At 50.8% G+C, this 71,045-nt stretch overlaps 1 protein-coding gene across 2 annotated transcripts; it reads left to right on the forward strand.

Annotated features, from left to right (window-relative positions):
• Positions 1-4,271: 4,271 nt before the first annotated feature.
• Positions 4,272-30,057, forward strand: sfswap (splicing factor SWAP). Of its 2 annotated transcripts, none has more exons than XM_067257938.1 (12): positions 4,272-4,621; positions 6,141-6,304; positions 7,057-7,188; positions 9,426-9,505; positions 10,647-10,872; positions 11,387-11,484; positions 12,848-13,004; positions 17,343-17,607; positions 17,924-18,103; positions 18,221-18,314; positions 29,059-29,139; positions 29,918-30,057. In XM_067257938.1, exons 1-11 carry the CDS (start codon positions 4,422-4,424, stop codon positions 29,131-29,133), a joined length of 1,671 nt encoding a protein of 556 aa, XP_067114039.1. In that variant the 5' UTR covers positions 4,272-4,421; the 3' UTR covers positions 29,134-29,139; positions 29,918-30,057. The 2 variants fall into 2 exon arrangements, with proteins under 2 accessions (XP_067114039.1, XP_067114040.1); XM_067257939.1 differs by having other exon boundaries at positions 9,429-9,505.
• The last annotated feature ends 40,988 nt before the right edge of the window (positions 30,058-71,045 follow it).

The raw sequence follows: 71,045 nt of genomic DNA on the forward strand, positions 1-71,045 counted from the left end.
GGAAATCAAAATTCCGTTCCAAAACAACGATTGTTTGAACATTCTCTCCAACTCAAGGCTGTTAATTAACAGTACAGGGAGAAAGTGCCTGGGGCTTATTAGCTGTAATACATATGGTAGCTGAGCCTAACCTGTTAAACCAGCCCTCCGCCTTCATGCCCACGATTAATTCCCTCCTCTATCTGGATGCTGGGTAAACAATGAGATATGACATTAACACAAGATCATCCCCTTGATTGCTTCCGCCAAGGATATGATGTCAAATAGGCCATGCTCACACACACACACGAACATACACACAAAAAACACACACACAGCCATCAAAGTAGAGTTGGGAATCTCTGCCAGACAGTTTACCATAAAATGGGGAGAGATTCATGTGTTTTATTCCGCACCCCCAGTTCCTTTGCAGTGATGTGATGATATGGAACATCATGCTGCAAAGAGCAGACAACATAGTGGAGACATGAAACTAGATATTTTGATTCTATCTGGTCCACATCCGACTTTAGTCATTTCTTTGGACATGTTTTCTCATCGGTTTGGCCTCTTTTTTCCTGCTTGGTACAGGTTTACATTTTTATGTTGTGAAACAAATAAACGTACTGTGCTAAAACCCCTCCATCATGACTATAAACTGTGTTCGATCAAATAGTCTTCTCTGAGCTTTTCTTTGATAAACACTAATTAAATGCAACAGAAGGAATGAAAGGGCTGAGCTAGGTCTGGTGTTGTGCGTGTTCAAGGGATTTGGATGAAGAAAGAGAGAGAGAGAGAGAGAGAGAGAGAGCCGTACTGGTGCCTTGGAGGTTAAAGGAGCATTTGAGTTCATCTGTTTCCCTGTGAGATTATGACTGCAGCACTTCTATGCTCAGAGTTCTGCTCTGCCTGTGTGTGTATGTTCAAAGGCCTCCACTAATAAACCATAGCTCTGTATTCGAAAATTCAGGGCATGTCTCTATGGGGAAGCCTGCATTCTGAAATGCACAGTAGTAAAAGTAATCAAATTTGAAGTTCTGATTAAGAAAGGGGATATGTCAGTGAGGGAGTGTGTGTGGTCAGTGTGTATTTAAGCTAGTTCCTGGGAGAAGGAGAGGGAGCAAAGAGAGAGAGAGAACTGTGAAGACAGAAAGACAAAGTGTGTGTGTGTGCATTCATGCATGCCTCCACAAGCGTGTGTTCACCTCTCCAGCTGATGGACTGGGGGTCCCTGCGGCCTGGGACTGCACACACACACACACACACACACACACACACACACACTGGCAGCCTGGGACTGCACACACACACACACACACTGGCAGCCTGGGACTGCACACACACACACACACACACACACACACTGGCGGCCTGGGACTGCACACACACACACACACACTGGCAGCCTGGGACTTCACACACACACACACACACTGGCAGCCTGGGACTTCACACACACACACACACACACACTGGCAGCCTGGGACTTCACACACACACACACACACACACACACACACACACACACACACACACACACACACACACACACACTGGCAGGAGCCTTGGGCTGGAGGAGGCTGTTATTTATCATCCCAGGCCTTATCTGCCGTCTCTCCAAATGAGATGCTATCTCGAACAGCCTAATCTGGTTTCCAGTCACAGCATTTAACGCCCTTGGGAGGAGAGACTATGTCGCCTGTCAAGACTCATTGTTCCACCAACCAGGAGGAGGTGAGAACAGGTGAGAAGGTGCAGATGGGTGGGGGGAAAGAGAAGAGAGTCATATAGGAGGAGGGTAAGTAGGACAAAGAGGAAGAGAGAGTTGAGGAGAGAAAGAGAGATGTGTGTGACGTGAGAAAGAGAGTGGAGGTATCACAGAGAGCAACTATATTGATCGGCGTATTTAAAGAAGGGGTGACAAATGTGGCAGCCCAGCGAAGTAAACCATAAAGAATGTAGTGGTGAGGAAAGGTCAACTACATTTCTCGACAGACAGACTGGAGAACAGAGCAGAACAGGGCACAGTGAGACTGTCGAGAACAGGACAAGAGAGGTGAACCAATACGAAGAGAGATCTGTAGCCGCTCTCCTCCGTTCAGTTAGGCCCCGGAGGACTGCTAGAGGGCTGTCTGTGATCTGAAAGCATCTTCAAAAGGACTGAGCCGCAGCCAGACACAAAACACCCTGACACTGACACCATTAACCTCCGATTGATTAACATTTGTGTACCATTAGCCTGCATGCCCATCAGACCAAACCATTTTGAAAAAAATTGACTTTTATCAGGTGAGTGCTTTTTCGTCTTTATTTTCATATTCCCTCAATCAAGTCCTTTATTGAGTTTTCCTAGGTAACCATTAGAAATCGGGGTGCCACAGAGAAGGATTATTTCCCCTCCTCCGTGTTTTACAGATGATTTGGTATGCTTCAGATCATAAGCCGTCACAAGCCTTCTCCATACTTTTTTATTCCCATTATTCTGGTACAGGGAGATCTTAGTTTCATCTGTCCAGATAATGGGCTGGCTTTATTAGAATTCTTTGGGGCAAAATCTGGTATTTCTATTCTTGAGACTTATGAACGTGCACCTTGTGGTGAACCCTCTTAACGGTGACTCGAATACGTTTTGGAAAACAGCCGAAATAAAGTATGAATGCTCAGTTTCCTCATATTTATGGACCTAACTGTATTCTACGTGTCATGCTGAAATATTTCAACACAAAAGCAGATGTTTAACCAATATGGTTAAGCTACCGTCACAATCAGTGGCTGATCTGGGAAAAAACATCTCCCTCTCTTATGTTTCTAGAAGGCCGATGCATAAGGTACAAGACAGGTAAAAAGGACCGCTAGTACTAAAGGATTTGCTTGTTTACCGTAATCAATTGGCCCACTGGAAGTGAAAAGAGGAGATAAAGCAAGTAAGTATAATTCACCTTCTCAGATAAGCATAAATCGTACATTTTTGAACCATCCTCAGTAATCATTTCGACCTTTCCTGCCTATTGTCACACATAACATCAACGGTGCGAGCGCAAATTACATGCAGAAATACAAATGCAGGTGTATTATACAGAACATTGATTTTACATGCTGGTAGGTTCCCTATTAAAAAGCACTCTTGCAGAACCAGGCAATGCAAAATGGAATAGACTTGCATTACATTACAAAAACAGTTTCTTCCCTTCCGCTGTTGGCCTCTTCAACAAGGCCAAGGGTTCACACTGATTTCATGACTCAATGCCCTTAAAACACATTGCTTTTTGCACTGCACTACACAATCTTGTATCATTTGTATTTTTTGTAATATTTGTATTTTTTGTATTTTCATATTGTAAATTACTGCAACTTATATTTTATTTTATATTTTATTGTATAGTTTATTTTAATCTAATTCCACTTAGTATTGCTAGTTATGTACCCTTAGTATAGTTAGTCCTCACATTTAAATTTTAGATTCCTATATGTTTTAATGTTTGCACCTTCCTCCCAAACAAATTCCTTGTCTGTGCAAACTTTCATGGCGAATAAAACTCATTCTGATTCTGATTGTTGGTAGTACAGTTACAAAAAACTGCTAAAAACTGCAAAATCCTTTAAAAATAATGCATGTTGATTGTAAACGTCATATGCTATGTTGTCTGGAATACAATGAAGGTCAATTCACATATGAGGTCAACAGAAACATGTCTACGATCTTACAGCATGAATGTAATGTTTATAAATTATTCAGTAATCAGTGCATGCTGTAGTCTGACGGTAATTGTATACAATAACAAATGAATTAATCTGTTTGATGATGATATATATCGTCAAGCTATATAGATTTCATTCAAATAATATTACACATTAAGCCTGCCACATATTTCAAGTATTAGAATTATTCAAAACGTTTTGATCACCACACAAATGTGGCTACGGCGTAAACCTAGATGTGTCCTTGCCTCTGGCTCAACCAGTCAGTCACGAGCTGGAAGCATAGAGTTAATATTGGCTGGACGCTTTCTCCAGAGCCCATATTAGACATTCTCTGCTTTCTCTTTCTCAGCTTCTGGCGCTGCCAGCACTTCTCTTGCTGCACATTCGAGAACAATGATTGTATTTTTGAAATGTTTCATATAATAAACGGGGAAGCATACTTTCATATTTACATAAATATCGTATTTATATATGAATTATATTAGAGGGGTAAACATATTTTAAAAAGGTAGTTTCTGCAAATATTTTAATCGGAACGAATCTGTAGATTCAAATGCCACATTGCTTTTGCCTACATTTCCATCATGGCTGCAAGGGGAAAAAACAATGTCTTACAAACGCGTTAGTTCTGGGATTCTGTCTTTGTGTATCTAAATGAAGCAAAACAAAGAAGACTAAAGAATAGCATTCACTCGAATACTTATTTATCTGTCCACTTACGTAGCTCCTGTGATTTTGGAATGTTTCGGCGCGGCGCAGGAAAGAGGGATCACAACAACAAGCCGGTGAAGAAGGATGTGAGTGACAGCGATAAATATGCAGACCTCCTGGTTTTCGGCTATGCGTGCAAGGTGTTCCGAGACGACGAGAGGGCTCTATTCCACGAGCATGGCAAACATCTTATCCCGTGGATGGGAGACAAGGACATCCTGATTGATAGGTCGGTTGAACAAACTCAAAAGGAACCGTTATCCTAACCAACTTTCCTACCCTAACCAGCTAGCTAATGTTAGCATGCCAGCTAACGTTAGCTTATCAATATAATGTCTTTTGAACTGAAGGGGACAGCTCCGATGTTATTTTACAGAAGGCAACATGTTAATTAACATATGACATAGATAACGCTGTTGATAAAACATCAATTTATTTTGTTAGTGTTGAGTGTGAGTTCAAAGAATGGCTTTAGGTTTTAGGCCCGATGTTAACGCCAACATGTCAAGACGCAATGTCCTTTCCAGTCGAGACCGGGCTCTGCTCAGCTGCCAATCCTGCTGGTCATTCTGCTCTCCGCTTACTCTTCTGCCAGTGTCCTGGTGCCGCATGGAGGCCAATGCGTCTTGACATGTATGAGGAATTTGCTCTGGTAGTTTCATTGTACAGATATAAGCGGTTTATATGCAAAGGTACAATGATGCCAAGCTTTGGAATGTTTTGCCGTAGGCCTGTTAAATGAAGTTTTCTTCGCTTCGTATTTTGGACATCTTATGTAACTATGGTGAAGACCACCAGAGCACTTTCAACACAGAACAACTGTAGCCTACGCCTATGTGTGCAATCTTGTGTATTTACGCTCATGTTTAATAATAATGTAAGACTGTTGACAATGTATAGCTGTTCTCCACTAGCATATATTTTTGATCCTCTAACCAAACTCTCTTGCAGGCAGTGGGACATTGTACTGCTGTATTCCCATCGATGTAAAATGTTCCTTTAGGAGCTTTGGAAACAAACTCACTTTTCTATTAAACCGGGAGCTGGAATCCTTTGTTGATCTCCCCAGTCCTTCTGAGCCTACCTCCTATTTCCAATGTATGTGTGTGTGTCTCTCTGTCACGTAACATAGACTTATGTCCCCAGCGAGGTAGGCTAAGGGGTCCCACCAGGCCCCCCCCCCCAGCACCCACTTCTCTCTTTCGATGAAGAAACTGGAACTGAGAGGTGGCGTAGAGGAGCGAACGCAGCAAAATATCGTCCGTTTGGGTTCTTACGGATAGGTATTTATGTGCTCGGGTTTGTGTGGATTGTACCCTTTTTTACAGATATAGAAGGATTGATGTGTTATAGGGGGGAAAGTTGAACCCGGTAAGGTAAGAGGAGAGTTGTTTTTCCATTTTTTCTTTTCTCGATTTATTTTTGTGTCCATGACACAGGGGCGGTTGAGAGAGGAACGCAACATTGCCAGTAAGCTTCTTAGTTAGCCTCCTAGCAAAGTACACATAAGCTCATGTCGGGAGTTCTTCACGCTAGGCTATGTTTCAGTATTGCAACTAGATTTCGCAGTTCCAGCACTACCTATACACTCACTTATGACAGACATATTGTGACTGAGGTAGCACATCTGTTGTCGCTAAGCACACTCTCGGCTTTAAGACAATCCCCCGTATGTTATAAGTAGGTCAGTGTTGTCTTAAACTCCCTGTCGGCTTCCTTCCCTCTAACCCCTTGTCCTTACCCGACAGGTACGATGGGCGCGGTCACTTGCATGACCTCTCTGAGTACGATGCGGGCTCGTGGAACAGAGACTACCAGCTGTCAGAGGAAGAGGCCCGGATCGAGACCCTGTGTGACGAGGAGAGGTACCTTGCCATGCATACCGACCTGCTGGAGGAGGAGGCAAGACAAGGTAGGCTGTGCACGTACGCACACCACACACACACAAGCACGCACGCACTCCAGCCTATTTGAACTGCATTTTCTCAGTTCACCGTAAGCTGTGCGAATGAACTGTGCCCATGAATTACAATGATATGCGTCAGTCTCTGGGGATCTATGCTATCTGCTTGAGATGACAAGAAGGAAGCCCCCCCAAAAATCTATAATAGTGATGCTGCAGCTGATAACAGGCAAGCTACCAGATTGAATCGTAAGATGAATATACTAGAGCCCTCCTTAAACTGGAATGCTGTTTCTGCAAGGTTTTTCAATAATACACCTGCCAGTGGACGTCTCCAAAGTCTGTGTTACTTTAGCTTACACCCTATTTCCACATTCTCAATTCTGCTCTGTTCTAGGTTACGTGAATAACTTGTCATTGAAGCACAATCTTTTTATTTATGTACACAACTCAGTCCCAACTTGTGTTAAATATTCAGTACTGCACTGTCTGGGGCTAATTTATTAGTCTTTCAACAACAACATCTATGAGCCGCCCTCCACTGCTTTTTCACTTCCTGTTTTTCTGGAACATGTCACCCTATAGTCTGGTCTCTCGTTTGTTAGAGGAAAAGCTTACGCAGAAATATGGATTTTTTTTCGACGAAGGACGTTGTGCTCTTGCAAACAGTTTTGTAGTCGAGTAGATAATTTGAGCTGTAATCACATCGGTTGTAGAACTATGCATGGGGAGACACTATGACTGTTCTTTGTCCGTTACAGAGGAAGAGTACAAGCGCCTGAGCGAGGCTCTGGCAGATGAGGGCACCTACAATGCAGTGGGCTTCCGCTACAGCGCTGACTACTACGACCCCTCACAACCCACTGAGGAGGAGGAGGCCAACAGGGAGATGGGTAAGACACACACACACACACACACACATACATTCACACATCGATATACATGCACACGCACAGGCACACACACAGGCACACACACACACATGCACAGACACACACACACACAGAAATACATTCACACATCGATATACATGCACACACACACGCACAGACATACACACACGCACAGGCACATACACACGCACACGCACAGACACCCACACAGACTACACACATACACACTCGCACATCTATATACATGCACACACGCAGACGCAGTCGTTGGCCGCGTTTCCAAGATTCGTTAAGAGCTTCTTAGCGCTGAGAGCTTCTTAGGGGCGCTCTGACGCGGCCATTATGCGTTAAACGAACACAGCGATAGCGATGCAGCATGCCTTTTCCAAACCGCGCACACAGAGCCTCTCTTCTCTGACCTGGCCTAAGGAAAGATAGTGTATGAACGCTCACACTCAAGAAACTCGTGCGCGCACACACACACACACAGCAAAGACCCAGACATCAACTTCAATAAAAATCTTGTGATTAATTCTTTAACATAGCCAGCTCCCTCTGAGCCACATAAACCACCATTTGAAGCCCAGAAGCGGTTGGAAAGCACGCTTTCTAAGTGTCTCCCGTGAACTTGAAGCGGTTCTACAGGCCTGGACTGTTAATCACCTGAGGGGTTCATACAGTCCCTGCACTCTCTGTACAGCAGCGCAGTCTTCCCCCACACACTGCTCATGTACCTGGGCCTAAAGCCTGTGTCTTCTCCCCTAAGAAGGACCCGCAAACCACATATCGACGGTAATCATATTCCGAAATCCCCCCCCAACCAAAACAAGTAATAGCTTTGCCCATTCATGCATATTCATATGCACCTGTCCTCGCCCGGGAATTTGGGGACTTCATCCTCAGCCCCAGGTACCGAGGGTCTGTTCGCTTGTTGGCTTCAAAGTAGCTTCCCCCCCCCCCCGACAGGACCGATACTTTGGAGCGGTGTCATCTTGACCGGCAGAAATGTGTGATGGCACAGTAATTATAATGGAACTTTTCGGGCGCAGTTTTTTCATCTTTCTCTCTTTCGCCTCGCTTTACTCTTTTACTTTACTTATTTCCTTTTCTTGCTCCTCTTTCTTTCTTTCCCCTCTCTCTCTCTCTTTCTCACACTCTCCCCCCCCCCCGCTAAAGTCATTTATAAAATTCTGACAGCGGCTCTGATAGAGGACTGTAGTTCCAGGCCTGATCCGACCCTTAGAGGCTCTTGTCACCGTTACAATCCGAACCAACCCTGTCCTAGTTCCTGTCTCCTCCTCTAACCAGGTCATTCCTCACCCGGGATGAGCCTAGCTTCTGTTCTCAGCGGGGGGGGGGGGGGGGGGGTAGAATTACCAGCATACCTGCAGCTGCTGAATAATAGATGGTTGAAAACCTTTGCAGCAGGAAGCTCCGGTAGCTAGCACCCAGCTAGCTGGGGAGGAGACACTTTGGGCAAGGGGGGTGGGGGGGGGGGCGTAGCTGTTTACTGAGGGCTTGTCCCTTTAGCCCAGAGTCACCCGTCTCTAGTATTCATTCAGCAGAGCTAAAGCCTTTCTGAAACCACCGGGAGGGCGCGATGAGGCCCGCCCGCCCAGAGAGAGAGAGACGAGGGCAGACACGACGAACCGAACCGAAAGGGACGAAGGTTTCTGATGGAGCGTTTTGGCTGGAGGACGGTTGGCTGTTGAGCTCGGGAATCTGGCCAGCCTACGATTACATTAGCAGTAAATTGGCGTCCATTAAGAGTAACAAGGTGGAGGGGAATAGGGGGGGAGGATGGGGGGTGTGGGGGTGGGGCTGGGGGGGGATGAAGATTTGCCATGAATGTGCTCCCACCCCATTCATCTGTAGACTCCTTAAAGTGCACACCCGCATACATATTTGATCTAATTCCCCCAACCCTGTCTGCCTATTGTCTCCCACAGTGGAGAGAGAGAGAGAGAGAGAGAGGGAGAGTGTCTCTGAGGGAAGGAGGAGGGGTGTGTTAGGGTGAACACAGTGGCGCAGTGGGGGTGCCGCCTCCGAAAAGTTAGGAGTGACGAAAGCTGACGGCTAAAGTGCCTCTGGCCGCGACGAGAGCAGGGGGAGGGAGGAGGAGGGGGGCTGGACTGAGTGCTTGTGCCCTGAGCGACTGTGGGCATTCATCTTAACGTGTTCTCCCTCCCTCCGTCTCTCTCTCTCACCTGGTGCCCGCCCCCCCCCCACCCCCCCAGCAGAGGAAGCCGAGTCGGAGGAGAACGAGGAACCCTTTGTTGCCCCCCCAGGCCTGGTCATCCCCCCGGACATGGAACTGGTGAGTCATCGTCCCTAACCCCGCATGGGAGACCCCCCAGGGCAGGGCTGCAGAACGGGCAGACGTGCGTCCGACCCGGAGCTTATGTAGCATAGCGGCTGCCATGGTGACTTCAGGGAGGAATATGCCACAAACTGTTCAGAGGGAGTCCCCGACGCCGGGTGACAGACAGTGACAGTGCCTGAGATGGAGGTTGTTATTGTCACTGCCAGCTTGTCATCTCAGTATGACCCTGGTTATGTGCGCGACTCTTCAGCCGCTTGTCTGTGCTCTCAGACTTCATCTCCCATCACGCACCAGTGTGATCTCAGTCTCACCCGCATGACTTCTCTTTTCTAATGAGCTTTCGATGCCAGAGACCCAACCTGACCAATTGCTCCCATCCGGAAGCATTCATTCATTTCAAAGGCGGCAAATTCTTCAGTCCGGCCTACGTTATTAATCTTGGCCTTCGCTGGCGATTCCCCTCCTTAATCACACGGCTGAGCGTTCAGCCAGTGGTAGGGAGGTTTGGCGGGGGAGAAGTGGTTGCCACGACTCCATAAGGGAGTGTGCGCGTCCTCATCTATCTTCCTAATGGCTGCGAGGTTATTTGTCGGGTCTTTTAAGGAGCGTAGCCTTTCAGCCCCTCTGAGGATCAGGATGCAATAAGGCCGCGTCGCAGACGGATGCCACGGTGCCCAAGGCCCCCAGCCCGCCTCAAAAGTTTTTATTCATTATTCATGATTTTCATCTTGATGAGAAATGTGTGTTATTTCCAAGATTGTTGCTCTTATTTGCCCCCGTGCTCTCTGGGCTAGAAGAAGGAGAATGAGAGTTAGGAGGATTAATCATTGAAAGTACAAAGTCCGAGCGATATTGAATAATGTATCACGTCTAGTCCCACCGATTTCCGTTTTGGATGTGTTTTATGGAGGTTTGGGAGAAAGAGAGAGATGAGAAACTCCTCAACTCTCGTGTGTAGAATAAAAGTGATTCATCCTGTTTTTGTCACAGTCGAACAGTGCAAACCTTTCAAAACACGATTTGGGACCATCGTGAATCTGGCAGTCCGAACGTCCTTTCCATCACCCGTGCGAGGGACACTTCCGTTGCGATCACGTGGTTGAAAGGCTTCTTTTATCTCCCGCCTTCTCCACAGCCGGCGACCACCAAGACCCACGCCATCATCGAGCGGACTGCCAACTTTGTGTGCCAGCAGGGGGCGCAGTTTGAGATTGTCCTGAAAGCCAAGCAATCTGGGAACTCCCAGTTTGACTTCCTGCGGTTCGACCACTACCTGAACCCTTATTACAGGCACATCCTCCGCGCCATGAAGGACGGCCGCTACGTCCGACCCTCTGACAGCAAGCAGGACCAGTCTCAGGGTAGGGGGCACACACACACAGACAGATACACACACACACACACACAGTAGTAAGTGGGCCCTTCCAACTTCCAGAATACACTCTTTTCAGTCACTTTTTGTTACTACTACAATAGTCACTGCACTGGACTTAATATTACACAATCGCACAGGATTTACATTTTTCATAATGGCTTTATATGTGTATTTCGGATTATTTATGATGTTTATAGGAATGTTAGCTCACATCTCATTACGATTATTTATGTTGAAGTGAGAACATGTCCTTGTTACAAATGACTAAATAAACACTGAAAACTACCATCTACTCAACTATGTACACATTTGATATGTAGGGACCGTGTCATGCTTCATGCTGGAGCATCCACACCATGCAGTATGTAAACGCCTCGATGTTATTCTGCCCTGCGTTTTGAATAATGCAACGTGATGACAGAATTTGGGTGTTTTGAAGGAGGTTTCCTCAGACATTCACCGAGCGCTCCCTGTGTCTCCCCCCCTCGGTTCCTCTCTAGAATCCCAGTCCGATTCGGACGACGACGGCGACGGGAACTACCTCCACCCGAGCCTCTTCGCGCCGAAGAAGAGCTCTCGTCTGGAGGAGCTGATGAAGGTAAAGGCATAGCCTAACCCCCCCCCCCCCCACACACACACACACACACACACACACACACACACACACACACAAAGCCAGTTCAACTGTAAAACTCGCATCAACCCCAGGTGACACCAAGGATTTGTCACGTGTGCTGGCCCCATTCACAATTAACGAACACGAAACGAAATGGCCAGAGGACATTACTGTGTCGTTCACCACCGAAGATCCATTTTGTTTTCGTCCATCTTCAAAGCCTCTCATTGGACACGTCTGGACTATCACCATTAGATAAATGAGGACATGTACTGTAGGTTAGTGTTCTCCCCTGTCAAGTAAATTGACCTGTTCTCTTAGCTCTTATTCTCTTAGATTAAAGGAATGGCTTGAGACACACTTGTCAGACTATATCAGCCTCGGGGGCCATGATCCTAGCTGTCATCCATAGAACATTTGCATGTTCCAAGTCGACCCTGTAATTTCTTAATTAAAGCTTGTACTGCATCATTTATGTGGTTTAACCACCAGCTAATTGAGATGGATCTGTGTTTTTTATGTTAAGGACTCATACATTTCTGAATTGGAAGAGCATTAGTATCACATTGCAAAATTCACAGGCGTAATTGGGCCTGACTTCAAAGGACTTTTAGTTGTTGTTTTTTTCCCCCTCCTTTTAGTTGTGTCTAAGGACAAATTACTATCATGTCTTTTCCCCTTTCCCATATCTTAATTTAAAATTCTGGATTTTAATGAGTGCTTCTTGTTGTCATTCTGAGTGAGTTACGCAGGGTAAATGGTGAGATAAAAGGCTTTTACATATATTATCTGATTTTCTCTCTAAATAAAAAATAAAAAGGCTTCGTTTTACTTCAAACCTGAATATCAACAGCTACATCTTTCTTTCAGAACTTTGAAGTTGTGTCTTTGAAAAGGTTTGGATAACTTTGCCAGAAGAACTATTTGATTTTCATAGATTTCACAGGATTTCACAAGATTTTCCATCCATATGAGGGTCGAAAGACAAGCAACCGCCACTCTCTATTTGAGACCTTTCAGTGTTTTTAATCCTCAATAATCAATCAAACCCTCAAATAAGGGTCTCTCATGGTTCTTCCGTTCGTAAGAATGACAAACGGTATTGCTAGTTGAAAACCTTTTCTTACATTTACGTTTAGTCATTTAGCAGACGCTCTTACCCAGAGCGACTTACAGTAAGTACAGGGACATTCCCCCGAGGCAAGTAGGGTGAAGTACCTTGCCCAAGGGCACAACGTCATTTGACACGGCCGGAAATCGAACCGGCGACCTTCTGATTACTAGCCCGATTCTCTAACCGCTCAGCCACCTGACTCCCTTCTTGGTGGGTCATTTTGTGCCGCAGCCTCTACAAGTCATGGACCCCGACCACCCCCTGGCAGCGCTGGTTAGGAAAGCCCGGCAGGAACAGAATGGAGCCGCCGCCGCTGCCATGGTAACCCGCCTGGAGGAAGTGGCAGAGCCAGCTGTGACCACGACACCAGTAGAATACGCTGCTGACTGTGAGTACACTCTCTTTTCTTTCTTTAATATATATATATTTTTTATTTTGTACAGAAATCTAGTACCTGAGGAGGGGGACCACATGAGTTTCTGTTCATTTCCGTTGACTTCCACTTCCACTATTTCTTCTTAGCTTCTCAGATAGGAGAGCTTCTTGTCAGGAATTGGCCACTGAACCATAGCTGTTTAAACTGGAACCGAACACGTCCCCCGCAGAGAAGAATCACTCAGCATGAACTTCTGAACTAATTTCGATACTAAAACACTGGTCAATACCAGTTTACAGTGGATTCTTCCAATGTTTTATTGAGTGCTTGTTTGTTTTGACAGTTTTAACGAGGGTTTTTTTTACCCAGTCTTAGTCTTGAACATGTTCGTGGAAGCAGCATTCTCCTGCTTCCTGGTTCATTGACTCTGGTGTTGATGTTGGTTTTGCTTGGAGCACTGGTGGAGAGAATCCAACGCTGCTGGTTGGCAGAGCTACAGATCGGTTTGCTGCTTCTACTAGCAGTCTGCGGTTCCATTCTACACACACACTCACGCAATCTATCTTTCTCTCTCTCTCTCTCTCTCTCTCTCTCTCTCTCTCTCTCTCTCTCTCTCTCTCTCTCTCTCTCTCTCTCTCTCAAACCCACACAATATTTATCTGGCTTGGCTCAGTTGCATGCAGAGGTTACTTTACTCCTCATAGGCACTTTAGCCTAAGCGACACACTCAAAAAAAAGTGCTGTTGAACTCGTAGGAGGCCTGCACCGCCCTAGCAAGCCGAACTAGCAGTAGAACCGCAGGTTGCGCAATCAGCATATCATTTCTTGCTGTATAACTCTCTCATCTTCGCTCCCAGCTGGGGTTTGACAGACTGGGCCCCCACAGAAGTCCTCGCGAGATGCTCGCTCGTCTTGACTCCCTTTTCGTCTCCAGAAGAATCGAGAATCAATCCCCCCCCCCAAAAAAAGTCACGCAAATCTTTTATTTTAGAGAGACGGTTCATGCTGCGCTCGCTCGAGTGGTCTTCCATCATCCACGCAGGAAGAGCTCCACCACGTTCCGTTCCCGAGGTTAGGAGGAGGACGCCCCTCGTCCTACCCTCTCGCTCCCGTCATCCTCCCCCCGACCTCCACCGCCACCAGACGCAGACACAGATCTGGAATGTTCCCGGCTTAAGTCGACGTGATCATCATATTCGGGGGAGATTCAGCCCTTGAAGATGGGTCTTTTCGATTTTCGTTGCTCGTTGTAGCCGTTCCCTGTGAGAGGCAGTGGGGAAAACCCCAGACCTGCTTCACATCAGAGGCTCTGGAGAAGCACATCGCTCAACATGATCCTCCTCTATCATTCCATGAGCCCTCATATCGAATGTGAATGACTTGAGGGAGGATGCTCCGGTATGCTTTAAGAGTGTGGGCTGTTCAGAGTCCACAGGCGTATGGCTGGCTTGCTCGCCGTTTTAGCTCTTTGGTATTTGTCTTTCCCCCTCGGGGGTTGTGCTGGTGTCGTCTAATTGGTCTCTTAGTCCTTCCTTCCATGGTATTTGCATGCTGCCACTCAAACTGAGGCGCATCGCATTCGCATCATATCCGTTATGACAGCTTTTCCCCTGTTCCATAAGCTAAGGGAGGCGTTTCGTAATCGCGCCGCGAAACCCCCCCCCCCCCCCCCCCCCGGTCTGCGAGCTCCCTATCCGGTTGGTGCCACTCAAACCGGGTGTTTGGCATGAATATTCAGAAATTTCACATTCCGGCTGCGGTCTGAACTCCAGGGGTGGAAGTGGAGTCGGCCATCTGCAGCCTGGATGTTTGGTGGCACCCAGAGTTCAGCCCCAGACGAGTCGTCCGTCCGTCCCCCTCAGTACGGAGCCCTCAGACGTGCTGACATCCGTCCACGACGCCGCTCAGGCAGCCTCCCCCGCTTCTCCGAGTCCCAGCGCTCCGTTTCTGCCACTCTCTGCGCTGCGGTACCCAACCCACGTTCCCTCACACAGGCTCATTGGACTCCGCTGGTCTGTGAATACTGATATCTCCATTAATGCGATTTACTTGCTTCTGCAGAGGCAGCTGCAGAGTCCGACCTCTGAACTGTGCTTCGTTGTTGAAGGAAATGCTGCATCTACCAATGAGTCAGTCCCTAGCGGAGCGACGCTAGTTTGTCTGTTTCTTCCAGATATTTTTCCTGCATTTGTAATGTTGGCCGTTCCTTATCTAGGGGGACCCAGTTTCTCATTTCAGATCAACCCTTTGCCTCAGGAAGTTTTCCTGGAGTGTCCTAGTTTTACTGTACAAGGATGGAGTTAAAAGTTCTTCTAACAGCCGACTCGGTATTGGATTGCAAGGTGTGCTAACCGCTTCCCTTGACACTCGCAGTCCTGATGGGTATCGATTGGTTGCTGTGGCTTCTTGAACCCTGTGCCACGGCGCCGCAAGCTGTTTGTGTTCACAGAGGCGCGCTGAAGGTCTGCCCATGAGCATAACAATCATCATCATCTGCAGAGCCCAAGGAACAGCAGTGACCCTGCGTCTGCAGAGTTCCACACAAACACGTTCGCTCGTAAGTTTGTCGGGGCACGCACAGCGCCTGGTGTTTTCATCGCCCCTTGATATTTGGTTGTGCGTGGCGTAGTGTGGCGATCGAACCCCCCTCGAGCATGTTCCTCTCACTCCAGTCAACACCTGACAATTCATGTTGAGCACCATTTCTTCCCAGGGTTCTCTCTCCTTCATCCCCTCTTTCGCTCTCGTTCTCTCCCCCCGCTCCTCCTCTCCACATCTCAGACTCCGTCTTATCCGAGCGGGGGCACAATCGAGCGGATAAGCATCCGTCGCTGAATCCTAATCTCTTTGTTTGGCGCCCAGGGAAACGGAACAGGGTACAAATGAGTATCAAGTGCACAAACGATGGCTCTCGCTGCAGGATGCCACTTCCAGCCGACGTGGGGAATGGAAAGTGTCATGACATGCCGGCCAGTCCGGTGACTAATGTGTTAATATCGCGCCGAGTGTCCTCGTTCTCATTTGACTCAAGAGGCCAGACTTCGCTTCCCCCCCCCCCCCCATACCGCTGTCCTATCTTCATTCGGCACGCTTCGCCGTCGAAGGCACAGATCATTGATCAGCAGGCTGCGACACGCACTCGCGCACACCCACACACATGCAGACGGGGATCATTGTCACAAGCGCGAGCTCACGCACTCTTTTTTTACTCCCTTGAGTGGATGCCGGATGTATGAAACGAAAAGGAAGACTCCCCCTCCATGATAAACATATGAATTTGCCGGCAGCCATTACCTACCGGACTCCTCGACAGTCCCACGGGAGTGCACGGCACATGAATGCCCACTTTTGTTTACAGATATGGATTTACACATCATACATGCATGTCCACACACACACACACACGCGCTTGTCCGTTTGCAATGCAATCGACAACACGGCGTGCTAAAAGGGACGGGGTCCGAACTCGATGGAGCCACACCACGTACGTACGCTCCGGCCACGATCCTCCTGCCTTCCCCAGCTGCTCTCCCTCTGTTCCCACCGCCGATGTGTACCCAGCGTCCGCAGCAGGGGCACCTGGTGGAAGAGCACGCCCTGCCACCCCCCGAGATGCCCGAGCCGAAGACTGGCGTGCGCCCATCGACAACGCGTTGCCACGCCTCAAACGTCTGTTTAAGGCGTCCCTCATTTCTCACCTCTTAGAGCCGACGCTCGCGGTTCACATGCAGTTACGTTTGAGCGAGGCGTTTCTATAAGCAGCCGATGACTCGCTCCGTGGCGTCGAATGACCTACCAAGGCACTTGTGTTTGTATCTGGTTTTAGAGACGTGTTTTGTACACTGGTTGTGTGTGTCCCTGTGTGTTTCCTTGTTGTGTTGGTGCTCTAATGCTTTCAATATCCTCCTTTAAAGCATTACCATTTAAATGTGAATACCGGTTGATCCTAATTACTTGGGACATGAAGAAAAGAATCATAAAAATTCCTTTGTCCCCTTTTTCCTCTTCCGCCCTCACAGTAAATTTAATTAAGTGGACATTGATCCAGACGTAAGATTATTTTAATTTTGAATTTCTGTCAACGTCGCGTTGGCTTTAATCGTTGCCTCTGCCTATGCTGGGGGCCAAGATCTCATTAGTGATGAAGGCAGACCTGAATGTACATCCGCCACATTCCTCCCACGCAGAAGCAGGCTGAATACCCAAAGCTGTCACATGCTATACAAACACACATATCTGCTAGCTGATGGAGAACACACGCAAGTTATGTATGAGCATTTGTTCAGATGTACGCCTGAAGTGTTGTTGTGAAATGTTTATTGATGCTCCCCTCCCCTTTTGTCTTTGCAGCCAATGTAGCCGCAATGTATTATGGGTATTGTATGCTTCCCGACGGGAGTTACTGCTTAGCCCCGCCTCCCCCGGGCATCGACGCCAACGCCTACTACAGCTCCCTACCCTCAGGCATGATGGGACAGGCCTCCTCCTCCGGAGCCCCGCCTCCTCCCGGGACCACGCCCCCTCCGCCTCCTGAGCCTATCATCACAGCAGCTCCGGTCGCAGCCCCTCCCCAGCGTGCCCCCGTCACCACGCCCCCTGTCGTAGCAGAGATCAGGTGGGGGGACACACCTGCGGTTGAACTTTGGTGTGTCAGAAACCTGTTTGTCAAAAGAGGCAAAGAGAGATTTGTTTGTCATATGCACATCATTAGACCGGACATCCTGGGCAACAAAATTCTTGGGACGAGGCAACAGACACGTTGTAGGCATAAAAATACAAAAAGAGAAAAAGTACCATAAAAAGAGAATAACGATAAGAAAAATGCGTATGTGTATACAGTGTTATGCTGGAATGCAGTGTTCAGCATCTCACTCCCTTCTTTCATTCCTTCCCTCACCACACGTCTTCCTTCTCCCTCTCTTCTGGGTCAGCTCCAAGCCCCAGGCCCCAGCCCCACTGTCTGCTCCAACCCCAACCCCAACCCCGGCCCCAACCGCAGCCATCATCCCTCCGCCCCCTGACATCCAGCCCGTCATCGACAAGCTGGCCGAGTACGTGGCCAGGAACGGCGACAAGTTTGAAACCAGCGTCCGCGCCAAGAACGACCCTCGGTGAGCCCGGATGACCACTCACCAACCAGGGCCTTGAGCCTCGGCCCCAACACCTCAGGCAGCCTGCTCTCTTCAATCTGCCTGTTAGCTTGATGTATGCGTCTGTGCACTCTACAGGTTCGACTTCCTGCAGTCCTGGAACCAGTACAACACCTATTACGAGTTCAAGAAGCATTACTTCATGCAGAAGGAGGGAAACAGCCGGCCAGAGGTATTATTAATGAACGCGAGCACTGTAGCGAAATGAAACGTCCGATTTGAGTGAGAACCACTGTGTTTCACGGGTTTGCTCTCCCTCAGCGCAGCCCCCCCCCCCCCCCCCCCCCCCCCCCCCGGGGTTGGGCTCATCGTTATTGGCATAGCGCTGCCTCTTTTTATTTATTCATCCATGTGTTCAGAAGGTAGCTCTTTCAAAGCTGTACCATGGCATCATGAGGGCTTTTATACCCAAGATCAGACAGTTATAAGACTGCGTGTGTGAGAAGAGCCTGTCCTACTGTCCACAGATCAAAAGCCTTCACTAATAGAGCGTTCCCAGGGCTTACTGGCGCAACGCAGTCAGTCTTGAACAGTCATCTTCAACCCCCCCCCCCCCCCCCTATTTGGCTTTCTCCTTAACACAGCCCTTAAGGGCTGTTCAGGGGTTTGTTTTGAGTGCACCCCGACTGCCTCTGGTGTTGTTCGTCAAGGCCGCTCGCTGGTCTGAGACAGATTGCTGTCTCCATCCCACCCGTTGAGCTGCCTGTTCAGCCTCCAGTCTCTCTCTCCCTCTCTCTCTGTCCCCCCCCCCTCTCTCTCCCTCTCTCTCTGTCCCCCTCTCTACTTCATTATCCCTCCTCCTTTGGAATTTGAATAAGGGCCTTGGGTTTTAAGTGTAACAAAGCCACGTGTGAGTAAAGCATTTAGCGTTGATGCCGTACTTCTTTTTCTTTTTTCGTTTCTTGGAACAAGTCCCCGCTAGATGTTTTCCCCCCCTCACACACCCAGCAGAACACAGTGGATGGCAGGTGAGCCAGACGCCCTTCCCATGTCCCCCCCCCCCCCTCACCCCCCCTGCTCTCCAGGGATGGTAAACCTGCCTTGCCAGCCAGCTTTTTTTTTGTGTCTTCTTACAAATCCATTAGGCCCTACCCCATCACACAGGCTTATCCCATCAACCCAGCACACTTAACAAGATTTCCAAACGTTAGCATGCGATTTCACATTCGGCTATCTTTGCAGGGCACATCGCCTTGACTTTCACTCGGGAAGGTTTGTCTCATTTTAGTTTGCGGCGTGGGCTGTTAGCGACTAGCGTGCCTCTCTGGACCCCTCACGAAAGACCCCTGTTCATTTCTTTTTGGTCGTTAGCTAACGGATGTACAGTCCGCCGGTGTTTCCTAATGGTTCTATGTAGGAAGGTGGCGCTTTGACGCCGGATATTAGGAAAAACAACGATATCAAGGGTGAGCGCAAAAGGAAGGCTCAACATGTAGAAATCCATTTGCTCACAACCGCTTCAAGTGGTTGATTTGTATTCCCCGCACGTTGCAGCTTGAGCTAATAGCGGGACATCAAAGAAATGAACCGACGGGAATGGAAGAATGGCCGTATGAAGACTGGTTTCTCCCCCCCCCCCCTCCCTTTTGTGTGTTGAACGGCTTTCAGACGTTGTTTGTTGGATATAAATTGTCTATACGTCACCTAGTTGAATTCGTTTAGAGAACCAGGGCCATTGGCAGCGCAAGATGGATTTAAGTTCTTTAATTAGAAATGGGATCTCAATTAAAACAACACTAATGCCAGAATTGAACTATAGGATATATTTTGTCTAATAGGAAATTAATCCCTTCTGTGTTGTTATTGTGATAGTGGTAGTTACGCGTCTGTGTGTGTGGATTAGGGTTTTCACGGTAACAACATTTCAATACCCGTGAAATTTCACGGTTCTCGATACCATTTTCGATACCAAAGCAGAAAAACTCAAATAGGTTACTGAACAACTCTCATTTGTTGATAGTAACAGTCACCTACAATATCTGAGGTTGTACTTACGACAACGACACAACATTAACAATCACAATGCATGTATGCCTTAAGGCAAAATATTTGTGTGGACTAAGTGTAGACATTAAGCGAACTCAGCACATGACTTAGAGATCATTTGTAGAGCTCAAAAATATAAATCTTGACTTGGAACATCATTTGTAAGAATTTGAAAAAGTGGATTCAACGGAACTTGTATACATCCCAAACCCCAAATTTCGGCAAACAATGTCATCTAAAAGCCTGTGTGAAAAATCTGTTAAGCCTGTTGTGCCATCCTTTTGTATGCCTCGGTGTTAGGTATTGCATTTGCAGAATGCTGCAAACCATTAAGTACTTGAATGGTGATGTTTGCAAATTGGCTTCGGGAGATGTTGTCATTGTCATCGGCCTCACACCTAAAGTATTTCCATACGGGGCTCATCCACTTGTCTTGTCGACAACCTTTCGTGGATTGTATTTGTTGATGCAGTGCTTGTCAGCGTTTGAAAGTTCCCCTCTCCGTATGGGTAGGACCGTCACTTCAGAAATTCTGGTATCGTACCGTTTCTTGGGGGAAGTACCGACTTGGTACCGGAGTACCGTTTTTGTGTGGATGTCTGTTTTTATGGTCTTCTTTGGTGCAATAAGATGGATTTAAGTTGTTTTGTCATGGCTTATTCGGTTTTCTTTACGTGGGATGAAGGGGCTGGTTGCTAGGTGAGATGAGGCCAGCCTCTTTTCAGAGATGGAATGTGGGTCTCGGGTGGATCATTTCAAATCGAATCCTTCTTTCAGAGGCCGCGGTAATCACGTTGCCGCTCCAAAACCCTTCCTCTTTTCTAAAGCTGGTGGCATTCTAAATGCCTCTGCTTTTCATCCCCTCCTTCTTTCTCCCTTCCCCCCCCCCCCTCTCTCCCTCCATCTGGCAGGAGGGGGCGTTTCATCCCTCTGTACCAGCCTGTCAGGTGTCTCCACCATCCTTAGCCTGTGCCTAGTTTAGTGATGGAATGATCATCACCAAATCGGAAAAATCTCTCTCTCTTTCTCTCACACTCTCTCTCTTTCTCACCTCTGTCTCTTTCTCACTTCTCTTTCTGTCTCTTTTTCTCTCTCTCTTTCTCTCTCTTTCTCCACTTGGAGAGCATCTCACAGCTATTCAAGGGAGAGGAATAACACCTGTGACTGAGATGCAATATTGTGATATATAGAGTCCCTGCCGGGGAAATGTAGAGGAAGGGGATTTCTAGACTTGGTCTCAGAATGAGCCCACACTAACTGTTGTGCGTGTGTCCTTTCTTTTCCTCCCGTGACCGCTGACGCCAGGCCAGCTGGGTCACATGACCGGCGTCCGAGCCTGCCGGCGTCCTAGCCTGCCTCCCGGCCTGTGCCGCCTCAGCCGAACTTCCTGTTAACCCATTCAAACTGTGTCTCCTCTGACATGAGAGATACTGCCCAATTAGCTACCGTGGCAACAGAGGGACGCTGTCACACTGCAATCCGGTTGGTCAGAGACGCCCGACTGCTGTGTGACTATCTGGAACTGGCCACACAGCCACGCTCACCTAGGAGGGTGGTGGTGGGGGTGGGGGGAATAGGGGTGATGATTGCGGTGACTGTGTTTCATGTTTGGCATGACCCCCGCTTGAGATTCCGACCGAACGTTTTCAGAAGCACCTAATCCAGCGAGCGCCGTCACGTTTATCGACCCCCTCGGATCACAGACATTATCGCTTCCCACGGAGTGCCGCCTAACCCCCGAGACCATCTCCTCCTCGCTTCTTCCCGCGGCCGTCGCGCCTACAGTGGAATCACCTTCGCAGTTCCATAGCCGTAGTCATTCCAGAGCCACTGAATCGGATCATGCGAGCTCTGCTAAATTAGGATGCCCAGCGCCCAGAGTCTCCTTCAAAAGGGCAGACGTTGGGTTTTACAACCACAGCCTGATTCAGGATAGGATCTGATGATCCTACTGAACGCAAACGGCCCGGAGGGGCATTAGGACTCCCCCTGGTTCTGATGTGGTCGGAGTGGATGAATAGTGGATTGGAAATGGAGAGTGGGTTCAGGGAAAGGACAAGAGAATAATGTGGACGCTGATCTGTTGTCCCATGGATTTAGCGACACTGGAGGACACACATTTGTTTCACTGGGAGCTAAAAGCCGTGTTCTTTCATTAGATTCCCACCCTCAACTCCCCAGTGTGTGAAATTAGTCTTATGCATGAAATAATGTTATGATGTCAGGAGCATAACCGTGAACGCGGTGTCAAGAGTAATACTCCTCGTTAAAACGTTCTGCCACTTTCCCAGCGCGCTCACGCTTCTTGGAGCAGGTGTTGGTCTAAAACTAACGTTTGACATTCCAGCGAACTTCGACAGGCCAATCAATCCTTGTTATTCGAAGTTTCTCTCTCACGTGCTGAAATGTAATCGGCAGGTTTTGAGCTTGACGCGGGGCGTTTTCACAGAAGAGCGCACGTTTCAGTTGGCAACAATCATACCGTGATTGGGTTACCCTTTTCTTGGGTGTGGTTGAAGAAAAAAAGAAAAACTGCCATCTGGAGCTAGCTTATTAGCGTGACCCAGACTTAACAGGCCGTAAACCACGTTGACACTAAACGTCGAGGGCCGGGTGTTTGTCTGTAGCTTTCACCATAGGCCCCCCGACCAGGACCAGGGATCAAACGCGCTTCCATTTTGTGCTCCAGCGTCTATGAGGGCAATTTGTCATCTGACAAATCAAATCCATTAGCCTTCCCCTCAGCACAGAGATGTGTGTCTATAGAACTTTGGGCCCTGTAACAAAAGGAGGCTGTCGGCCCCCGCAGGCCCTCCCAAACGCCGGGCTGATCCATCAACCCTGAGCTCGGCTTGTAATATAGGATTGCCTCTTTCAGTACACTTATTATTATCTGGGGCTTTTGCAGTGACGGGGGTGGGGTGGGGGGGGGAGCCAGGTAGGGGTTCTGTGGAAGCAATCAAAGTAGGCAGCAGCTAAAAGGTTTGGGTCGGTTTGGGTCCTCTTCGGTTTTGGTGGTTCAGACGGCGGCGTTACGGGGGATGAGAAGCGAAGGCGCGGGATGGAGGCCGCTCCGGCTGCTGCCGGTGATGTCATTTCCTGACGAGTTGTGCGGGGGTGATTGTAGCCGGGTATGTCTGTCTGTGTTTCCTATATATTTCTCTCCGTTGTTGTTGATCTTGGTGTAATCACGCCAGCTGCTGCCATATCTCTCCTTCACCATAAATCACCAACATTGTTTCTTTCTTTCTCTCTCTCTCTCTGTGTGTGTGTGTGTGTGTGTGTGTGTTTGCGCTCCGTTTCCCTGTGGAAAGAAAATGACTTCTTCAGCCACTGATGGCGGTGATAGCTTCAGCCTGGTGGTTTGGCAGTGTTATGCTCGAATTACGTCCGCTCCCGTCAGACCTAATGAAAAGCGTCCACGGGCTTTCAGGCCCTTAGTAGAGTGAGGAGCCGGCCCGTAATTGGCTCCTATTCAAACGGCAAACAGGGAGGAATCTCTTTTTTATTATTTATGCAAAAGGGGAATAAATAAATTGTATTAAAGCACGAACAAGATTTGAGTGGCTCATTAAGTAAATGTTGTTACCGTTTAATTGAAAGCATGGGGACCTTCTTAGGAGGTGGAGAAAGGGCTTTCGCTCGCAATTGTGACTCGATGCTTTTAGATGACAACAAAGGTAAAATGAAGTTTAATATCCACCCCCCCCCCCGCCTCCTTGATAATAACAATAAAGGGTAGATAATGGTATGCTGTTCTTCTTAGGTGTCTGCATACTGAATTCCCAGCTCAACTCCCCATTTCTCGAGCAACGCTATATTATTGTGCTCCTGTTACCCTGGTAAATGAACGTTTCCTGGTTGGTTTTTGTTTTTAGCCCCGAGCATGACTGCTCCATTCTCCCCAACAGACCGGTGTAGGTGCGCATTAAGAATTAAAGAAAAGGAAGAAAAAAAAAACACTTCTGGTAGCCTATTCATCTCACAATCAGTCTGAGGAAAAAATAAATAAATCAGGTTTTCTGTGTCAGGTTCTTTCTCTTTCCCGCGCACGGGAAATATATTTTTTCCTTGGTTTTTCTACATAATTGGATTCAGGGGGCTACTAATGTGAGTGGATGCTCTGCTCAGTATGGGTTGCTGCAGTGAATATGCTTCTCTAAGGCTAGGGGGGAAATGTATCAATTTTTAATGGGCGCAACATGCCCGTCATGCGACATTTAGCGCTGGTATCGCCGTGCGATTCGACGCGTCGTCGATTCGTAATCCTCTAAGAGCCTCCCGTCTTTGTGGACGTCGCACGAAGGCAGACGCCATCAATTAGCGAGGTCGGCGACGTGTTCTCGGCCGCGCGAGTAGCCGACCACCTGAGGCTCGAGACGCTCTTGAGATTGCTCGTCTGGGTGTGTATGTCGCAGAGCACAAACGCGCACACAGGCACAATCCCTGATATGCAGACGCGCTCTCATTACTCCCCCCCCCCCCCCCACAGTGCACCGCCGGAGGGCAGTTCCGGTTCTTTCTAGCGGGCGCCCCACGCTGCGTCCGTCTTTACCCCGAGCTTTCGGAGCTCTCCGATGAAGAGCTCCGCTGCGCGCCTTCGATCCCCTCCCAGCGGCGGCTCACCTCTCCGGTCGGGGCGCCCGGCTGTGCCTGCTTTGCACGGCTGACTTTGGTGTCTCCTTGCCGGGGCAGCGGACGACCGCGCTTGCCTGGCGACGGAGTCTGGCCCGGAGGGGCCAGGCGCTCCGCAGTGTCTGCCTTCCCACTCACTGCCCACTCACTCCCACAGGGACGGGGGCGAAGCAGCCGATGCCAATATCGCTCCCCTTCTTCACGTAGGTCTGCTTTGTTTCGTTCAAAGGAAACATTGGATTTTATTTTTCAAGAGGGCTTCCTGGAGGCACGATTGTGTGTACTCGGCTTTACACTTCCTTACAACTTTTTTTTTCGCTCGCTTTCTCTCTTTCTTTTTCTTTCTCCTCCTCACTATAAGTCAGATCCTTTCGTTCTCAATGCCAGTGCTCTGGAGAGAGAGCTGTGACTAATCACCCCATACCTGCCTCCCTCCTCCTTTTTCTTCACTTCTTTTTCCCCCGACAAAGATCTATTCATCACCCCTTTCTGGCCATCCGTCCGTCCACCTGCCTGTGTGACTTTAAAGCTTGGTTTGCCACACAGCGGACTGCTCTGCTCCTGGTGTGTGTGTGTGTGTGTGCACGAGTGTGTGTGTGTGTGTGCACATGTGTGCACGTGAATGTAGGTGTGCCCCTTTGATGGAGAGTGTGACGACAGCTTCCATTCTTGAACAGAAGTGATTCAGAACCCCTCCAACCCTTAGTTCTCTCTCTCTCTCTCACACACACACAATCTCTTTCTGACACGATCTCTCTCTCGATGAGCCTCTTTCTGTTTTGTCTGTGCTTTTCCCACCTTCCCACTGTGCCCCCCCACTCCGAGGTGTAGCCACACCTCCTGCTCCTCCAGGCTCCACGATGCCTGCTGGGCAAGATGGGGGTGTGAGGGTCATCCCTGTGTGAGGGTCGTGGAAAGTGCTGCCTTGCTCTTTGAGGTCTACACAGACCAGGGCTAGTCTACTGTGGCCAGACCAGGGCCATGTGAGGGCTAGTGTACTGTGGTCAGACCAGGGCCATGTGAGGGCTAGTGTACTGTGGTCAGACCAGGGCCATGTGAGGGCTAGTGTACTGTGGACAGACCAGGGCCATGTGAGGGCTAGTCTACTGTGGCCAGACCAGGGCCATGTGAGGGCTAGTGTACTGTGGACCGACCAGGGCCATGTGAGGGCTAGTCTACTGTGGACAGACCAGGGCCATGTGAGGGCTAGTCTACTGTGGCCAGTCCAGGGCCATGTGAGGGCTAGTGTACTGTGGACAGACCAGGGCCATGTGAGGGCTAGTCTACTGTGGACAGACCAGGGCCATGTGAGGGCTAGTGTACTGTGGACAGACCAGGGCCATGTGAGGGCTAGTCTACTGTGGACAGACCAGGGCCATGTGAGGGCAGGGTCAGATGGGGGGTGGAGAAACGAGCCTGCCTTGTATTTAGTGGTGTGCTGTAGCATCGCACCGCTGATTAGGCGACTTGATTTGGGTCAATTCAACTGGAACAGGAAGCTGATGTATCTTATTTTGCATTGTTAGCGAGTGCACGGCAGGAATACCAGATGAGCTCCCCCCTGTGTTTATTTGTTACAGATGAACTTCCCCCAAAAGCATTTTGTCTCACCATTTTAATGTTTCATGTTAATTTTCTCACTTCCCAGCTAAAAGTCAGTTTCACATTGTTTGAGATGTCTTTTGGATTGCTTTCTCCAATGCAGCTCCAAATCTTTCTGGAGAAATGTGACTAATACGAACAAATTGCAGACGAAACATGAATGCTCTCATAACTTCCCGACTTGACATCAAAACAAACTCTCAAGGATCGGTGAAGATTGAGCCGCTGTAAAACCGAGTTCAAACCTCAACTCTCATCACTTCTAGCAGTTACTTTTCAAAATCTTTGCCAGAGGCTTATTTTGGGGAGAGTTTCGCCCTCACGTACATTGTCAAATCCTTCCTTTCTGTGTTGAGAGCGTTGTTTAACTACTACTGAATTGTCAGAAAGGGCCCGGAACATTCCGAATTGCATTTCTGGACGTTTTCTCACTCTAGCGTGGCCTGAATCATCATTTTTCACGTTGTTTTGATCCTCCCTCCACTTGGAAGCTTACCAGGGAGGGCAAAGAGCAGTGTTTGTGTCTGTAAAGCCACTGCGCTGCTCTGGTTATCTAACTACGCCAGGCTGCTGGATTTCCACTGCTCAGGGCTGATACGAGCGGTAGAGATGCCCTGCAGATGTGGCTTGATAAAGGCTGCCTGTGCTCCCAGTGGCCGCGGCTCTCTGGACCGGCGGAGGCAGTCGACCGCGACCAAGCACCCCGATGAGTGCTGAGGCCGGGCCTCATGGTACTATCACTGACCACACCATCTCTGACCATGCGTTAGGAGTGGAGGTGGTGCGTGTGGGCTGGCTTTACCTTAGTCTCCCCTGACGCCGACCATCCACGTGTCCATTAGAGCCTTAGAGACATTTGTTCCTGACCATCGTCTTCGTGCATTCCCCCTGTCAGCCACCCACTCTTCCAGCCAGTGAGTCTGTCTCACACACCCTACACACACACACACACCCTACACACACACGCACACACTCTAATCATATCATGCCTGCCCACTCGCGTGTGATGCAAAATTATCTCATGGTGTTGCCTCTCCTCATTGGCGGCTTGTCAGGGTGCGTTTGGGAGCCGTAATGAGACAGGGGAACGCGTCGCGTGGCTGGGTATCTGGGCTGTGATGAAGACGTTTGCCGTGGCAGGATCTGTCATGGAATGCAGCAGATCAACAGACCAGATGCATAGAATGTATAGAATGCTCACGCTGTACGAAGACGTACAGTCCAGTCGTACGGGAGGGTTAATTTGCCAAGGACCGGCGTTGCCATGTCAACCGGCACGTACCACTGCATGGTGATTTTTTTTCTCCCTTCTCGTTTATGTCCAAATAATTTTCTCCTTCCTATCGTAGCCCCTTTTAAATCCCGCTCGGAATTGGAACTCCTCTTTTGTCGATAGATGTGGAATGTGTATTTAAGCATTCCGTTTGTGCTTGTCTCTTTCTCTGTCCCCTCATTCTTGTTTCATTCCTGAGGGGTGGCGTGGAAAGCCGGGCGTAAATCTCATCTGGCTCTCTGTTGCCCCGTCATACTGTCTCATCTGGAGTGAGACTGATTCTTGGCGGGGCTAATGGTCTCCTGACCTCCAATATCCCACTGAGGGCCGTTCTGGAGGGCCGCGCGACACTTTCTTAATAGAACTGTAAAATATTGAAAAACCTCCATTAGCAACACACCCAAAAAAATCTTTTCTCCTCCCTTCCCTCTCTCTCGCTTCTCCCTCTCTCTCTCCTGTCTCTCTCTCCTGTCTCTCTCCCGTGTCCTCCCTCCTCCCAACCCCCCCCTCTCATACATCTCTCCAGTCAATTGTCTGTCAGATGAGGACGCCGGCAGGTGGAAACTCGTACCCATCACGAGGAGAGGTGTTGCGGCTCACCTCTCCTGACCTGTTGCCCAGCAATCACAGTGTAATACATATGCGGAGCCCTATTATCAGTGTCTAGTCTGTCATCCTTAAGGAAATGAGCGGGGGGACGCTATGAAGAGCTTCCCCTCTCTCCGTCTCCTTTTCCTGGCCCACACGCGGCTCTCTCGCCCTCTTCAGTACGTCAGCGTTTGATGGGCATTTACAGCACGGCCCTTCTGAGGCACCTGAGGTGAATTGAGACGAGGTGCTGTGCGTACTGATGCGTGTTGAAGGGTTTTCTGGCGCGCAGGTCCGTATACCTCGGGGGTGTGGGGGGGGGGGGGGGGGGGGTGGGGCATGACACCCCTCCTTCAGTGGCCAGGGTTGAACGATGTACACTGTGGTCCATAGCGGACAGAGCATGACATTTGTGCGTGCGCGCGCGTGTGTGTGCGGCCCGTCTGTGGTGTGACTGTGAAAATGGGTTTTCCTGACATTTGAAAGTGTAACCAAATCTCTCTCTTTTCCCTTGCCGTCTCCCCCTCTCTCTCTCTCTCTCTCTCTCTCTCTCTCTCTCCACCCCCACCCTCTCTCTCTTCTCCCCCGTCTCCCTGTCTCTTCATCTCCCCCGTCTCCTCTCTCTGTCTCCATCTCCCTGTCTCTCCCTCCCTCCCTCCCTCTCTCCATCTCCCTCCCCCCGTCGCCCTCCCTCCCCTCTCTCTCTGTCTCCATCTCCCTGTCTCTCCCTCCCTCTCTCCATCTCCGTCGCCCTCCCTCTCCCTCTGTCTCCATCTCCCTGTCTCTCTCCTTCCCTTTTCTCTCTGTCCCCCCCACCCCACCCCTGTCATAGAGAGCATCCAATCCCTACAGCGTGGGGCCGGAGGAGGAGGAGGCAGACGACAAACCGCTGAAGATGCCAAGCTAATTAAAGGTAAGGGGCCCCTCTGACGACAAGTCTTCTGGAAGCAGGGTCTCTGCACAGGGCCGGCCCGGACACAGACCCCAGCCCGTCACGGCTGACATTTCCCAGAGAAGCTTTCTCGTTCGCCACCGCTTAATTGTTCTCGCCGTCGTTGGTTTTGGCGGAAGTGGGAGAGGAGGACATGGGGGAGCAGGTCGGGGAGGTGTGTGTGTGTGTGTGTGTGTGTGTGTGTGTGTGTGTGTGTGTGTGTGTGTGTGTGTGTGTGTGTGTGTGTGTGTGTGTGTGTGTGTGTGTTGTGTGTGTGTGTGTGTGTGTGTGTGTGTGTGTGTGTGTGTGTGTGTGTGTGTGTGTGTGTGTGTGTGTGTGTGTGTGTGTGTGTGTGTGTGTGTGTGTGTGTGTGTGTGTGGGAGTGTGTGGGAGTGTGTGGGAGTGTGTGGGAGTGTGTGGGAGTGTGTGGGAGTGTGTGGGAGTGTGTGGGAGTGTGTGGGAGTGTGTGGGAGTGTGTGGGAGTGTGGGGTATGGATGCCTACACCGTCATTCAGAGCCGTCCCAGAATAAACGACCTGTTTGATGAAGTACCCTCTCTGCCCAGCACGCTCGCTGGCTCAGACTCATGCCTCGAGTCTGAGGTAATGACAGTTAACCCTCAGATCAATGATATGCTGTCTGGGGGAGAAGGTCAGTGGCTCATGGTGAACGGGAGAGACTGACGTTTTGTCACTCTTGGACAGACCTTGAATCAACTCTCTCTCTCTCTCCCCTGCCCCTCCCCATCCCCACTACCCAGCGTCCTTCGCGCCGATCTGTTTCGCCATCAAGGCCAAAGAGAACGACATGCTGCCGCTGGAAAAGAACCGCGTGCGACTGGACGACGACTCGGACGACGACCCGGACAAGGTGCTGGAGGAGGCGGGGCTGGAGGCCATCATGGGCGGGGCCGAGGCCATTCTCAGGGAGCTGGCCCCGCCCCCGGCGCCCGAGGAGAAGAGGCCCGCCCTCACTCAGGAGGAGCTCGAGGCCAAACAAGGTACACGGGCTCCATCACCTCTCTAAAACCTTCTCCCATTTCGTATGTTTGCCCCCCCCCCCCGCGAATCAGTCGGCCTTATTAACTGTCCATTTAGTCGAAACATGTCTGTCTGTCTCTGTGATTGGCAGCACTTAAACAGACCTGTGTGTGTGGGGGTGTTCTGCGCCCTCTGTTTGCCCTCTCTCCCGGCCATCAATGTCCCCGCCTGCCATCAAGAGGCGGCCTCCGCGTCCCTTAACACTGCCGCTCGCTAGGACGAGAGCGGACACACACAGGGAGGACATCACTCAATCACACACACACAGAGAGGGAGGGAGGTCTGTGGCGGGAAGTCTGTGAGCCGGTATGGAGGGTGAAGGACAGGGGAGGGGTGAACGACGGTAAACATTTATATCATGAGTCGGGGTGGGGTGGGGGGGGGGGGGGGGGGGGGGGTGGGGAGGGAGGGAGGGAGGGCTTCCAGGAAGTCCTAACCGATACAGTAAAAAGCCTTAGTCGTATTTCACCCTTAGAGCCGTAATTAAGATGTATGTGCACACGCGCACACACACCCACCAGTGGAGTAGGAGAGGCTGGTGTCCCTCTTGGGGGCGTTTCATTATCCTCTGCATGCATTCGAGGCACGCATTCGAGGCACGCACACAACCCCACCTCCTGCTACACACACACACACACAGACCCTCCAATCCACATGCTCCGCATGGCGTGATTTGGCGTTCTGAGGTCTGACAATAAGGCAGGCTCTCCCCTAACCCCGGAGGGCCCAGCAAAGTGGACCACCTGTGTAATTGGCTCGTTGATGATCAGACCGAGCCCGGGGAGAGGAGAGAGGGCTCAGTGGAACGGATCTCTTGCGTGGCAGCGAGGCTGTCAGTCACAGGCCTAACTCACTTAGATGGCAGGAGATCGATCACATACAGGAGGAAACCTAATCTGTATTGATGGACTCTGAGAGAACGGCGCACACCAGCTCCTTGTGATTACTGATGCGGGGAGCGAGCGTGTCAGGGTGGCTCTCGTGTGGACCGGCTCGTTTGAGGGAGTTATTTCCATGCGTGAAACCGTTCCTGGTTTTTGGGAGCGGGCTGTTTGATAGGCTCGTGGAAATATGTTTTTTTTTTTGTCAAATGAATGGTTTTTAATATTTGATATTGCTTTGGATAAAGCAATATCTGCTCAGTGAATAAAACGGATTGTGAATATGGACCTAAAATGGTGATCGAATCCAAAACTTGACTATTTGTCTTATGATTCACCGAATGCGCAACAGGTGGATACAACAAACCCAGATACCTTTGTTGCTTTGTTATTTATGAATTGATGACATATCAGGGTGGGTACGTAATAAAGTCTTCAGTCTAGACTGAACAAAACAGGTTTTACGGTGGAAAAACAAAACCATTTATTTTACCGTTGTATAACAAAGGACCGAAGCTACCATGTCACTGACTGCAGGTTAAAGACTGTCATTATTACAGCCCCCCCCCCCCGACAATAGTTGTTCTGTTCCTGATGTGCTCGCACCCTGCCTTGTATGATTCGGCTTGGCAGGAAGGCTATTCTTAGTTGGGGGGGGGGGGATGTTCCAGCCTTCGCAGTTGTGTAACGTAATGACTTGTTTTCCATCTCCCAACGAGTGCACTTTGAATGAGCAGGCTGAGGCGATCGCAAATGGGCCGTCGGCCCATTCGAATGATACACACCACCAAATTACCATTTCATATCCGACCATTGTCCTTAGCTGTTCTCACTGCTGTCCCTACCACACACACACACACCCCCACACACACACACACACATCTATTTCTCTGTGTCCGTTTTCCCATCGGTTTCTTCGCGTGTTCGTATCCTGTTGCTGTCTTGTGTCTCGTCTTTTTTTTCCCCGGATGGTTCTATTCAAATAATTGCTAAGGAACCAATAGACTGTGGGGGGGGGGGTGGGGGGTTAACATGAGCTGGATCAAACGCTGAAGTGTCTGGTAAATACTCCTCCTCTTCACCTCTCCCCGTACAGGATGGTAAAACATCCAGTCGATATGCACATAAGCCACTCCCCCCCCCCCCCCCCTTTTATGTGGGCCTTTTGTTCTGCTCTCGCTCTCCCCTCATCCCCCTCCTCCTCCATCCCTCTCTCCATCTCCCCCTCCCTCTGGCCATCCCTCTCCATCTCCCCCTCCTCCATCCCTCTCTCCATCTCCCCCTCCTCCTCCATCCCCCTATCCATCTCCCCCTTCTCCTCCATCTCCCCCTCCTCCTCCATCTCCCCCTCCTCCTCCATCTCCCCCTCCTCCTCCATCCCTCTCTCCATCTCCCCCTCTCCATCTCCCCCTCCTCCATCCCTCTCTCCATCTCCCCCTCCTCTTTCCATCTCCCCCTCCTCCTCCATCCCCCTCTCCATCTCCCCCTCCTCCTCCATCTCCCCCTCCTCCTTCATCCCTCTCTCCATCTCCCCCTCCTCCTCCATCCCCCTATCCATCTCCCCCTCCTCCTCCATCCCCCTCTCCATCTCCCCCTCCTCCTCCATCCCTCTCTCCATCTCCCCCTCCTCCTCCATCCCCCTCTCCATCTCCCCCTCCTTCTCCATCCCCCTCTCCATCTCCCCCTCCTCCTCCATCCCTCTCTCCATCTCCCCCTCCCTCTGGCCATCCCCCTCTCCATCTCCCCCTCCTCCTCCATCCCTCTCTCCATCTCCCCCTCCCTCTGGCCATCCCTCTCTGCATCTCCCCCTCCCTCTGGCCATCCCCCTCTCCATCTCCCCCCTCCTCCTCCATCCCTCTCTCCATCTCCCCCTCCTCCTCCATCCCTCTCTCCATCTCCCCCTCCTCCTCCATCCCCCTCTCCGTCTCCCCCTCCCTCTGGCCATCCCCCTCTCCATCTCCCCCTCCCTCTGGCCATCCCCCTCTCCATCTCCCCCTCCTCCTCCATCCCCCTCTCCGTCTCCCCCTCCCTCTGGCCATCCCCCTCTCCATCTCCCCCTCCTCCTCCATCCCCCTCTCCGTCTCCCCCTCCCTCTGGCCATCCCCCTCTCCATCTCCCCCTCCTCCTCCATCCCCCTCTCCATCTCCCCCTCCTCCTCCATCCCCCTCTCCATTCCCCCTCCTCCTCCATCCCCCTCTCCATCTCCCCCTCCTCCTCCATCCCTCTCTCCATCTCCCCCTCCTCCTCCATCCCTCTCTCCATCTCCCCCTCCTCCTCCATCCCCCTCTCCATCTCCCCCTCCTCCTCCATCCCCCTCTCCATCTCCCCCTCCTCCTCCATCCCCCTCTCCGTCTCCCCCTCCTCCTCCATCCCTCTCTCCATCTCCCCCTCCTCCTCCATCCCCCTCTCCATCTCCCCCTCCTCCTCCATCCCTCTCTCCATCTCCCCCTCCTCCTCCATCCCCCTCTCCATCTCCCCCTCCTCCTCCATCCCTCTCTCCATCTCCCCTCCTCCTCCATCCCCCTCTCCATCTCCCCCCTCCTCCTCCATCCCTCTCTCCATCTCCCCCTCCTCCTCCATCCCCCTCTCCATCTCCCCCTCCTCCTCCATCCCTCTCTCCGTCTCCCCCTCCCTCTGGCCATCCCCCTCTCCATCTCCCCCTCCTCCTCCATCCCCCTCTCCATCTCCCCCTCCTCCTCCATCCCCCTCTCCATCTCCCCCTCCTCCTCCATCCCCCTCTCCATCTCCCCCTCCTCCTCCATCCCCCTCTCCATCTCCCCCCTCCTCCTCCATCCCTCTCTCCATCTCCCCCTCCTCCTCCATCCCCCTCTCCATCTCCCCCTCCTCCTCCATCCCTCTCTCCGTCTCCCCCTCCCTCTGGCCATCCCCCTCTCCATCTCCCCCTCCTCCTCCATCCCCCTCTCCGTCTCCCCCTCCTCCTCCATCCCCCTCTCCATCTCCCCCTCCTCCTCCATCCCCCTCTCCGTCTCCCCCTCCTCCTCCATCCCCCTCTCCATCTCCCCCTCCTCCTCCATCCCCCTCTCCATCTCCCCCTCCTCCTCCATCCCCCTCTCCATCTCCCCCTCCTCCTCCATCCCCCTCTCCGTCTCCCCCTCCTCCTCCATCCCCCTCTCCGTCTCCCCCTCCTCCTCCATCCCCCTCTCCGTCTCCCCCTCCTCCTCCATCCCCCTCTCCGTCTCCGTCTCCCCCTCCATCCCCCTCTCCATCTCCCCCTCCTCCTCCATCCCCCTCTCCGTCTCCTCCTTCCCTGGGCTTCACCTCCCTCTGGGTCTCGCCGCGCGCAACGCCTCTCCTTCTCTCACCCCCTTCATCTTTTCCCTCCAAGATACACCAACGTACTTCTCTCTCTCTCTCTCTGCCTCCATCTCTCACTGTCTCTCTGTCTCTCTGCTTCCCCCCCCCCTTCACTCCCTCCCCAGCCCCCCAACACTTTCAGCCACTCTCTCTCTCACCCCTCCAACCGAGGGGAAGTCCCCCGGGAGGGGGGGGGAACACCTGTTCTCACCCCCTTGCCGCGCTCTGACACACGGCCGTTCCTGTGTCAATCGCCCTCACTCACTCCCACCCTCCTCCCCTGTCACCGTCCACCCCCACCACCCCTCCCCCTGTCTCCAGCCAAGCAGCGCCTGGAGGACCGTCTGGCGGCGGCGGCCAGGGAGAAGCTGGCCCAGGCCTCCAAGGAGTCCAAGGAGAAGCAGCTGCAGGCGGAGAGGAAGCGCAAGGCGGCCCTCTTCCTCCAGACCCTCCGCAACCCCCTCACGGGTGAGGCGGAGGCCAGGCCGCCCGACGACGCCCTGCTGATGCTGGAGGTCAGTCTGGCTGGGGGGGGGGGGTGGGGGGGTGGTGGTGAGTGTGTGTTTCTTGCACATGTGTGTGTTTGTGTGCACGCATGTGCGGGTGCTGCTGGCGCGCGCGTGTGTGTTTGCATGTAGCGCCGGAAACCCCTCTCCACGAGGCAGACCGCGCGGAGATGAATGTCTGGTTCCTAATGGAGCCTCTTCATCTTCATCAACCTGAGCGAGGAGCAGATTTTAATTGGCGCTGCTGACAGTAATAGAGACTCCCAGGCGGATTGCAGCTGCGTGCGTGCGCGCGCGTGCGTGGAAAGCAGTGTGCAGGGCTGCCTGTTTGCCCGGCGGTGTGTGTCTGCATGCTGACGTGTTCACGCTCCGTCCGATCTGTGATGTGCGCACAACACAGATCCAGTTATTAATCGCAGACCTTTCTCAAACTCGCGCACCCAAGCCCAGACCGTCGAGCCCCACAGTGAAGCTCAGACACACACACACACACACACACCCAGTGCATCAGCAAGATAAGCCTTCGCCTGTCGGGGGTTGGTGCTCGGCCACAGTCGAGTGAGCTGTTGTTGTGGATCGATGCGGCGAGGCACTGTGTTGGGACCGGCCCTGCTGTTGTTGCCCAGTCTCCAACCCCCGACTTTAATGATCAACAACGCCAAAGTGGTTATCAGATTTCTGCCGCTGTTCCCCTCCCGGGTCTTAAACTCCTTCCACCCAGTCGGCGTCGAATTGGCCTCGACGTGTCGCGAGGTTTGCGTATGAGTGTGTGTGTGTGTGTGTGTCCACGTCCCAACCTCCTTCGTGACGGCGCGAGGTTGGTTTATCTTATCTGTGCCTCGCATCACCAAGGCCAGTGGTGGGTGTAATTTGTGGAATCCGACATTTAACCAACCAGCCATTGGCCTTGGGGGATTTCAGAGTGTCTTCCCCTTCCTGTCTCCCCCCTCCACCTCCCCAGGGAGTTCTCTATCAGGGGAGAACATCCTCCAGCAGTGGTCTTCCATGTTCTCTTCCATGGTATCAGAGCACCTGTTCTCTCCTCAGATGTGGCTGTACCCACAGGCTTAAAAAAAGAAGAAAATTGGATTTCAAAATGCCAAATGTGTGCTTTTAGTGGCTTCGTTTGATGGGATGTTTCAGTCCGCATCCTCAAGCCACGCTGCGTTTCAAATATCTCGCCTTCAGATCCCTCGACCCCCGTCCCCCACGTCCCCACCCCCCCAGGCGTTCGCCGGGCGAATCTCCGATTCAAACGGCACTTCTGAAGGATAGAATGTTGTCCGGGAGAACACGCGGCCATCTTGGAATGGATCCGTAGATCTGAGGGGGCGCCGATCTCTGGGAGGGCTGTTTCACCCCTGTGTTGGAGACCTCTCTTGTCTCCCAGCCCAGGCGGTCCATTCGGCCCTCGCACCCCGCCGCCCGCCCGCCGCCACGGGTCCCAGCCCCACCGTAACCCGCAGCGAAAGCGCCCCGTTGGTTTTTACAACCCCCTCCAACCCCCGCTTATCCGTCCTAGCCTTGATCTACGGCTCCCCCCGTCTTCCCCCGGGGTGATTGCCGCGGCAACAAAACCTCTGGCCATCCCCCGCCGCCGTGGCGTCCCTGCCAAGTCGTGTCTCTGCGCCAATAAAAGCCGTTTATGCCCCCTCGTCAAACGGGGCTGATTTGAGTGGCGGGGCGATGCGGGCCGAGCACCAGGAAGTGCTCAGCCTAACCCTTAGGGTTTACGGCGGTGAAGCGGCTCGTAAATCTCTCTCTCTCTGGAGGGGTTTCCAGACAACGGGGGCCCAAACGCGACGTCTTCAACTCGGGTCGCCCGCGCCTGCACTCCTGATGCACGGCGTGCTCGTTTTGAGGGCGTTTTCCCTAAAAAGGTCTCTATCTCTCTCTATATATCTCCCTTTCTTACTCACTCAATTAAGGTCTTCCATAGCTCTAGTTTCTTAGACCTGTTTTTTTTTTTTGTGTGTGTGTGGGGGAGGGGAAGAGGACAGGCGCTCTTAAATACGTGACACACAGGCCCCCCCCCCCCCCCCCCCCCCCTAATGTAATGTACACACACTGTCAAAGACCATGCTGTGTGCTGCGGGCACTGTGGTTATTGTGATTCATGACTTGTTTGTGCAGTCAGTGAATCTGCCCATGCCCGAGAGGGGCCGGCCAAAAGCTCACAGGAGCAACACGGTAGGCTCGGAGGTATGTCTTTTTGATTTCCAGGTCCTCAAAAAGACACACCCCTTCCCCAAACAATACAGGGATCTCTTCGAACCGTTGGCCACCTCCGGGCTCTCTTCCTCTCCAGCTTTGACCCTCTCCGGCGCCGACTGAGACCCTGAGAGAGGGCGTTTGATGTCGGGGACCGCGTGCCTACACGTAATGGGCTTCGACAGATCCCTCTCATGTTCGCCCAATAGCTGCCCGGAGACTGGGGAAGATCATCCGCCTCCGCCAGGTGTGCCTGGGCGGAGCTTGTCTCCTGGGGTTATTCCCTGCCGGCTGTCCGTGACACGCGCGTAGATCGCGTTCAGCCAGGACACGCATGTAAGATGGCGTGAGAGCGTTGTGTCGTCGGGGAGTTTGGAGCTTGAGGACTTCTTCCGGAAGTGCAGTCCGGTTTAATTGGGAAATCGTGACGCTTTACACGACCCAATGAAGACGTCGCATCTCCAAAACCCGCGAGAGAACATACTTGAGACGTATGGAACATTGGTGTGAAGTGTTCTGGCCTGCCCCCCCCCCTCCGGCCTACGCGGATGAGAGTTGCGACGGCACAGGCGGCCGACGCATGAAAGGGGATTTAGGTCCCCTTTGTGAGGAAACGTTTCATCTGGGAGCCGTGTCTGTGACCGGGGTTCGTCAGGAACACAGAGGAGCTGACTGGCTTTAGAAAGGATCCAGGCACCGCCTACCTCCTCTCCCCCCCCCCACCCCCCCCCCCCCACACACACACACAAATAAACATTTAGAAAAGCAGATAGGGCAGAAAGAAACCAATGAGTCATGTTTTTCCCTCGTTTATTTTTCCACGGAAGAATCCCGTGCAAAGCAGTTCCTCTCCAGGGTTAAGTTGCGAAAAAGCTAGCAGGGCCGTTTACGTCAATGCTTTCTGTGCATTACACTCATCAATGCCGAAGAGAGCGCTCTGGAGACTTCGGCACAGTGGAGGCTATAAAATGCGTCCAAATGGGACCCGTGACAAGTTATCCGTGCCAGTGCTACCTTTGTCCCACTTTAGCCCGCTAAGCATCCAAACACAGGTCAATTTAGTCTAGCCTCAGTTTCCTTCGGTTCTAAGACTTGACCCAGTAATATGTGCTGATCAGATAACCGACATTTGCACTGTGGCAATACGAAAACAATCTGTGTCCATTCTGCTACCAGTGGCACTACCCTCCCTCCCCCCCCCCCCCCCCCCAAATTGTCTGCAGCGATTGCTTCTCACACAAGCTTTAGGCTGTTGTGTGTTGCCTCTCTGAAATAACTTTGTTTTCGAAAATGTTGTCCATTTCATCTCCTTCGAAGGGTTATCACTTTCCTTCCCTTTTCATCTCTCACTTCCTCTCGCTCTCTTTTTCTTTCGCGCGCCCACCCTCTCCATTGTCCCCCTTCCATCTCTCTCTCTCTCTCTCTCTCTCTCTCTCCGCTGTCATCCTTCCTTTCTCTATTGACTCCGTCCTCTGAAACGGATGGATGAAAAGTGACTTACGGACAGCCTAGAATATATACACATAGATGTAAAAGCATGAAAACACACTCTATTTTTTTTTTGGGGGGGGGGGAAATGACGGAGCAGCTGCCAAACTGGCCGTGGGGACACCTGGGAAGTTTAGGCTTGTGAGGTGAGGTCTTTGTCATTGTTTCCGATGCTGACTCGCTGGGGACTTGTCCAGCTATCCACCCACCAATGAGAGCCTTGTCCTCCTGTTCATCACACCTCTTTTATTTTCAATTGTTTCATTCAATTCGTTTTTGGGGGGGGGGGGTTTTAGTTTCCTCCTTGCACTGTTTAGTTCTTGCAGCGTGGTAAGATGGGTGGTGGTGCCTGTCAGGCTGCCACACGCTACTTACTGCCCAGACACCAAGCTCCATCTCTGGATACAGTACGTGCCTCTCCTCTGTGTAGGATATCACTCTCTGCGTGGTGTAATACCCGGTCAAAGCTCCGATCCCGCCGCAAGCTTAACACGGAGTGAAAGGCTCGAGCAGATTACAATTAAAAATGTAGACCTTCTGCAACAGCCCCGCCCCTCACCCTTTCATCCCCCTGCCTCCCGGCTTGTGCCTCAGCCTGGAGGGATGAGGGAAGGGATCGCTGGAACGTTCTCTTCCTCAGCCACAATCTGGATTGGATCAAGAAGGAGAAAATCTCCCTCTGCTTTAATAGGCAGAGACGCCTGACAAAGCGCTTGGGGTTCTCCTTCTGTAGTTCTTTTTCTTTCTTTCTTTCTTTTCCTCTCTCTCTTCCTCTCTCTTTCCATCCGACTGTTTTATTGTCCTCTTTGAGGATTCGATTTTCTCGAGTACTAATGAAAAAGCGGCAGAAACACCCAAGCCACAAGGCACGAGGGGGGGGGCGACACACTCAGTGCAGGGAGAGCGCCCGTGTCCTCAGGCCCCTAAAACAGGCCGAGTCTGCGACAACAAGACTACAATCACAAACCAGACCTGTCCTGAGAATATGATGTAATTACCCATAAACATCATCTCGGCACAGGGATCACTAAGACAAACCTGACATGTCATACGAAATCATCTGATACCACTGACCTTCCTCTCTTCTTTCGTCTTCCCTCGCTCGCCCGTTTCCCAGGGTAACAAAACGCAACCAAAACCGGCCCGAAAAATCGAGATCGATGGGGCTCGAAGAAAACACGACTATGCAAGCCTGTTTGGAGAGCTCAATCACGGCCATTGCTCGACTTTGAATTCGTTTGTTTAAACACGAGTTCTGGCCAGCACTCTCCTGCCTCGCACTCTGACCTGAACTGGAATAAATTGGACGAGCATTAGTCCTCGTTTATACGCAGAGTTGTGTGACCTCAGCAGAACAAAACGCGCTCGCTGTTGAACACTGATTTGTCACGGGGAAGGGAAAAAAAGCCCCGATGTCAGGAGCCAAACTCGCCCCTCGATCTGTGTGTTTTGTTCCGTTTTTCTTTTGTTGTCCTTTCGGGGGGGTTTGAGGCAAACCTGGCAACCCCTTCTTGGCTGGTAATTCAAAGCAGAGTTGATGGCGGTGGGGCAGGAGAAAACACCACCTCTGTCCTTGGCACCTGGCACTAAGTGGAAACCAATCCTCCATGCCTCACTTTGGACCCTGAGGGAGTGCAGGTGTCCAACTAATTAAGGATTGGTATTAATGAGAGTCGTTTGTCTAGAGGACATTCCTGCTATGTATTTGCTCTATTGTGCCACGGTTTTAAACTGTAAGTGACAGAAATATTATGCGACATTACTGTTCTAATTGTAATGGAATCCCAAAACTGGACACATTAGGGCAGTTAGTCAATCTGTTTACTCAAGTATGTAGATTTCTACAAACAAGCCATGTGTGGTTATCCAGCTCCTGTTTGTGAGTATTGCTTTTCACCTTGACTGTACTCTGTCTAATTAAGGTGTGTGTGTGTGTGTGAGAGAGAGAAAGAGTGCCAGCTGGCCACATAGCTGTGCTGTTTCTGATTAATTGAATCCTAAATCAGTCAGAGTAGACTGTCCCTCTCCTACGCACCACACGTATTGGTTTATTTATGGGATCAATCTCATAGAAAAGGCCCCTGCATATTGATGCCTTTAAATCTCATCTGATGATTGATCGAGTATTTTCACTCTGAAAGCACGCAGGCCCTTTTGTTTGACTGAAACGACCGTGTTTGCCAAGATTCTGTGTGTCAATGTTAACACAATAAGTTGTTAAGGCCTTCTTTTTTTTTTTTTTTTTTCTCATACACTTTTCGAACAAATAACCCCTTCCTGCTTGTTCATGATTCATTCATGTTATTATAACTGCTGGGGGTCTAGATGTTAAGAGACAGCCTTACACTCAGTTATTTTCAAATTGGAAAACACAAAGTATGACAAAGCCATGTCAGTTTGTCGGTGCTTTGAGTCGGAAATTCTCCAAACTGCCGGAAAAGGACCGTAGCGTCTGTGAAACTATCCACACTGCTCTTCAGTAGCTCAGCTCGGTTCAGTCAGTAAGAGGAGGTTTGTCTCAGCAGTGTGTCACTTCATTCAGCCTCTGCTCGCCTGGCAGATCCTTAGCCTTGCGAAAGCAGAAGAAATGATTCAGGTCAATAAGATACATCCTCGACCAGCTAGCTACTTAAGCTAGCTATACGGAGAATTCGACTGTGCAGGCTTGGTGATTCTGAACGTGGATGTAGTCAGTATCCGTGTGAGTCTAGGCTGCCTGATATGACTTAGGGCTAGTCTAGGCCAGTGGTTCTCAACCCTGGTCCTCAAGTACCCCCTGTCCTGCATGTTTTAGATCAGGGGTGGGGAACCTTATTTCTGCCAAGGGCCATTTGGATATTTATAAAATCATTCGGGGGCCGTACAGAATTATCAACTTAAAAATGTGCCTGCTATATTTGGTCAAACATTTAATTAACTCACCCCTAATGTGATGGCTGGAACTGCTTCTCTTTGGTGAGGTTTGTGATGTTAGCTGGCACGGATGCAGCCTGCTTTGACAAGGGGTGCATCGAACATTTCTTGGGGGGTGTCATGATTACGGAAAGTGATCGTATTCTTTTTTATATTGCTACCATTTTTGAGACTGCTTATCGATCTGAGTGTTAATCAGGCGCGGAGCCATACGTTGGTTTAGGCTTAGCCTAAACCAACAACGTATTCTGGGTTTGATTTGCTAGAAAGGAATTCCACACTTAATGCGAGCGCGCAAGCGAAATGTTTTGGTACATTGGTACGCAACGCTGCGCGCCCTCCACTGTCGTTTTCCACATATTAAAATAGTGCTGCTGCCAACGAATGCACCTAATAATATGGTTCCTGCAGTGCCATGGCGGGCCGGACCAAATGATGGGCCGGACCGGACGTTCCCCACCCCTGTTTTAGATGTTTCCCTGCTCCAACACACCTGATTCAAATGAATGGGTCGTTATCTAGTTACTCAGAAGCCTGTTAACGGGGAGTCAGGTGGTTGAGCGGTGAGGGTATCGGGCTAGTAATCTGATGGTTGCCAGTTCGATTCCCGGCCGTGCCAAATGACGTTGTGTCCTTGGGCAAGGCACTTCACCCTACTTGCCTCGGGGGAATGTCCCTGTACTTACTGTAAGTCGCTCTGGATAAGAGCGTCTGCTAAATGACTAAATGTCTGCTAAATGACTAAATGTTAACGACTATTCATTTAAATCAGGTGTGTTGGAACAGGAAAATATCTAAAACATGCAGGACAGGGGATACTTGAGGACCAGGGTTGAGAACCACTGGTCTAGGCTACCTAATATGACTTAGGGCTAGTCTAGGCTACCTAATATGACTTGGGTCTAGTCTAGGCTACCTACAGTTCCAGAGGGAGTCCCTCTCTTTTCCCCTGGTCTCCAAACTGGAAAGCGAGATCCGTAGCAGAGCTCCTTGTCTTGGGGCTACCACAGGGTAGAACAGAGGGCGGCTCCCCCGGGGATGCCTGTCGTCTGTCTGGAGCAGGTACTGGAGAGCATCTGTCAGAGCCCTCTAATGGACCTGATCAATGTCGGACCCTGGGGAGGGCCAAATCAAACCCAGAAGCCACTTCACCATTTCATTGCCCGTTTTTTTTCTCTCTCTCTCTTTCTGTAGCTTTGTTAGTTCTTTTCTCGCTTTCTTCGCACCTTTCCATTCGCTCCAGCTTTTCTTTACTCCATGTCCCCCCCCCCCCCCCCCGCTGTCTTTTACTGGCCTATGAGTCCATGTAAATGGGTTCCCTGGTGTGTGTGATATTGGTGTTTGATGGCCCTGCTTGGTTCCCCACGGAGACCAGCTATGCCTAATGGCTTAGAGCACAAAAAAGCTGCCTATCACACCTCTGTAGCCCACAGTCAGACTCTTATGTCCTCCCACCCATTTTTCCCCCCGCTTTGTCCTAAAATGTACTTGTAATTACATGTTGAAATCCATTTCAGAATTGTCTTTTTAATAGTCTGAGCCAATCCCCTTGTCCTTATCTGCGCACAGCCATTTACACAACCACTCTGGAGTGTGCTAGGGCACAGCAAGTTGTCTTTATTCTTCAGATTGAAGTCACCCATTCTCTCATCATTATCCCCACCAAAAGTTGGTGAGTTTAGTTAGGGTGTAGTTTTCTCTGGTACCAGCAGGGAGTAGTCTCCATCTCTCTCCCTCTATCCCACCACCCACGCATTGTCTTGCTCCCTCACTGGGTCACGTTCTAGGTCAGGTTTTCTATTACACGTCCGTATCTGGGGAACCATGGGTTTTAACGGGACAGGCAGACAGGCTTTCAGGAGCTGGCAAATCCCCTCATCATCCGGTCGCCCTCAATCAGGCGGCTCCAGCCTTAGCTCCACCAGCACAGGTTAGCTTAGCTTAGCGGGGCCTCGACCAGGCACAAGCCTCACATCTGTCATTACATTACATTTAGTCATTTAGCAGACGCTCTTATCCAGAGCGACTTACAGTAAGTACAGGGACATTCCCCCGAGGCAAGTAGGGTGAAGTGCCTTGCCCAAGAACACAACGTCAGTTGGCATGACCGGGAATCGAGCTGGCAACCTTCGGATTACTAGCCCGATTCCCTCACCGCTCAGCCACCTGACTCCCTGGGTCTATTCCTGTGTCCTCCAGCCCCTCTCCCTCGCTGACCCTGGCTGCCTGCATGCACGTGGAAAGCCTGCCTGGGTTTTCAGTTTAGCTTGTTGCGCAGACTTGAACTTGTTTCGAGTGGTCTCGTGAGGTGTCTGTTGGCGGCAGATGCTGCGCAGTGTCCTTTGGTGGCAAATATCCGTAGCTTTGCTTAGTGCAGCTGCACGCATTTATATTTATTTGTCGCGAAACCCACCCGTCCATACGGCTTCTGGAGATAATCTAGATACAGATTCCTGCCTCGTTGTCAAGACACCATAGGACTGCTGAGGCACCCGGACTGCTTTAACTCAGCAGGTATGACTCAACGCTACTGACTGCCAGCACACGTCACCCTGCATGAACCCTTTAAAACACTTCCTCAGTCACTGTGTCACCACTGTAGTGTGGGCTAAAGTAACCGTGATGGGATGTAAATTATAGGCCAAACTATTTACTCCTGCAGGGCGTTCGGAGTCACCTTAGCTAGAGCTGACCTTGTAGGCTCTGGCCACGCAGTCACCGTAACCTGGCTTGTCTGAATGCTAATGGGTCTAATGGAATAGCGTTGTCCCTGGTGTGTTTGGGGAATTAGCTTTGATTGCCTTGTACGCATGTGTCTGTTCTCTCTTGGAACGTTGTTTGCAGAATGACCTTGAGCACCCCACGACGTAACCTAATCTGAACAAGGACAAACATGCGGGCGCACACCCTCACACACACACACACACACACGCACAGACAGACAGGGACTGCAGCAGGACACAGTTAGCCTGTTATTGCGTTAGCCAAATACCCCTTGTCCATGGCAAGTGAGGCAGTCACAAAGTTGGCCACAAGTACGACTTCCTGATCCTTTCTGGTTCCAAAACGCTACGTACAGATGTAATATCCTTTACTTGTCAACATGAGAGTTTTAAACGCCGCTAATTAAAGAGTGGATGGCAGGGAGGGCAATCCGTCACTCAATTGCCTCTCTAGAATTGTAAAAGTTGGCTTCAACTTTTGGTGGACGGGTGTGTGTGTGTGTGTGTTGGGTCTGTGCCAGAACAAGCAGGTGTTTGAGTTCTGCCATGATCAGGGTTGGACGTGTTGAGCAGGGTGGAGAGCTGGGGGAGGAATGAGCTACTGACAGAGTGACAAGGTGACCGGAAACAGTTTGTTTGCCGAGTCAGACAGAAAGCATTGCATTCTGTCTGTCTGTCTGTCTGTCTGTCTGTCTCTCTCTCTCTCTCTCTCTCTCTCTCTCTCTCTCTCTCTCTCTCTCTCTCTCTCTCTCTCTCTCTCTCTCTCTCTGTCTCTCTGTCTCTGTCTCTCTTACGCACTGAAACACTCACACGCACACACTCCCACTTTCTCTCCCTTGTGTTTTCTCCCCCAGCTCTCTCGCTCCCTCTCTCCCTGCCCCCCCACCCACGGCCTTCCCTCCTCACTCTTCTCCTTTTTGCGTATGTGGTTTTTCAGCGGCGCCCCTATCTTACCAGAGCAGGCGCGAGAGACCGGACACTCAACTCTCTCTCCTCCTTCTCCTTCTATCTCCCTCTCTCTCTCTCTCTGTCTCTCTATCTCTCCCTCCCTCCCTCCGTCATCTGCCCCATGTTCCCAAAGGGATATGCCCAGCCTTCGAAATGTCAGACTATTTTTAAACTAAAGCCTCTGAAATCCAAACCTTGCTATCCTTTCATTACCAAGCAAGCACCTCTGAATATTGAGATGGCAAACTTGGGCAAAACCAACTCGACCAGAGCTGCCTCCGCTTTCTCTCTCTCTCTCTCTCTCTCTCTCTCTCTCTCTCTCTCTCTCTCTCTCTCTCTCTCTCTCTCTCTCTCTCTCTCTCTCTCTCTCTCTCTCTCTCTCTCTCTCTCTCTCTCTCTCTCTCTCTCTCTCTGTCTCTGTCTCTGTCTCTGTCTCTGTCTCTGTCTCTCTCTCTCTCTGTCTCTCTCTCTCTCTCTGCGTGAAAATAAGGAACGTCCAAACACGGCAACCGAAGGAGATCTTCTTAAACAAACACCTCCGTCTCTGGAAAAAAAAGTCAATACTGCAAATTGATATGAGGAGCATACATATTCATACAGCAAGACAATGGCTCCAACTGGCTTCCCTAGCAACCAGAGAGTAGTTCATGGCCAAAGCATGACATGTTCTCGAAGAGCCATCTGACTCACCACGAAAACACTGGCATTCAGCATCCACTTAACTCGCCACGAAAGCAACTGCAGGCAAAACGCCACCAAAACCTGCAGGTACTAATGAGGCGTTCATGTTCTGCAGACATGCAGCAGCTCAGGCAGTTAAGGGCCCAATTACAAAAAAAAAGACTGATTCACTAGAAGACCAAATCCGTTTTTTTCCCCCTGTCCCTATCCCTTGAGGTATAATGCTGTCACTTTTCGTGTACTACTGTTCCATTAGCCTACCTCAGCCCTGCACCATCAGCACTACACCTTTCCATGCTACACTATCCTCCCATTTTGTCCGTTCACTGGGTTTCCGTTCGACATTTTCCCTGGCTATTTCTCTCCTTCAACTCTTGCCTTAAGTTCCAGCAGGAGGGGGGACATGTCCTCACCACGTGATTGGAGGAGAGAGTAGAGCAGGGGACCGGAGAGGAGAGGAGGCGGCCCATTTCCTGTATTAACTGGAACAGGTTTATAAATATACTGAAGACACTGTGTCCTGGTTAAGTCAAGGTTCCTGAGTACTCCTGTGACCTGTCGCAGAATATCCTGCTGCTTCTCTGTCTCTCTGTATGTCTCTCTCTCTGTCTCTCTCTCTGTCTCCTCTTTGTCTCTCTCTCTCATACACCCCCCCCCCCCCCCTAACTTAAACACGCACGCATGGGCCCTCTTTCATCCTTTCAGAAAACCCATTTCGTACGCTACCCGGAGGGCTGGTCAGGGTGCGCGTCCCCCCCCCCCCCGCATACGACCACGGGTCCACACCTCGAAGACGTTCAGGACCCCTGTGGTGCCGCCCCGACTCGGCTCTCCATCCGTTCCTCTCTTCGAAACCAGACCCTTCCCCGTCTCACGGACGTTGCGGCGCGATGACGCGGCGCGCTCCAGTGATTGATTCGAGTCCGGTCGTGATGTGGAACCCCCCCGCTCTGAGCGGATCTAATTTAACCAGACAGACACATGCTGCAGTCATTAGATGTACTTTGATGCTGACAGGGAGAAGGGCCAATTATGGTTTTGCGTGCGTGTGCCCCGGCTTGCATTGTGTTGTGTAACAACTCCAGTATCTTTTAATTAGCAGCTGAGTTAGTAAGTAGGAGGAACGTCGGATGAGTAATTATGACCCGAGGACAAAGAGCACAGAGGCAGAGCCCTCGGGGGGGGCTATGTCTCTGCCACTAGTCTGCCAACCCAACACACACACACACACACACCTGAATAGAAACCCCCCCCCCCAGAATGAACTAGATGACGCCCATTGATCGGCCCCAGATGCACAAATGCGCCGCGCAATTGTCAATCCCCTTGACGCCTGCCCGTCCACCCCCCCCCCCCCCCCCCCTCCACCCCGTCCACCCCCTCTCGCTCAATGCCGCCCCTCGGTTGTCACAAGTAAGCCCTCGGATTGGGCCCCGTCAATCGATGAGACCGTTTTGGATGGCACTCCGTGAAACGAGAGGGCAGAAGGTGTGCAGATCTGTTTTTTTTGTCATGTAACAGATTGCCCTATCTCCTCCCTCCTTCCCTCCCTTCTTCCCCCCTCCCCATCTGCTTTTCTTTCTCTCTCTCTCTCTCTCTCTCTCTCTCTCTCTCTCTCTGTCTCTCTACCTCAGCCCCAGCTACCCGAGGTCCATGTCACCCCCAGCATCGCCATGGCTCCCCCCGCGCCCGCCTCCCGCGCCCCCCCGCACCCCTCAGAGCCCAGACCCTCCGACGGGGGGGGAGGAGGGGGCTCCTTCCGGAGCCGAGACGGCCCCTCGTCCTCGTCCTCCGCCTCCCGCGGGGCGGAGCGAGACCGGGGCGGCAGGGAGAGGAACCGCGAGCGGGAGAAGAAGAAGAAGAAGCGCAAGCGGAGGTCCAGGTCGAGGTCCAAAAGCAAAACCAAGTACGGCCTGCCCACCGCCTACAGGAGGCTCCACAGGTGTGTATGCGTTCTGCCTGGGAGTCAGGCGGCCGAGCGGTGAGGGAGGCGGGCTAGTAATCCGAAGGTTGCCAGTTCGATTCCCGGCCGTGCCAGCTGACGTTGTGTCCTTGGGCAAGGCACTTCACCCTACTTGCCTCGGGGGGAATGTCCCTGTACTTACTGTAAGTCACTCTGGATAAGAGCGTCTGCTAAATGGCTAAATGTAAATGTCTGCCACAGCAGAGCTGGGAGACTGACCTCTACTACCCCCCTAACACCTTCCCCTCTGATGGGCCGTTCATGTGGCTGGTAGACGCATGGCTTTCGAGGATTCTGTTCCCTATCACCTGCCTTTTGACTTTTAAATCTATGCTGAGAGGGTGCCAGATGGAGGCTTGTGTGGAGAGGATGAACTTTATACTGAGCTACCAGAGGGCTGTAATGTGGTTCTTATTGAACTAGCTAAGTCACTACTTGTTCCGAGCCTGCCAGTGACATAGAGAGACTCATCTTTCGAGAGTTTTTTGCCGTCTCACTGTCTGTCTTTCTAGCCCCTTCTCTTCCTTTTTTGAGCAAATCTCAGATAATTTGTTATTATCAGTGTCAGAAGTGGCTGTAATTATGCCTGTCCCTTTGGTATCACTCTGACAGGCCTTAATGTAATTTCGGGAGATGGAATCGTTTTTGCCCGAGGTTTTAAATCACTTACAGTTTGGGAATTAAAGGCCTTAGATTTGAGAAGAGGTCTTCCCGTATCCGATTGGATCCCTCTCTAATGTGCACGCTCGGCCAAATTCACCCTCTTCCGGTTTTTTTTGTTGCTCCCATCTCTTTCCTTCCCTTCCGAAAACTTGAATTCACTTTGCTCGGCTGCGCCGCGTTTCAGGATCGAGGGGGGAAATGGTAATGCAAGATAATGAGCAGTCGCAGAAACAGTCTCGCGGGGACGGGGGAGGGGGGGGGGGGGGGGGGGGGGGGGGGGGGTGAAGGGGGGGAGGGGGGGGGGGTGTGAAGGGGGGGAGGGGCCCCCCGTTGGTGTGTGAGGTTAGCGTTTGGCGGCTGGAAGGAGATGTAGCCCCAGCCTTCCCAAGGGGCTCAGAGGAAAGAGCTGATGAAAAGCGCCCTCAGAAGTCTGATCGAGCAAGAGAGAGAGAGAGGTGGGGGAGGGGGGGGAGACACCAAGGGGGCGCAGAAAGAGATATCAGCGGTGACTTTTCCCCGGCTTTGGGGGGTGTATTAACTGCTAATCCTGCGTTAGCTGTCTGGCAGCTAGCGTGTTAGCTCGGGCTCCTCCAGTCTGGCTGAGGTAAATCTAGTCAGTTAGCGGTACAGATAGGTGCCTGAACTGCTCCCTGTGGGTGCCTTACCTGCTGCTGCATGCTAAGCGCCGTCGCAACGCTGGAATAATTGCTTATCGTACCACCCTTTTTTTTACGCGCCCGCCCTCACGCAGTGACCCGGACGCGCAATGCAAGTCTGTCATGTTTTCATTCTTTCGTTCTCCAAGCCCATTCCAGCCCTCCCGTGCTCTGGAGTGGCCGTGACAGGTGTTAATGAGGATCTTTGCCGTCACGAGAGGGCCACCCGGGGCCACAGGCCTGTGACACGGGGCCGGGTGCCCCCTCGTTAAATCATCAGCGGGCGTGCATCAACTGACCTGACGTCTGGCCCCTCTGTCACACACAACCCCCTACGCACACACACACACTCTATTATCTGTTTCTGGTCCATCATTTTCTTTATCTCTCTATCTCTCTCTCTCTGGACATCATTCCTGTCTTGTCTCAGGGTAACCCTGAACCCCTTGACCTCCTCTTTAGTCTCTGCCTGCCCAGTGTTCACACTCCTCCAACCCAGGGGGGTTAATTGGGGCCCCGTGAGTCAGGTGCAGGGGGGGTGGGGGGGTGTGGGTGGGGGGCACACAGGCCCTCAGAGGGCCAGAAGGGTTCAAAGCCTGTCCATGCAGAGCCGGTGATAACCCTGGCTGGCTGAGGGGGTTAGATGTGACAGGTAGGGAGGCGCAGGAGGGGCGATCGTTTAGGGCCCAGGAGGAAATTGCGGGGATGGGCTTTGATGTTTTTTTTGGGGGTCGTTTCCTGGTGCTCTTGAGGCAGCCTACGTTTATGTGTGGTACTTGATTTGCCTGTTCCCCAAGCACGTATCTCGTTTCACCTTTTTAGCTGACTTTTTTGCGCGCCCTCCCTCTCTCCCTCCCTCCTGTCACCTCCGCATTCCAGGACCTGAGCTGTCGACGGTGGTTTATCCAACGGCTCATTTGGGCTCCGTCCAAATCTTCTCTTCCCTCTGCAACTGTACGGCACTTTTTAAACGGCTTCATTAGATGCCATTTTCATCTGCGTGTGTCCGTCTATGTGTGTGCCTCTGTGTGTCCCTGTGCGTATGATTCCCTGTGTGTGGTGATGTGTGTGTGTGTGTGTCTGTCCCTGTGTGTGTCCTTTCGAAGAGCCCGGACCTGAGGCGTCACAGAGTTATGTTCTTTAATAAGCGCTCATCTGCGGCGGCGGTGGCATTTGCGCGTCAGGAGGAATTCCATTGAGTTCTTGTCATTTATTTAGCGGGGGGGTCGTTTGACGCCGTTATTGCCCTTGACAGCCCGACGCGGAGGAGCTGAATCACCCAGATAATGTCCTGCCACGCGAGGGCCCCGGGGGGGGGGGGGGGGGGGAGCGAGGGAGAAAGAGAGAGAGATGGGGTGACATCTCACGCCGTCCGTCCGTCAGGGTAATGCGAGGCGTATCGACCGTACTCAAGCCCCCCAGAGTTCAAACTCCACTTCCGCGCCGTCCCTCTTCTGTTCCCCGGAGGAAGGTGCTCCGCTCCTCTCCTCCCGCTTTCCATCAAACGACGGGGGGGGTGTCTAATTGGCCCGTGAACTCGGGGCTAGTTAACGTACGACAGCGAAGCAGGCAGGAGGTGGCTCTCGCTAAGCTCAAGGGACGGCTTGTTTTATATCGCCCCCGGTGCTATCGGTTTCTGTGTGTAGGCTCTGTCTGACGGGCCCAGAGCCAGCCTCTGGGGCCATCTGGTGTGTAGGCAGACGTGACCATCTCACTGGCTGGGGGGGGTCGTCGGGAGGTCAAGAGGGGGTCATTGTGTGTTGGGAGGGCTGGTCAGTCCCTTGGGCTAGGATGTGGTCCGGCAGTTGGAGAAGTTGGAGTTGTCCCCTACTGTAGCATGGCACACGCACTCCGAAATACACTGCACAGTTCATTTCTTGTTTGACGGTTGTTGTTTTTTTTACTTTGAACTTCTTCATCTTTTCCTTTCTCTTGCTCCTCGGCTCTCTGTTTTCAATTTAATTCAATATTTTGTGGCATGAATGTTGAAGGTAAACTACGTTGCCAAAGCGGTCCATGTAAGTGTTATGGACTAAACCGTGTGTGTGTGTGTGTGTATGCAAATATAATTATACAAAAATTACATATAATTTGGGGGGTGACAGTAATTACAATGGTACTGCCAACTATTTTGCCCCCATCTTAATTTTGGTTTAACTGCACAGAAAGCTCGACGTGCGTTTTTTGTGTGAGTGCGTTCACTGCCACACACACACATTTGTAGCCCTGAGTACGTAGAACTGAATGTGTGTTCCACAGGACGGGTTCCTAGCCTGAATATGGACCTCTTTTCCTGACATTTTCATTTCCTTTGTGTGACCGGGGGCTTTGTGATTCGGCGGCGTTTTTTCAAGTACGCGCTCCTGTAGCTGGTCGATTGTTCAAGGGTCTCTGCGAGTTGGTTGAAAACCTGTTTAGAGTGGGACTTCAATTGCAACCTTGGCTGACACCTGTTCTGAGAGAGGAGATCAGTATGTTGGTCTTCCAATTTGAATGCTGCATTTGTTTGCTGGATTAGGGCAATTTTATCTTTGCTCCAGTGCCACGTCAAAGCAATCTCTCTCCTCTCTCTCTTTCTCACTCTCCTCTCTCTCCGTCTCTGTCCTCTCTCTCTCTCTGTCCAGGTCGCGATCCAGGTCCCCGGGCAGAAAGGACAGGAGGGCTCGCTCGTCCGAGAGAAAGCAGGAGAAGAGAGAGCGGGAGCGCTACGGCCCCGCCAGCTCGTACCGTGTGGGCAGCAGCCCCAGCGTGGCGCGGAGGCACTCCCGATCCAGGTAGGGCTCGGACCCCGTGGGGACGGAGGTTAGGGTCAGAGACGGGCCGTACCCAGGGGTCCATGGAAGTGGAGAGGGGTTCCGCTGTGAGAGGGACCAGGAAGTATCCTTTTCCTCCACTCTCCCTCTGGATGTGCTTCTCATTCCACTCCTATCTCCTCCCTCCTCCCCCCCTCTCCTCCCTCCTCCCCCCCTCTCCTCCCCCTTCTCCCCTCCCCCCCTCTCTCCTCCTCCCCTCTGTCCTCTCTCCTCCCTCCTCCACCCTCTCTCCTCCCCTCCTCTCCTCCCCCCTCTCTCCTCCCCCCTCCCTCCTCCGTCTCTGTCCTCTCTCCTCCCCCCTCTCTCCTCCCCTCCTCTCCTCCACCCCTCTCCTCCCCCCTCCTCCACCCCCCTGCTGGGTCCCAGGTCCCCCCATGAGAAGAGGAAGAAGAAGAGCTCGTCCCAGCAGCACCAGACCAAAGGTTCCTCCTGCTCCCCGTTCTCCTCCCCCGGGAGGGCGAGCGGCAAGAAGTCCGCTAGCCCCTCCCCGCCCGTCAGCCCCGCCTCCAGCCTGGAAGACTGCAGGTGAGACCCCTCCCCCTGACCCACCATCATCACACATTCTGCTCTGGGCTGACCACCACTATATGTCAGCTGCCAAACTAAATCTATCCATCAAATGTAAAGCAGCAACATGATGAAATACATTTAAAAATGAGAAACAACACCTCTAATCCTTGTTAATTTTGTATTCACAAATTGAAGCCATGAAGGAAGGCCCACCTCTCCCAAGGTGATTGGTTGGAGTAGGGTTGCTGGAACATAATTGGCTGGAAAGTAGCGGCCCACTGCAAAATGACCCTTCCACTGACACTAAGCTGTTTGTGTTGCTAAAAAAACTCAGAGGACCTCATTAGCTTACACAACATTATATGTTTATAGGGGGTAAAAAACTTTTTTCTTCTGCCAAAATTTGTAACTATTGTACCTTTAAATCAATCTGTAAAGTTTTTCCGCCAGCAGACTGAAGCCGTCGGTCTGGCTGTCTGAGGAGATATGAGACGCATTTATGCAAAGTTAAACTGTTTCTCACTCCATTTAGTTTTGCCTGTTTGAGCTGACAAGTGTTTTGCAGTCATGGATCCCTCCATCCAGGCACAGGCTCTGAAGCTGTCATCTAGCAAACAGGCGCGTTGTTAGCCTAGGTGACTGATGACCTGCTGAATGAAATGGGAAAGCTGCACTAGTAGTGAATAATACGCTCTGACATTTGATGGGCTTTCTGTTCGCTTATACACATTTTTGCGTCCCTTTGCAGATCCGAGTTATTCTTAAGCTGAATATGCATACACAGCTAGATATCGAAATATGGTAAAATACCTGTCGGTGTAAAGGTTGCCTGAGGAACTTTTTTGGCAGAAATCTCACCTTGTTTTGAATGATTTGTATATTTTGCTTCTGTGGCTGTTTGCTTGCGTTTTCCGGCGTGGCGGTGAATATTTCATGGGTGCCTGAGGATTCCGGAGGAAGTGGCCTTCAGTGACTGTCCAACTTTTGGTCCAGCTTTACACTGTTCACCGTTCACCATGAATACTGTATAAGGTCTCTCTCTCTTCCTCCCTCTCTCCCTCGCCCTGTCTCCTCCTCTCTTCTTCCTTCTCCCTCTCTCTCTGCCCCTCCTGCCATCATTCTCTCTCGTCCTCTCTCTCTCTCCTTTTTGCAGGGCGGGCTCCCAGGAGAAAGACAAACAAGTGTCCTCGGCCATAGTCTCCTCGGTGCAGTCTAAAATCACTCAGGTAATCGCACAGTCTCTCCCCATGTTATATTGGGACTGCGGGACAGGAAAGTCCGCGCTGGCACAGTTCTACGGTTATATAAGTTGTTTACCGCGTACAGTGCGTAGTCCATTAGTTTGAACCATGCACTTCGCAGACCAGAGCTTACCAGTTGAGAGATGGGTCTTTGTTGAAGAGAAAATAGGGATGAGCTTGAGCCAATAGCCATGCTGGAGGCTATTCTGACAGAGGGGGGTTAATACGTTTGATTAGCTTCCCTTCGGTGTGTTTGTGCTTGCGTGCAGCAGCTGAACTTTACGCCGAGAGAGTTTAGATCCGAGAGGTTTTTAATCTCTGAAAGGAAGAGGATCAACGATCTTCCCCCAAATGTCCTGACTCACCATATGCTGTCTCACAATCCCCCTGTCGCTCCTCTTGGTTGGCCGACGCAGGACCCCGTTTCAGGCCAATCGGCACGCAGCCTGCTGCGGAGCAGTGATATCGGGCGTCAGAACTAACCTGGCTCGCTAGGAGGCTGTGAAGGAAGCCAGACCCCTAGGAAGGGTAGACGGCAGCTGGGGGCAATTCCAACTGTCACGGTTGGTTGTCGATCGCTTCAGAAAGAGATGAAGCCGACTTCACTCGGAGAGTGGAAAAAAAGAGTCAAGTCCTCACCTTTTAAGTTGAGTTAGTGTGGCCCTCTCCACACAGGTGCCCTGGGAGGTGTCTTCCTCTCCTTGATGAGAAGCAGACGTCCGGGGGGGGGGGGGGGGAGGAGAGAGGAGGGGGGGATAGGAGTGGAAGAGGGAGGAGATAGGAGTGGAATAGGGAGGAGATAGGAGTGGAATGAGAAGCACACCCAGAGAGGGAGAGTGGAGGACAAGGATACTTCCTGGGGGGGGGGGGGGTAGGCAGCTGGCCTGGGGAAACGAGAGCAGGGGCAGAAGAGGACTCTTCTGAGGCTGGACTGGGAGGGAGGTCCGTCTGTGAGTTCCTCAAGCCCACCAAAGAAGATGTCAAAAAGAGAGAGAGAGAGATAGAGAGAGAGGGGCCTTAGAAACGAGGGAGGGAGAGGAGAAGGAAGATGGAAGGAAGAGAAATTGGGGGGGGGTGTTTTGGCTGTGTGGATCCTGAGAGGATGTCAAGCTAGTTGGGGTTGAGCTGTCATCGCCAGCCCCAGTCAAGCTCTGGTTCCAGCCTCAGTCCCAACTCGGGAACGGAATACCCTTCCAACCCAGTATCCTCACACATACCAGAGCACTGGCGTTTGGAACACTTGTGCATTTGTTTTCCCTTCACGACGTATACAGTACGCCCTCGCTGCCTAATGAACTTTAAAGCCAAACCCATTCCAGTAATGATTCCTGCTCCGCGATGCACTCAAGTGAAATCTAATGCACTTTTTTCATTAGCGTTTTTTTTGCGGCCGGGAATTTTGAATTGTTTCTCCTCATTACGGAGGGCGGCGTGTGCCGCGCGTGACAGCTGACGGATGGGGGGGGGCGGACCGTGATTTTAACCCAGCGCTCCCAATCCCCCCCCGTTGGTTATTAGGCTGCCATCAGCAGTTAGCTTCAAGGCTTTGCACGCGCAATTACAGTTGAAACTGATTTATCGGAAAACCACTGGAAGACATATTCAGACTGACGGGACATGGCGACCTGACTCTTTCGCCGGAGACCTTGTACCCTGACCTGCCTGTTCAAATGCGGCCGACCTGCCACAGATCCTCATTCGTACACGGCTATCGATCAGATGACATCAGAGCCACGGGGGTTTGGGTGATGGAGCGTCATCGAGACCAGCAGTGTGTGAATGGAGAGGGTGGGTTTAGCCTGCCGTAAAGCCTCAGCTCTCAGGAAGGGAGATGGAATCTGGAGTCCTCACGCTGCCTTGCAAGTGTGTGTGTCTCTGTGTGTGTGTGTGTGTGTGTGTGTGTGTGTGTGTGTGTCTCTGTGTGTATTTGAGAGAGAGTTGAGAGCTCCTCATTACGTACTGACCAGATGAACATGCTCGAGCTTCTCTCACACACTTATCCCCCCCCCCCCCCCCGTGCACGGGAGCCTGGCCTCTGGCTTTCACACACCAGTAGTCACACCTCTTGTTTCCCTCTCTCTCTCACACACACACACCTTTCACACAGGCACGTTGACTCGCCTCGCTCCCCCTACCTCGCTCGCTCTCTCTCTCTTATGCATACTCATTACTCCTGCCTCTCACATTATCGGAGACCTCAGTGCGGCTCTGTCTTCCCGGGCCTTCCTCCTGCTCTCCGCACTCCTCTCCACTTCCCCCCTGATTAAAGTGTCAGCAGCTCGCACGCGCTCTGACTGTCACAAGGCAGGCACGCCGGACCCTCCCCCCCGTACGCCGCCATCCACAGTCGAGTCCGTCTTCCTCTGAGAAAGCAGATGGGCGTAGCTCGCGCTAATCACCTCCCTCGCCTCTCTCTCTCTCTCTCCGGAGCGAGCCTCCAGTCTCATGGCCCTGCTCTCGTCTACGCACACTCTGCCTCTCCCTCACTCTCTCTCTCCCTCTCTCTCTCTCTCGCCGCTTCACCTCTCCAAGGCCGTGTCGGAGCCTCCCTCCTCTCGTCTCCCCGGCGAGAGGCGGGCGTGCTCGACCTCAGGCCGCTGGTGGCGCTCACGGCGGCGAGCCGACCAAGGAGCACTCCTCCGTGGAATCAAGTGGCCCCTCTGGGTTATCGTGACGTGCTTGTTCTCGCCGCGCGTACACGGTCGTCCGTGCGGGTTTGCGTAAAATAGCAGTTTGTGTGTGAGCGATGGCCCCCTCCTCGCGTGTGAAGCCGGCAGGTAGGAGTGATGTGTTGTGACAGCTTCTCCTCGGTCTTATTACAGTTATTAATGATACGGTGTCCTGAGAGGCCTGCTTGATAGACCGGGTCAGTTTGTCAGTTGAGAGGGGTGCGTGTGTGTTAGAAGTGCTGGGGCTTTAACCCAGACTCTCTCTCTCTGTCTCTCCCTCTCTCTCTCTCTCTCCCCCTCTCTGTCTCCCTCTTTGTCTCTCTCTTTCTCTCTCTCCCTCTCTGTCTCTCTCCCTCTCTGTCTCTCTCCTCTTGTGATGAAGAGTCTGTGCTGCTTCTTTGGTGTTAGATGTGATGGGCGTGCTCCCACAGTTCTGCATGTGTGCCCGGTCCCACTCTCCTCTGCGGGGGCCCGGTCCCACTCTCCCCTGCAGGGGCCCGGTCCCACTCTCCCCTGCAGGGGCCCGGTCCCACTCTCCCCTGCAGGGGCCCGGTCCCACTCTCCCCTGCAGGGGCCCGGTCCCACTCTCCTCTGCGGGGGCCCGGTCCCACTCTCCCCTGCGGGGGCCCGGTCCCACTCTTCCTACGTCTACGCTCTCCCTGTTCTGTTCGTTCACTCTCTCTCGACACACACACACACAGCCTCTCCAGCCACGGGGGCGGGGGGGGGGAGGAGGGTCAAGGGACTGCGAGGATGGATGTGTCTCTCGAAGGTGAGGCTGCAGCTCAGAAATGTTCAGCCACGTTTTCCGATCCCCTCTTTGTTCCGTGGCGGCCCTTCCTCCTCTGCTTCTCCTGCCGGGGTCGCGTGCTGCCGTCGAGGGACTCTTCGCCGCCCGCATTCTGCGTCCTCCAGCTGTGGCGCCCACTTGTGCCACACCTGAAGACGCTGGATGATAATAGATCATTGTGTGTGTGTGTGTTGGTGTGTGCAAAGTCTGCTTGGGTGTGTGTGCGTGCTAAACTCTGCCGTAATGTGTGTGTGCCAACTCTGCTGTTGTGTGTGTGTGTGCGTGCGTGCGTGCGTTTGCGTGCATCGCTTAGTCGTTTGTTTGCTTTATGACCATTCTGGAGCAGGGCTTTATTTGAGTTTGGAGATCAATACATCCGTCTTACTGGACAAAGGGGGGAGAGGGAGAGGAGGGAGCCTGAGGAGGTGGGAGGGAGGCTTGCAGGAGGAGGGAGGGAGGCTTGCAGGAGGTAATAACTCCAGCATCAGGGCTCGTAGATTCAGAGACGACAGGCCTGTTCAGCTGCCCGCTCTCCAGGAGAGATTGAAGGCCTCCCCCTACAGTAGCTCGTGTGAGCATTCTCTAGGTGGGGCTCCTTCATCGCCTGCTTATCTCATCAGGACAAGGAGGCATATTGGCTCCTCGGTGATGGAGAACATGGGGTTAATACTGGGGGACAGACTTGACTCTGATGACTGTCTGTTGACTGTGAAAAGAGTGTGTCATACACTAATCTCTATTATGGCAGGATGCGTGATGCGTCATATTTACGGCGTAACTCACTGTTTTCTCTTGTGTGTTCAGTCGCCTCCTCCCCCTCTTTTTGTTTTTCCTCTCGTTCTCCGTCATGCATTACAATAATGGTATCTTGTACATTTGTATTTTTTGTAATATTTGTATTTTTATATTGTAATTTACGGCAACTTATATTTCATTTTATTGTATATTTGATTCTATTCTAATCCCACTTAGTACTGCTAGTTTATGTACCCTTAGTATAGATAGTCCACATATTTAAATTTTAGGTATATTTTATTTATTGTATGCACCTTCCTGCCAAAGCAAATTCCTTGTCTGTGCAAACTTTCATGGCAAATAAATCCCATTCTGATTCTGATCGTGTTTATGCTCTGTGTCTCTCTCCCCCCCCTCAGGACTTGATGGCTAAAGTGCGGGCCATGCTGGCTGCCTCCAAGACCTTCCAGCCAACCTCCTCCTGAGGCACGGCATCCCACCAGCGCTGAGGCAGGCCCCCTTCCCCCTCCCCAGCGGCCTCACTGCAACAACAGCTTCAACAGTCCCTCAGCCATACTCCCAACTGTTGTTCTGTTTTTATTTTCTTTCAGGGTTTTTTTTGATACTTAAAAAAAAAACAAAAAAAAAGAGGGTTAGAGCCGCATTAAGCCTTTATCTCCTCGTCCCAGTTTTTATTTTTTATTAATGGGATACCGACTGCCAGTTCTGCGAGAGAGGAGATGTTCCCCCCGCTGCACCTGGAGGGAACATCTACATCACAGCCACCGTCACGCAGAAGGCTGTTGGAAGTTTTGGACCCTTATGTTCTCGACACATGTTTTTGGCACGATGAATGACAAGAGAGCTGCAAAGCGCCAGAATAGTTCATAAAGCACCTTGCGTCGTTGATTTCTTTTTCTTTCTTTTTTTTTTTTTTTTTTTTTTTTTTCTCTCCCCCCAAAGTGATGACGGAGCTCTTTCCTGCGTAATTGTGCAGCTGCCAGGGGGTTTGAATGCTATCCTTCTGTGAAGGACGGTTTGGTCATTTCATTTCTCTCCATCTCTCCCTTTTGGTCTCCTGCCCCCCCACCCCCCCCCCCCACACACACACACACACACACAAGCTTTCACCCCCTCGTCGGGTCATTTTTAATGCTAATTGTTCTTCGCTTTCTCTGCCGTCACTCAATTTTCGGTGCGTGGCCTTCCGATTTCTGTTTCTGAATTTGTACAGCACCTATTGTGGAGATCACAAACTGTCAATAAAGTGTTGAGTCATGACTTTTTTTCTTTTCTCTCCCTCAGGGCTGTTCTTTTCTCTGGGGGGGGGGGACTGAGTGGGAGAGGTGAGCATGAGCTGTCAGTCTTGTTCCAGGTTAACAGAGCCATCACGTTGGAAAGGGGGGCTCTCGGGGGGGGGGGGGGGGCTGGACAGAGGGTTACTGTTACTGTGATGTGGATGTTCCTGAATCATATACCCAAGGGCCTTGTAGTGGATGTTTAACACACACACACACACACGCCCCCACACATACACACCCAATACCCAGGACAGGTTGTGGGTTTGTCCCACTGGGGAGGAGAAGCTGAGCGTGGAGACCACAGGAGAGATGGTGGGCCCTGGAAACCTGGTGTCCTTCTGTCACACTCTGGTTGTCTCCCTGCTCTCCCCGTGATACACACGCACACACACCACGACCATGCATACACACGCACAACAGTACTTTTTTCCATGCCTTCACTCCCTCACATTGCTTCCTTCCGGACCTTGAAGGGGTACTCACGCTTCATTTTTGAAGTAGTTTGCTGTAGTGCTGTTGTTTTGATCATGGGAAATGTAGCCTACTGCAGCTCTTACAACAAAAAAAAGGAGAATGCGGTTGGAAGCGAACAAGGCGTTGCGTCGGTCTGCCCTATTCCCATTACAATAGTTCTTTGTGGCATTCTGAAAGAATGTTATCGATTTCTCGTTCGCCCTGCTTCTGGCACAATTATAATTATTAATATCAGACTGTTTCTGTACGCTAATGCACAATGGTCTAATTATAGCAGTTAAGACATTCTTGGCAAACAAGAAATTTGTCATCATGAAAATCGAAGACAATTGTAAATGAAGCGGGTATCTTGATGTGATTGTAGCACTGTGAAACATAAGGCGCATTACGGAGAATGTTTTGAGTGGAGAAAAACAGCTTTCCAGTGCTCATTATTTGCATCTGCTGTTGGCCTGCACTGTATTACACGACGACTGAAGAATGCTGCGTATCTTGCCTTGCCAAGTATCCGCGTTTAGAAAATACTTTATTTGATTATTATTCGTTTTTTGTCCATATGGACAGCTGCACTGACTTTGATAACACTGAGCCGGCGATGCCGTAGACAGCAGTTTTCTCTTGGTAATTGTCCGTTGGCTCTGTGGAACAGAATGGCTAATAGAATGGGCCGGGATTCTTTTTCTGACAGACGAGTCTACTCATCCTTATTCCCCAGTGAAGAGATGCTTTGTGTGATCCAAGCACGTCTTAAGTCGCCTTCTAATTCCACATGTCAAGCTAACTCGCGGAAAGCTAATGAACAGTACGGCTGCTTGTGTTAGCTCCGGCTTGGGTCATTAAGAACTGAATCATTTTGACGTCAATATCTATTAGGCATTGAAACATTACATTTCATATGTCCTGACTGGTGATTTTTTATTTATTTTTATTAGTACTAGTTTCCGTTTAGTTTTACACATTCTTGATTTTGACACATTGAGTGAGTAAGCCTAAATAGAGGCTGTGTTGGCTCGTAGTAGGCCTACAGTAAACTAAGTTTGTGGGGTTTGAAGGATTCAAAATCTGTGTGTCTATTCCAATATGTAATGATAGTATTCAATTACACAAATCTGTGTTCTAGAAAGAGTGGTCTGGAGTCGCAGAGGTCCGATAATATCAGCTTTAATGCAGCAGTTGGAAATCAACAAGTACAGAGCTCTGGGGTTGTCTAAGTTTCCCTACCCGCAACAGAGTTTGGGCTAGTTCACGAAGTCCAACTGGCTATCTTTCCCTGCCCCAGCATATTATATACAATGCAATTGAAACACAAGTATCAAAAAGGGTTCAGCTTGTTCTCTCGTGCGTCAGGGATTTGTTCTTGCCTACGCGCGTCCCACCTGCTCGGGTGCCATCTCCACCCAGTTTCAAGGTTGTTTCTGAAAATGAAGAGATAGAGACACAAAGAACAGCCTGCTTCCCACACTCAGTGTGAGAACCAATGTTTAAGCCTGAGCACACTTCTAAGTTCATAAGACAGAACTTTAATAAGCACAATGCATGGTTAAGGAAAGTGAGATTTCTCAAGACAACCTACAGTTATTAGAGATCTCTATGAAAGGATTTGTCATTAGTATCCTTGTGGCTCAGTTGGAATAAGGGGTTATCGGAGGAGACAGACATGTACCCTACCTTTAGGTAATCGTGTCTCTGAGCCTACCTTTTGTTAAGTTCAAACAGTGATGTATTGCTGTGTTTGTAATAAACATCTCATTTAAAAATGCCATTATTCCTAGCCTGCTCATAACTCCACCAATGGTGCCTGCAATAACCACCCGGGCTCAGCCACACGTTAAATCACGCCCTTATAAGTAATCAAACAGGGCTCATAACATCTGCACTGATTTCAGGCCAAATGGGTGCTGGGTTCTGAGTTTCATTACCTCACAATGTTGGTTAGGCTAGGTGTGTGTGTGGCGGGGGGAGGCTGGGTTGTTGTGAACGTGTGGCGTGTGTGTGTGTGTGTGTGTGTGTGTGTGTGTGTGTGTGTGTGTGTGTGTGTGTGTGTGTGTGTGTGTATCAAGGCTCGGGAAGTTAGTCAGAAAAGTAATCAGTCAGGAACAGGGGAGTGATTTGTTTATTTTATGGCTCGTGAAAGGGCTGCCTCTTTGTTGGGAGGACTGAAAGGTTTGGAAGTACGCAGCTGGGAAGGAGGCTGGTGTTGGTTGGCTAACCCTGCAAGGTGTAATGGTGTGACTCAGATCACACCTGCTGAGGACCTGATTGTTCTTTGCAAACAAACCGCCTTCTGAAATTCCTGAATAAAAGGCTTAACCCACTGGTTAGCATCTAGATATTGATGCATTGGAGACTGCATATTTCATACATATTTCATCTTTGGAGGTAGTGGAAGTGGAAGAAGCTATTTTGGCAAAGCACTGAAGTATTACCTTTAAATCTGGAATACAGTTTGTGTGCGAGAGACCGAGAGATGTACAAACAACCCTTTCTGAATATGGGAGTCAGGTGGCTGAGCGGTTAGGGAGTCCGGCTAGTAATCTGAAGGTTACCGGTTCGATTCCCGGCTCTGCAAAATGACGTTGTGTTCTTGGGCAAGGCACTTCACCCTACTTGCCTCGGGGGGAATGTCCCTGTTCTTACTGTAAGTCGCTCTGGATAAGAGCATCTGCTAAATGACTAAATGTAAAAAAAGTTTAATCAGGGCAGATTAGCACACCCACTCGGCTAGCTGCATGTGCTTTCCATGTTATCCGTTCTGAAGGTCAGAAGCCCAGACCCCTCTCTGGCTACAATCTTAATTACCCCTTTCTGGATCCATCCAGGACCAAGGTGCCCTAAGTTTAGACACCTCTCTGGTAGTTAATGACCAGCACACGTTTCCCCAAGCCTCTTACGATGCACGCCGGATGTCGGGCTGTTTGCCCCCCGGCAGACAAAGCTAATGTGATTACTCTTATAATCGAACAATCACTTTGAGGATTGATACCAGTACCTCTTGGGTGGGACATGTTTTCCTGGTATCCTCCAACACAAGGTTAAGTTCCGAGGGAGGCCATTTTGCTCGAGTGATGAACGCTGATGGATGACGCGAGCCCACGCTACCTGTCGATGGCCTCCTCGCGGGAAACCTGTTCTTGACTTTGCCCTAGGCGTTGTGAGAAATAAAATGTTAAGTGTCGAAGTGGTCTGTGCCAGTTTGTTAGATAAAATACATGCACATGCAGCAAGTCTGGCTAGTTTCCGATTGAGCCATTGAAAAAGTAATCTTTTTCGGTATTGGAACAAGTAGCCGTTGAAAATTAATCTTTTTCCATGGCTCTGGTTTCCGAGCCTCTAGATGTTTGGTGTTTTTAAAGAACCTAGTGTCATGGGCCGAACATTAGGAGGTGGACACGCTTTTAGGCTATTTATTTGTCGCGTATTATATTTGCGTTTATTTCATTGTTGCGAACAGTCAACACGCTGCACTTCCTGGGGCCTGGCTGAGCAGTGGGACCTACCTAGGCCATATGCCTGATGGACAGATTGATTCCTGGAATTAGGCTAGTGTTAAATGCAATTTATTTCTGTACGGTAACTAGTGTCACACAAAAAGAAAAACGGAATTGAATTAAAACAGACATGCTAATCATCTTGGGCTACTCCTGTAGGGTGTTGGTCTCTTAATGTTCATCAAAGTGATTTAGCTGCTTTCTCCCCGCTGAGTGTTTTGCGAGACCTTGCCAGGGCCTCTGACACTGATTGGGTGAATACGAACACGACTGTGGTGTGGGGGGAGGGGGAGAGTAACGAATATTCTATCAAAGCCCATGAAAGAAATGATTCGGCGATCATTTGCAAGTGAAATGATCGCAGGGACCTTGGGAGCTGGAGAGCGTTAAGGGGAGGGGAGAGGGTAAGGGTGTGGAGGAGGAGAGGAAATGTGCTTCCATGCATACAGTGGAGCAGCAGTCTGGGCTCGTCCTATGACGCTGTTAGCTGCTAGGTTTGCCAGGCTGAGCCTACGAGGTTCCTGCTTAAGTATGCCTCCCTCCGGGCCCAGCACTTCTGTGGGACTGAGCTTATCCTCCAGAGCTTGTCCTGATTAGCCTGGGTCTCTCTCTCTGTCTGACTGATTGGAGGAAGATGTCAAATGGGGATGTTTGTCCAGGAAATCTCAAGGACTCCTGGATGGTGATGTTAGAATACAGGTCTGAACGGCGCCATCAGTCATGCGGTTGGACAGCAACCCTGACATTCCGACCTTCACAAACAGAGTCCTCCCGAGATGGTACGACCAAAATACACAGTGAAGGTTAATGAAGAAGGGAAGCAGTTGCTCTGTGTGTGTGTGTGTGCGCGTGTGTGTCTCAATCAAAACATGATGACGGCCCCCCTCGGCTAGACAGCCCGATTTACACCCCCCAACACACACACACACACCTCATAAATTCTCCCTGCGTTTCCCCTCTCGACCAAAAGTGTCTCATGTTCTGACCTCCAGGGAGTGGAGCTAAATGAAGAAGGCAGAAGGAGAGTGGGGCACCTATACAACCCACCTCAGGCTCTCCTCAAACATCTTCCCCCCGTTTCCCTATAGTCAATTCTTTTCAATACACGTATCAAGTCTCCTGTTTCTATTTGTTTAGGTTTTTTCCCCCATAGGGAGTTGAGGGAGAATTGGTATACTGTCCACGGCTCTCTCCCTTTGCAGTTGCGCTGAGTTCGGTAGACTATGCATGCGAGCATGTGCTGGATTGATTGTTTGTCATCATATAGTACTGTTTACCGTGTAGTCCTAGAAAAATGACATTCATTACATTTGACTGTGTACATTTGTTAGACCGTCACCCCGAGTAATATACTTATGCTGTTCTGGTAATGCTGATCTTCCTGTCTACATTTATTTTGTGAGTGGAGAGAACACCAAGCACAATGCCTTAGAGTTAAATTACTGCTTTTTATTTCATATCTCTCTCCAACCCTCGTGGTTTTCTTCTTCAGGCCATGTTCTCTGCCTCAACAAAACATAACTGACATAACAAAACATCACTGAACCACTCGAAATACTCTATTTTGAAAGAAAATTTAATTAGTTATTACTTGTAATATGAGTTAGTGCTATAATATTTAAATTAAAATCTGCATGCCAGGCTTCACAAAGGCTTTGCAAAGAAGGCTTTAAATAGGACAGAGAGGTACTGTATAATGTTCCATTCATTGGTTTTGATTACAACATTGTTTATATAGATTTGTATCTGTTCCTAACTGTGTCAGGCTGCAAAGTAATGGTGTATATTTATTGTGAACTATACCAGAGGGTCCTCGAGTTAAATGTCAGTGTGTTTTTGAAGGCACTTCAAGTATATGACAAAAAAATACAATCTGCTTATGTTTAAAGAGGCTGCATCTGGTCTACTGAGGAACTTTCACCTTTCCACTGTGTCTGGTTCTGATTTGGTGACGCGAGGAGGAGGGGGTGAGACAGTTTGACCCCGGTTTTCTGACTGATGATGTCAGAGCAGTCAGTCCAAACGACTAGACACGACTGTGCCTGTCTTTCATCACTGGACACTTTTCTCTTTCACCTCTTCAAGGTGTGTCAGACGGAAATTTACCGGGACCAAAACCTCCGCCCACCACCTCAAAACCGCCCCGGCAACAGCATCTAACGCCTTTCCCTGGGAGAAAATCTCCTTTTAGTGATCAAGCTTCCTCGCAGGGGCAGTCTGAGGGGCAGTCTCTGACAGATGTGATTGCAGGGTGATTGCAATGCAGAGTAGCACTTGTGTTTCCCACCACAGGGGTCCACACCCTGTGTGAGTGTGTGCGTGAGTGCGTGTGTGAGTGTGTGAGAAGGGGAGGGGGAAAGGGGGGGGAGGGGAGTGGGGGAGAGGGGGAGAGGGGGAGAAAGAAAGAGAAAAAAAAAATAAAGAACGGAGAAAGACAAGTCTCTCAGACGGATGAACACAGGTGGGCTGGAAGAGATGGACAGCAGTAGGGGACTGTGGCAACTCATCTCTAACTGTCTCTCGATCTCGCCCCTTCTCTCTCTCTCAGCCCTCCAGACACCTGCATTCTGTGGCAGGCTGTTGAAAATGACTCTAACGACTAAGAGCGTTTCATCTCGTCGAGGTACTGCGGTTGCCAGTGTGCCCCACTTTTAGTAAAAGCTCTCTGAGACAGAGTGAAATTCCATCTCGTCAACAGGAAGATTAGACGAGTGCAAGCCAAGCACACTCACGCGGCTACGCGTTGTCTTATTAGACACGCATGTCGATTTTTCTTCTTTCGCCGGGGTCTGCCTCTATTTCCTTTCTGTGTTCTAAGTGTGTCCTTTAAGGTCAGCAGTGGCCATATGGCAGAGGGAGAGAGGGAGAGAGGGGGAGAGGGAGAGAGGGAGAGAGGGAGAGAGGGAGAGAGGGGGAGCTGTAAGGGAAGAGTAATACACTCAGCCTAATTGGACATTGTGAGCCATTTAGAGTGGAATGTTTGTTTGAGAGAGCAAATTCCCCTCAGGTCTCAGCTGGACCTGGTGCTGCTGTTGTGCATCTCTTTTGTTTGGGCCGGATTTATATTCTCTCTCTCTCTCTTATATTCTCTCTCTCTTCCTGCCTTTCTCTGTCTTTTGTCTTTCTCTCTTTCGTCTCTCTCTCTCTCTCTCTCTCTCTCTGTTTCTGGCCTTCTCTCTCTCGCTATCTGTTCTTGTCTCTCCTCCTCTGCCTTTCTCTCCGTCTCTCCCTCTTTCTATGCCCTTATTTCTGTCCCCCTTCTTTCTGTTCCCTCCCTTGTTTTTCTTCTATTTTGCGAAGGAGAGCAAGAAAGGGGTTCCACGGGGGTTTGCCTGGCTGAGCAGGCAGCGACGGGCCTAATTTCCCTCCTCGCCTCTGCAGCTGTGTGCTGGAGCTCTGTTGCACTGGGGCCGCCCCTACGAAACAAACCTTTGCTTCTATGGCTGTCTCGGTCCTCTCGGGAGGCTTGGAGAGCGGCTATTGTCCACCCAGAACACGACCTCTCTCATCCTCTGTGGCCCCCCAGCCTTTGGATCGGTCCTGCGCAGACATACAGAGGTCCCCCCGAATCGTCGAGTCATAGAGAACGTAGCCAGTCCCAGTGTAATTATAGCAGAGTAATGAATGGGGCTAAGCTTGTTGGCATGGGGCCTCGCGTCTGGAGGGCATCATTGTCTGTGAGAAAGCCTTAGGCTTGTTTAGACTCTTCTCTGCATGATTGACACCCACTTGTGTGGCATGGGACCTGCGTGCCGTTGTCTGTGCATGGATGGTTAACGTCGTTTGTGTGTCTTTGTGAGTGTGTACAGTAGCAAGTGTGTGTGTGTGTGTTTGTGTGTCGCACACACAAATGATCTAAGGTTCCCCAAGGCACAGCTGCCAATCCTCAGTTCTGCTTGAGTGACATTTAGTCTGAGAGCGGTTCCAAATCTGTTTCCAAAGACAGACTCTTCACGTGGTCTACTCCTTTCCATGCCTTTCTGTCTGCCTGTCACTAAGCCCCCTCCCCCTCCCCTCTGAGCCGACGCATCGGTGGTCAGTGGTCTAATGGGACACATTAGGAGACAGAGAGCGCAATGTCAGAGAAACGTCCGTGCCTTCATTTCCCATTCGCTCTGAGAGCTCCCGACGTCCTAATATTTCCTTTTTGTTCCGAGGACAGAGATGAAGGGATTTGCATGAAACCTTGCCCTCCAACGTTCAGGAACGGAGACCGCGGCCGGCCAGATGAAAACGGATTACGGCGCCTCAAAGCAGGTGAATCTAATTTAAGGAGGGCGGGGGGTGAGAGGGGGGGAGGAGGAGGAAAGAGGTGGGGCGGGGTCACTTCCATCTGCAGAGCGCACAATCTGGCTCACTGACAGACTGGAGGAGGGGTCTGAGTGGTAGAAGCCTCCGGATTTATTACTCCTTAGGGGATGTCGGAGCTTTGGGGAGGGTCAAATAGGGACAGAGTTTCCTGTTGAACTTTGACCTTAGATCATGTGCCCATCACACAACCGCCTCTGGGGTCCCCGATGGTCTTTTGTGAGGTTGCCCACCCCTTTCCCTCACTAAAGTAGATCCTCTTAATAGAATTTTCTCCCCTCTCAATGTCAGACAGCCCATCCCCCCGCAGGCCTGCACTGAACTCCTGCCTACTCCAGTATTACACCCAGGCACACACCCAACTTTAAAGAAATAAACAGTTGGGGTCACGGCCTGTCTGGGTCTGATTCTGATTGGCAGATGTAATCAGCGCAGTGCTACCCCTGGGCTGCCGGCTACATCTGATCCGACCCACACCATAACGGGTTTGGCTTGCAATCCGAGTAACCCTTACTACCCAGCCAGACACGAGTGAAAACAATAGGCAATAACAGAGATGTGACACCAACTCAAAAAAGTCGGAAGAGGGCAAGATATTGTTTTGTGGAGTGTCCCTGACAAGACTACTGACCCACGCCCGCTGCACTCCATTTTGTGGTGGTGTTGTATAAACCCTCCCTTCTGGCGTCAGTTTTAACCCAACTTTAATGGAATCTCTGGACAACTCATCAGCCCTAGTGACGGGGAAGCCGAGATCCGGTGAACCTTCCACACAAAAGGCCCAGTGTGAAACGTGGTTCCGTGCGCACGTGACCGCTGAGTTTAACAAGTCGTGTTCCACGTCTAATTGGAGAGGAGAGCCCTGGGAAGAAAACCCGGCTCATGTTCCTGGTGAAACAGGCGTGCGGACCGCTACATGTGCTGGGGGTCACGGGGTCCAGTGGGGTCAGCCGCAGGGCCTCGCTTGGGGTGTCTCGTGGCTTGTGTCTCGAGCGAGAGATCTGTGTTCGTGGTGTGTGTGTGTGTGGCTGCTGCATGTGGGCCTGGACTCGGGCCACTGGCGCGGGTGAACATAACATTTAGTCATTTAGCAGACGCTCTTAACCAGAGCGACTTACAGTAAGCACACTGAACAGGTCCCCTTCAGGAGGGTCAGAAGACCCAGCGGTATGTGAGACCCAGCCGGGCACCTGTCTCTCAGCTCACCTCCTTTGCCCGCATGGGCCTTGGGAAAGCACGCTGGGGGGGGATACCTTCAGAGGCCCCCGTTGGACTCTGTAGAGAGAAACAGTCCTTGCAAAGCCCATGTTTTGTCTAGCTTCATCACATGTTTGGAAAATAATGAGTTTAGGGTGCCAATGGGACGATTCCCTTTAGTAGTGAGAAATTAACAGGCTCTCATCTCAAGAGAGCACTGTAAACAACTAGTGGAATGGTTTATTTGGATTGGCTGGTCTTTACTGACTCATCAGATTCATTTATATTCCAAGAGTCGATGGTTGTAATTCTCGACTGTTTAGTGTTTCTGATTTTCTGCTGGGTAGGACCCAGATGAGGATTATTCGCCGAAAAAAAACACTTTTTCTTTTAGTCTTGAAACATGTTTACATCTCTGACACCCATGAGAGCCCTGCAAAAATGCTTTATCACCTTTAAGTGCAAAAAGATCAGTCACTAGCTTGCAGTGAGAAAATGTCACTTGTAAAAATTCCTTAAAATACTGTTTACTTAAATTATATCAATAGCTAATCCATTCATCTTAAATCGAAAAAGATGACCACACTCAAATGTACCGTTTTTGCAGTATAGCCCTGGCAAGAATTCTTGATGTTGTTTAAAGTGCAGCTTTCTGTTCAGTGGACCCAGCACAGAGGAGGTGGTTTTCAGACGAGAGCACAGTAATGTCTTGGCAATTTCCAGCTCCTTTGTTAGTCTTTAATATGTTTGGCATTCCCATGTGCTGGGGTCTCTATTAGTCAGAGAAAGGGATCCGTTTTTTTCCCCTTCCTTCTAAAGTGAGCTCTGGAGAGGTTTTTCCTGGTCGATGTCAAGGAGTTGTAGCCAGCCTTCGGATGATGGGTTCTAAGGGGAAAACGGCCCTGACATCCTCTCCTGGCTGTCTCCCCTATACCCTCTTCACCACCCACAACAAACAAAGCCATTGTTTCCAGTCCTGTAACTCTCTCTCTCTCTCTCTCTCTCTCTCTCTCTCTCTCTCTCTCTCTCTCTCTCTCTCTCTCCCCCTCTCTCTCTCTCTCTCTCTCTCTCTCTCTCTCTTTCTCTCTCACTCTGTCTCTCCCCCCTCTCTCTCTCTCTCTCTCTCTCTCTCTCTTCATCTCTCTCTCTTCATCTCTCTTCATATCTCTCTCTCCCCCTCTCTCTATCCCCCCTCTCTCTCCCCCCCCTCTCTCTCTCTCTCTCCTTCTCTCTCACTCTCCCCCCTTTCTCTCACTCTGTCTCACCCCCCTCTCTCTCTCCCCCTCTCTCGCTCCTCCTCTCTCTCTCTTCCCCCCTCTCTCTCTCTCCCTTCATGGGCCTGCTTACTGTGCCAGCCGGATGCAGAATGTGTAGTCAATCGTGAAGCCCAGACATCCAGCTCAAGAGGATCAGCTTGCCCAAAAGAAAGCATGAATACCATTAAAACGCAAAGCAGAGATACATTCTTATCTGATGCGTGACTCCTCAGTCCTGAGTGTAGGAGAAAGCATCCTGGGTTGGATAATCCATATTGAACTTATATAAAATTAAATAAAAAGGGTTTGAAAAGTTGTCAGATCACACCCCAATGATCAAAAAGAATAGCCTGATTCTCCAATGATCTTTTGCAAAGTTTAAATAAGAAGCTTTTTTCCACCTTTGTGATGTAATTCAGAAAAAGAAAATGTATTTATTTTTTCTTTATCTTTCCGTTCCCTACAACAAAGGCCTTGTCCACTCTTTATAGGCTTGTGCTGTTAAAATATTATTGGTTGGAGTGGCTAATTAGTGGAGAGAGGATTCATGGTCTGTGTTTTGTGGTCTGGCGTTTTCCATTCGACAGCACTCCAATCCTGGTTTATGTGGGGTGTGCGTGGAAGGGGGAGGGGGAGGGGGTCTTTTAAAATGAGATCTTCTGAATGTCAGAAGAGTTGTTGGAATTATAGTAGCTCAGCTGTCATGGTTGTCCATTTCCCCCAGTCCAGTCCTAAAATAACAGCAACAATGACTTTTGCTGTTTCAAACAGATATTGGTATTCATCAACAACATTAAACACCATCCTGCTGTCGTGTATGGGAATAGTCCCTACGCTCCGGCGATGGAAGATTCCTCCTTCCCATTTGGCCCCGCCTCCTGTTCGAGAAAGTCGACGTTAGTGAGTGAGTCAGGAGCAGGAAAGTAGAAGGATGCCACATCACTACTGTTCCCAAAATGCCCCAGTTCCCACCCTCCCAGGGGATCTCTTCCACATGCCTCACCTCTCCCTCGACTCGCGCTCACTTCCTCAAGACTCAGAGAAACCGCAGTCGGCTGCATTTCCCAAAAAGGTTTGCGTGTTGCGTGTTTCACCCTGAAACAAGATGTTCCCGTTTC

The sequence above is a fragment of the Osmerus mordax genome, chromosome 20 (genome assembly GCF_038355195.1).
Source record: "Osmerus mordax isolate fOsmMor3 chromosome 20, fOsmMor3.pri, whole genome shotgun sequence".
In the NCBI taxonomy this organism is placed as follows: domain Eukaryota; kingdom Metazoa; phylum Chordata; class Actinopteri; order Osmeriformes; family Osmeridae; genus Osmerus; species Osmerus mordax.

What these genes read in the sequence shown, in the direction of transcription:
- sfswap (XM_067257938.1), top strand. Translation starts at nt 4,422, where the DNA reads ATGTTTCGGCGCGGCGCAGGAAAGAGGGATCACAACAACAAGCCGGTG. An exon ending in TCCCCCCGGACATGGAACTG is followed by an intron (nt 9,506 to 10,646) that starts GTGAGTCATCGT and finishes CCTTCTCCACAG; the next exon opens with CCGGCGACCACCAAGACCCA. An exon ending in AGGGAAACAGCCGGCCAGAG is followed by an intron (nt 18,315 to 29,058) that starts GTATTATTAATG and finishes CCCCTGTCATAG; the next exon opens with AGAGCATCCAATCCCTACAG.